The sequence below is a fragment of the Daphnia pulicaria genome, chromosome 4 (genome assembly GCF_021234035.1).
Source record: "Daphnia pulicaria isolate SC F1-1A chromosome 4, SC_F0-13Bv2, whole genome shotgun sequence".
NCBI classification, from domain to species: domain Eukaryota; kingdom Metazoa; phylum Arthropoda; class Branchiopoda; order Diplostraca; family Daphniidae; genus Daphnia; species Daphnia pulicaria.
Window position 1 is genome coordinate 16,588,652 of NC_060916.1, and position 69,609 is coordinate 16,658,260.

The window sequence follows — 69,609 nt, forward strand, 5'->3', positions numbered from 1 at the left end:
TGCTCTGGCGTGCACTGGCGTGCTCTGGCGTGCACTGGCGTGCTCTGGCATACACTGGCTTGCTCTGGTGTGAATTGGCGTGCTCTGGCCTGAACTGGCGTGCTCTGGTGTGAATTGGCGTGTTCTGGCGTGCACTGACGTGCTCTGGCGTGCTCTGGCGTGCTCTGGCTTGCTCTGGCGTGCTCTGGTGTGAATTGGCGTGCACTGGCGTGCACTGGCGTGCACTGGCGTTCTCTGGCGTGCACTGGAGTGCTTTGGCGCGCACTTGCGTGCTCTGGCGTGCACTGTCGTGCTCTGGCGTGCTTTGACATGCTCTGGCATGCACTGGCTTGCTCTGGTGTGAATTGGCGTGCTCTGGCCTGCACTGGCGTGCTCTGGTGTGAATTGGCGTGCTCTGGCATGCTCTGGCGTGCACTGGCGTGCTCTGGCGTGCACTGGCGTGCTCTGGCGTGCACTGGCGTGCTCTGGCGTGCACTGGCGTGCTCTGGCGTGCACTGGCGTGCTCTGGTGTGAATTGGTGTGCTCTGGCGTGCACTGGCGTGCTCTGGTGTCGATTGGCGTGCTCTGGCGTGCACTGGCGTTCTCTGGCGGGCACTGGCGTGCTCTGGCGTGCACTGGCGTGCTCTGGCGTGCACTGGCGTGCTTTGGCGTGCACTGGCGTGCTCTGGCGTGCACTGGCGTGCTCTGGCGTGCATTGACGTGCTCTTGCGTGCACTGGCGTGCTCGTCTATGCAGAAATCAAGTGCTTGACAATAGAAATCCACTACCCGACAATAGAACTCAAATAACTTGAATAATTTTTAAAAATTCAAGTGCTGTGATGTGCGTTTTTCTCAAACTTTTTGTTCATTATTTGCTCTATAAATTTATTTATTCAATAGACTTGAAATGGTGTACTGGACATTAATTTACACATCCTGTAATTAAAAAATGGTTTTATAAAGTGAAAAAAATATTATAGCAACTTCAATTGCTGAGCTGTTCTCTAATGTGTTCTACCGTGCTATGGCGTACAATGGCGTACTCTGGCGTTCTCTGGCGTTCTCTGGCGTGCTCTGGCTTGCTCTGGCGTGCATTGACATGCTCTGGCGTCTACTGGCGTGCACTGGCGTGCTCTGGCGTGCACTGGCGTGCTCTGGTGTGAATTGGCGTGCTCAGGCGTGCATTGAATTTCTCTGGCGTGCTCTGGCGTGCACTGGCGTGCTCTGGCGTGCACGGGCGTGCTATTGCGTGCACTGGCGTGCTCTGGCCTGCACTGGCGTGCTCTGGTGTGAATTTGCGTGCTCTGGCGTGCACTGGCGTGCTCTGGCGTGCACTGGCGTGCTCTGGCGTGCACTGGCGTGCTCTGGTGTGAATTGGCGTGCTCTTGCGTACACTGGCGTGCTCTTGCGTGCACTGGCGTACTCTTGCGTGCACTGGCGTGCTCTTGCGTGCACTGGCGTGCTCTTGCGTGCACTGGCGTGCTCTTGCTTGCACTAGCGTGCTCTGGTGTGAATTGGCGTGCTCTAGCGTGCACTGGCGTGCTCTGGTTAGAATTGGCGTGCTCTGGAGTGCACTGGCGTGCTCTGGCGTGCACTAGCGTGCTCTGGCGTGCATTGGAGTGCTGTGGCGTGCTCTGGCGTGCATTGGCGTGCTCTGGCGTGCATTGGCGTGCTCTGGTGTGAATTGGCGTGCACTGGCGTGCACTAGCTTGCTCTGGCGTGCACTGGCGTGCTTTGGCGTGCACTTGCGTGCTCTGGCGTGCATTGACGTGCTCTTGCGTGCACTGGCGTGCTCTGGCGTGCACTGGCGTGCTCTGGTGTGAATTGGCTTGCTCTGGCGTGCACTGGCGTGCTTTGGCGTGCACTTGCGTGCTCTGGCGTGCACTGCCGTGCTCTGGCGTGCATTGACATGCTCTTGCGTGCACTGGCGTGCTCTGGCGTGCACTGACGTTCTCTGGTGTGAATTGGCTTGCTCTGGCGTGCACTGGCGTGCTCTGGTGTGAATTGGCGTGCTCTGGCGTGCATTGAATTGCTCTGGCGTGCACTGGCGTGCTCTGGCGGGCACTGGCGTGCTTTGACGTGCACTGGCGTGCTCTGGCGTGCACTGGCGTGCTTTGGCGTGCACTTGCGTGCTCTTGCGTGCACTGGCGTGCTCTGGTGTGAATTGGCGTGCTCTGGCCTGCACTGGCGTGCTCTGGTGTAAATTGGCGTGCTCTGGCATGCTCTGGCGTGCACTGGCGTGCTCTGGCGTGCACTGGCGTGCTCTGGTGTGAATTGGCGTGCTTTGGCGTGCACTTGCGTGCTCTTGCGTGCACTGGCGTGCTCTGGTGTGCATTGACGTGATCTTTCGTGCACTGGCGTGCTCAGCTATGCAGAACTCAAGTGCTTGGCAATAGAAATCCACTACCCGACAATAGAACTCAAATAACTTGAATAATTTTAAAAAATTCAAGTGCTGTGATGTGCGTTTTTCTCAAACTTTTTGTTCATGATTTGCTCTATAAATTTATTGATTAAATAGACTTGAAATGGTGTATTGGACATTGATTTACACATCCTGTAATTAAAAAATGGTTTCAACAAGTGAAAAAAATATTATAGCAACTTCAAGTGTTGAGCTGTTCTCTGCTGTGCTCAACCGTGCTCTGGCGTGCACTGGCGTGCTCTGGCGTGCTCTGGCGTGCTGTGGCTTGCTCTGGCGTGCATTGACGTGCTCTGTCGTACACTAGCGTGCTCTGGCGTGCACTGGCGTGCACTGGCGTGCTCTGGTGTGAATTGGCGTGCACTGGCGTGCACTGGCGTGTTTTGTCGTGCACTTGCGTGCTCTGGCGTGCACTGGCGTGCTCTGGTATACACTGGCTTGCTCTGGTGTGAATTGGCGTGCTCTGGCCTTAACTGGCGTGCTCTGGTGTGAATTGGCGTGCACTGGCGTGCACTGGCGTTCTCTGGCGTGCATTTGCGTGCTCTGGCGTGCACTGGCGTGCTCTGGCGTGCATTGACGTGCTCTGGCATGCACTGGCTTGCTCTGGTGTGAATTGGCGTGCTCTGGCCTGCACTGGCGTGCTCTGGTGTAAATTGGCGTGCTCTGGCATGCTCTGGCGTGCACTGGCGTGCTCTGGCGTGCACTGGCGTGCTCTGGTGTGAATTGGCGTGCACTGGCGTGCACTGGCGTTCTCTGGCGTGCACTGGCGTGCTTTGGCGTGCACTAGCGTGCTCTGGCGTTCACTGGCTTGCTCTGGCGTGCATTGACGTGCTCTTGCGTGCACTGGCGTGCTCTGACGTGCACTGGCGTGCTCTGGTGTGAATTGGTGTACTCTGGCGTGCACTGGCGTGCTCTGGTGTAAATTGGCGTGCTCTGGCGTGCATTGAATTGCTCTGGCGTGCACTGGCGTGCTCTGGCGGGCACTGGCGTGTTCTGACGTGCACTGGCGTGCTCTGGCGTGCACTGGCGTGCTCTGGCGTGCACTGGCGTGCTCTGGCGTGCACTGGCGTGCTCAGGCATACACTGGCTTTCTCTGGTGTGAATTGGCGTGCTCTGGCCTGCACTGGCGTGCTCTGGTGTGAATTGGCGTGCTCTGGCGTGCACTGGCATGCTCTGGCGTGCTCTGGCATGCTCTGGCTTGCTCTGGCGTAATCTGGTGTGAATTGGCGTGCACTGGCGTGCACTGGCGTTCTCTGGCGTGCACTGGCGTGCTTTGGCGTGCATTTGCGTGCTCTGGCGTGCACTGGCATGCTCTGGCGTGCATTGACGTGCTCCGGAATGCACTGGCTTGCTCTGGTGTGAATTGGCGTGCTCTGGCCTGCACTGGCGTGCTCTGGTGTGAATTGGCGTGCACTGGCATGCTTTGGCGTGCTCTGGCGTTCACTGGCGTGCTCTGGTGTGAATTGGCGTGCACTGGCGTTTACTGGCGTTCTCTGGCGTGCACTGGCGTGCTTTGGCGTGCACTTGCGTGCTCTGGCGTGCACTAGCTTGCTCTGGCGTGCATTGACGTGGTCTTGCGGTCACTGGCGTGCTCTGGCGTGCACTGGCGTGCTTTGGTGTGAATAAGCGTGCTCTGGCGTGCACTGGCGTGCTCTGGTGTAAATTGGCGTGCTCTGGCGTGCATTGAATTGCTCTGGCGTGCACTGGCGTGCTCTGGCGGGCACTGGCGTGCTCTGACGTGCACTGGCGTGCTCTGGCGTGCACTGGCGTACTCTGGCGTGCACTGGCGTGCTTTGGCGTGCACTTGCGTGCTTTGGCATGCACTGGCGTGCTCTGGCGTGCATTGACGTGCTCTTGCGTGCACTGGCGTGCTCTGCTATGCAGAACTCAAGTGCTTGACAATAGAAATCCACTACCCGACAATAGAACTCAAATAACTTGGCGTGCTCTGGTGTGAATTGGCAAGCACTGGCGTGCACTGGCGTGCGTTGTCGTGCACTTGCATGCTCTGGCGTGCACTGGCGTGCTCTGGCGTGCACTGGCGTGCTCTGGCATACACTGGCTTGTTCTGGTGTGAATTGGCGTGCTCTGGCCTGCACTGGCGTGCTCATGTGTGAATTGGCGTGCTCTGGCGTGCACTGGCGTGCTCTGGCGTGCTCTGGCGTGCTCTGGCTTGCTCTGGCGTGCTCTGGTGTGAATTGGCGTGCACCCTCGTGCACTGGCGTTCTCTGGCGTGCACTGGCGTGCTTTGGCGTGCATTTGCGTGCTCTGGCGTGCACTGGCGTGCTCTGGCGTGCATTTACGTGCTCTGGCATGCACTGGCTTGCTCTGGTGTGAATTGGCGTGCTCTGGCCTGCACTGGCGTGCTCTGGTGTGAATTGACGTGCTCTGGCATGCTCTGGCGTGCTCTGGCGTGCACTGGCGTGCTCTGGCGTGCACTGGCGTGCTCTGGTGTGAATTGGCGTGCACTGGCGTGCACTGGCGTTCTCTGGCGTGCACTGGCGTGCTTTGGCGTGCACTTGCGTGCTCTGGCGTGCACTGGCTTGCTCTGGCGTGCATTGACGTGCTCTTGCGTGCACTGGCGTGCTCTGGCGTGCACTGGCGTGCTCTGGTGTGAATTGGCTTGCACTGGCGTTCACTGGCGTGCTCTGGTGTCAATTGGCGTGCTCTGGCGTGCATTGAATTGCTCTGGCGTGCAGTGGCGTGCTCTGGCGGGCACTGGCGTGCTCTGACGTGCACTGGCGTGCTCTGGCGTGCACTGGCGTGCTTTGGCGTGCACTTGCGTGCTCTGGCGTGCACTGGCGTGCTCTGGCGTGCATTGACGTGCTCTTGCGTGCACTGGCGTGCTCTGCTATGCAGAACTCAAGTGCTTGACAATAGAAATCCACTACCCGACAATAGAACTCAAATAACTTGAATAATTTTTAAAAATTAAAGTGCTGTGATGTGCGTTTTTCTCAAACTTTTTGTTCATTATTTGCTCTATAAATTTATTTATTCAATAGACTTGAAATGGTGTACTGGACATTAATTTACACATCCTGTAATTAAAAAATGGTTTTATAAAGTGAAAAAAATTATATAGCAACTTCAAGTGCTGAGCTGTTCTCTAATGTGTTCTACCGTGCTATGGCGTGCAATGGCGTGCTCTGGCGTTCTCTGGCGTTCTCTGGCGTTCTCTGGCGTTCTCTGGCGTGCTCTGGCTTGCTCTGGCGTGCATTGACATGCTCTGGCGTGTACTGGCGTGCACTGGCGTGCTCTGGCGTGCACTGGCGTGCTCTGGTGTGAATTGGCGTGCTCAGGCGTGCATTGAATTGCTTTGGCGTGCTCTGGCGTGCTCTGGCGTGCACTGGCGTACTCTTGCGTGCACTGGCGTGCTCTGGCGTGCTCTGGCGTGCACTGGCGTGCTCTGGCGTGCACTGGCGTGCTCTGGCGTGCACTGGCGTGCTCTGGTGTGAATTGGAGTGCACTGGCGTGCACTGGCGTTCTCTGGCGTGCACTGGCGTGCTTTGGCGTGCACTAGCGTGCTCTGGCGTTCACTGGCTTGCTCTGGCGTGCATTGACGTGCTCTTGCGTGCACTGGCGTGCTCTGGCGTGCACTGGCGTGCTCTGGTGTGAATTGGCGTACTCTGGCGTGCACTGGCGTGCTCTGGTGTAAATTGGCGTGCTCTGGCGTGCATTGAATTGCTCTAGCTTGCACTGGCGTGCAATGGCGGGCACTGGCGTGCTCTGACGTGCACTGGCGTGCTCTGGCGTGCACTGGCGTGCTCTGGCGTGTACTGGCGTGCTCTGGCATACACTGGCTTGCTCTGGTGTGAATTGGCGTGCTCTGGCCTGCACTGGCGTGCTCTGGTGTGAATTGGCGTGCTCTGGCGTGCACTGGCGTGCTCTGGCGTGCTCTGGTGTGCTCTGGCTTGCTCTGGCGTAATCTGGTGTGAATTGGCGTGCACTGGCGTGCACTGGCGTTCTCTGGCGTGCACTGGCGTGCTTTGGCGTGCATTTGCGTGCTCTGGCGTGCACTGGCGTGCTCTGGCGTGCATTGACGTGCTCTGCTATGCAGAACTCAAGTGCTTGACAATAGAAATCCACTACCCGACAATAGAACTCAAATAACTTGGCGTGCTCTGGTGTGAATTGGCGTGCACTGGCGTGCACTGGCGTGCGTTGTCGTGCAATTGCATGCTCTGGCGTGCACTGGCGTGCTCTGGCGTGCACTGGCGTGCTCTGGCATACACTGGCTTGTTCTGGTGTGAATTGGCGTGCTCTGGCCTGCACTGGCGTGCTCATGTGTGAATTGGCGTGCTCTGGCGTGCACTGGCGTGCTCTGGCGTACTCTGGCGTGCTCTGGCTTGCTCTGGCGTGCTCTGGTGTGAATTGGCGTGCACCCTCGTGCACTGGCGTTCTCTGGCGTGCACTGGCGTGCTTTGGCGTGCATTTGCGTGCTCTGGCGTGCACTGGCGTGCTCTGGCGTGCATTTACGTGCTCTGGCATGCACTGGCTTGCTCTGGTGTGAATTGGCGTGCTCTGGCCTGCACTGGCGTGCTCTGGTGTTAATTGACGTGCTCTGGCATGCTCTGGCGTGCTCTGGCGTGCACTGGCGTGCTCTGGTGTGAATTGGCGTGCACTGGCGTGCACTGGCGTTCTCTGGCGTGCACTGGCGTGCTTTGGCGTGCACTGGCTTGCTCTGGCGTGCATTGACGTGCTCTTGCGTGCACTGGCGTGCTCTGGCGTGCACTGGCGTGCTCTGGTGTGAATTGGCTTGCACTGGCGTTCACTGGCGTGCTCTGGTGTCAATTGGCGTGCTCTGGCGTGCATTGAATTGCTCTGGCGTGCAGTGGCGTGCTCTGGCGGGCACTGGCGTGCTCTGACGTGCACTGGCGTGCTTTGGCGTGCACTGGCGTGCTCTGGCGTGCACTGGCGTGCTTTGGCGTGCACTTGCGTGCTCTGGCGTGCACTGGCGTGCTCTGGCGTGCATTGACGTGCTCTTGCGTGCTTTGGCGTGCTCTGCTATGCAGAACTCAAGTGCTTGACAATAGAAATCCACTACCCGACAATAGAACTCAAATAACTTGAATAATTTTTAAAAATTCAAGTGCTGTGATGTGCGTTTTTCTCAAACTTTTTGTTCATTATTTGCTCTATAAATTTATTTATTCAATAGACTTGAAATGGTGTACTGGACATTAATTTACACATCCTGTAATTAAAAAATGGTTTTATAAAGTGAAAAAAATTATATAGCAACTTCAAGTGCTGAGCTGTTCTCTAATGTGTTCTACCGTGCTCTGGCGTGCAATGGCGTGCTCTGGCGTTCTCTGGCGTTCTCTGGCGTTCTCTGGCGTTCTCTGGCGTGCTCTGGCTTGCTCTGGCGTGCATTGACATGCTCTGGCGTGTACTGGCGTGCACTGGCGTGCTCTGGCGTGCACTGGCGTGCTCTGGTGTGAATTGGCGTGCTCAGGCGTGCATTGAATTGCTTTGGCGTGCTCTGGCGTGCATTGAATTGCTCTGGCTTGCACTGGCGTGCAATGGCGGGCACTGGCGTGCTCTGATGTGCACTGGCGTGCTCGGGCGTGCACTGGCGTGCTCTGGCGTGCACTGGCGTGCTCTGGCATACACTGGCTTGCTCTGGTGTGAATTGGCGTGCTCTGGCCTGCACTGGCGTGCTCTGGTGTGAATTGGCGTGCTCTGGCGTGCACTGGCGTGCTCTGGCGTGCTCTGGCGTGCTTTGGCTTGCTCTGGCGTAATCTGGTGTGAATTGGCGTGCACTGGCGTGCACTGGCGTTCTCTGGCGTGCACTGGCGTGCTTTGGCGTGCATTTGCGTGCTCTGGCGTGCACTGGCGTGCTCTGGCGTGCATTGACGTGCTCTGGAATGCACTGGCTTGCTCTGGTGTGAATTGGCGTGCTCTGGCCTGCACAAGCGTGCTCTGGTGTGAATTGGCGTTCTCTGGCATGCTTTGGCGTGCTCTGGCGTGCACTGGCGTGCTCTGGCGTGCACTGGCGTGCTCTGGTGTGAATTGGCGTGCACTGGCGTGCACTGGCGTTCTCTGGCGTGCACTGGCGTGCTTTGGCGTGCACTTGCGTGCTCTGGCGTGCACTGGCTTGCTCTGGCGTGCATTGACGTGCTCTTGCGTGCACTGGCGTGCTCTAGCGTGCACTGGCGTGCTCTGGTGTGAATTGGCGTGCACTGGCGTGCACTGGCGTGCTCTGGTGTCAATTGGCGTGCTCTGGCGTGCATTGAATTGCTCTGGCGTGCAGTGGCGTACTCTGGCGGGCACTGGCGTGCTCTGACGTGCACTGGCGTGCTTTGGCGTGCACTGGCGTAATCTGCTATGCAGAACTCAAGTGCTTGACAATAGAAATCCATTACCCGACAATAGAACTCAAATAACTTGAATAATTTTTAAAAATTCAAGTGCTGTGATGTGCGTTTTTCTCAAACTTTTTGTTCATTATTTGCTCTATAAATTTATTTATTCAATAGACTTGAAATGGTGTACTGGACATTAATTTACACAACCTGTAATTAAAAAATGGTTTTATAAAGTGAAAAAAATTATATAGCAACTTCAAGTGCTGAGCTGTTCTCTAATGTGTTCTACCGTGCTCTGGCGTGCAATGGCGTGCTCTGGCGTTCTCTGGCGTTCTCTGGCGTGCTCTGGCTTGCTCTGGCGTGCATTGACATGCTCTGGCGTGTACTGGCGTGCACTTGCGTGCTCTGGCGTGCACTGGCGTGCTCTGGTGTGAATTTGCGTGCTCAGGCGTGCATTGAATTGCTTTGGCGTGCTCTGGCGTGCTCTAGCGTGCACTGGCGTACTCTTGCGTGCACTGGCGTGCTCTGGCGTGCACTGGCGTGCTCTGGCGTGCACTGGCGTGCTCTGGCGTGCACTGGCGTGCTCTGGCGTGCACTGGCGTGCTCTTGCGTGCACTGGCGTGCTCTGGTGTGAATTGGCGTGCTCTGGCGTGCACTGGCGTGCTCTGGCGTGCACTGGCGTGCTCTGGTGTGAATTGGCGTGCTCTTGCGTGCACTGGCTTGCTCTTGCGTGCACTGTCGTGCTCTTTCGTGCACTGGCGTGCTCTTGCGTGCACTGGCGTGCTCTTGCGTGCACTGGCGTGCTCTTGCGTGCACTGGCGTGCTCTTGCTTGCACTGGCGTGCTCTGGTGTGAATTGGCGTGCTCTAGCGTGCACTGGCGTGCTCTGGTGTGAATTGGCGTGCTCTGGCGTGCACTGGCGTGCTCTGGCGTGGACTGGCGTGCTCTGGCGTGCACTAGCGTGCTCTGGCGTGCATTGGCGTGCTCTGGCGTGCTCTGGCGTGCATTGGCGTGCTCTGGCGTGCATTGGCGTGCTCTGGTGTGAATGGCGTGCACTGGCGTGCACTGGCTTGCTCTGGCGTGCACTGGCGTGCTTTGGCGTGCACTTGCGTGCTCTGGCGTGCACTGCCGTGCTCTGGCGTGCATTGACATGCTCTTGCGTGCACTGGCGTGCTCTGGCGTGCACTGGCGTGCTCTGGTGTGAATTGGCTTGCTCTGGCGTGCACTGGCGTGCTCTGATGTGAATTGGCGTGCTCTGGCGTGCATTGAATTGCTCTGGCGTGCACTGGCATGCTCTGGCGGGTACTGGCGTGCTCTGAAGTGGACTGGCGTGCTCTGGCGTGCACTTGCGTGCTCTGGCGTGCACTGGCGTGCTCTTGCATGCTCTGGCGTGCTCTGGCGTGCACTGGCGTGCTCTGGCGTGCACTGGCGTGCTCTGGCGTGCACTGGCGTGCTCTGGTGTGAATTGGCGTGCACTGGCGTGCACTGGCGTTCTCTGGCGTGCACTGGCGTGCTTTGGCGTGCACTAGCGTGCTCTGGCGTTCACTGGCTTGCTCTGGCGTGCATTGACGTGCTCTTGCGTGCACTGGCGTGCTCTTGTGTGCACTGGCGTGCTCTGGTGTGAATTGGCGTGCTCTGGCGTGCACTGGCGTGCTCTGGTGTAAATTGGCGTGCTCTGGCGTGCATTGAATTGCTCTGGCGTGCACTGGCGTGCTCTGGTGTGAATTGGCGTGCTCTGGCGTGCACTGGCGTGCTCTGGTGTGAATTGGCGTGCTCGGGCCTGCACTGGCGTGCTCTGGTGTGAATTGGCGTGCTCTGGCGTGCACTGGCGTGCTCTGGCGTGCTCTGGCGTGCTCTGGCTTGCTCTGGCGTAATCTGGTGTGAATTGGCGTTTTCTGGCCTGCACTGGCATGCTCTGGCGTGCATTGACGTTCTCTGGCGTGCTCTGGCGTGCTCTAGCTTGCACTGGCGTGCTCTTGCGTGCACTGGGGTGCTCTAGTGTGAATTGGCGTGCACTGGCGTGCTCTGGCGTGCACTGGCTTGCTCTGGCGTGCTTTGACGTAATCTGGCGTGCACTGGCGTGCTCTGGCGTGCACTGGCGTGCTCTAGTGTGAATTGGCGTGCTCTGGAATGCACTGGCGTGCTCTAGCGTGCATTGACGTGCTCTGGCGTGCACTGGCGTGCTCTGGCGTGCACTGGCGTGCTCTGGCGTGCACTGGCGTGCTCTGGCGTGCACTGGCGTGCTCTGGCGTGCACTGGCGTGCTCTGGCGTGCACTGGCGTGCTCTGGCGTGCACTGGCGTGCTTTGGCGTGCACTGGCGTGCTCTGGCGTGCACTGGTGTGCTCAGGCGTGCACTGGCGTGCTCTGGTGTGAATTGGCGTGCTCTTGCGTGCACTGGCGTGCTCTGGTGTGAATTGGCGTACTCTGGCGTGCACTGGCGTGCTCTGGTGTGAATTGGCATGCTCTGGCGTGCTTGACAATAGAAATCCACTACCCGACAATAGAACTCAAATAACTTGAATAATTTTTAAAAGTGCTGTGATGTGCGTTTTTCTAAAACTTTTTGTTCATGATTTGCTCTATAAATTTATTGATTCAATAGACTTAAATGGTGTATTGGACATTGATTTACACATCCTTTAATTAAAAATGGTTATAACACGTGAAAGAAATATTATAGCAACTTCAAGTGCTGAGCTGTTCTCTGATGTGCTCTACCATGCTGTGGCGTGCACTGGCGTAATCTGGCGTGCTCTGGCGTGCTCTGGCTTGCTCTGGCGTGCACTGACGTGCTCTGGCGTGCACTGGCGTGCTCTGGCATGCTCTGGCGTGCACTGGCTTGCACTGGCGTGCTCTGGTGTGAATTGGCGTGCTCTGGCGTGCACTGGCGAGCTCTGTCGTGCACTGGCGTGCTCTGGCGTGCATTGACGTGCTCTAGCGTGCACTGGCGTGCTCTGGCGTGCATTGGCGTGCTCTGGTGTGAATTGGTGTGCTCTGGCGCTCACTGGCGTGCTCTGGCGTGCATTGCCGTTTTCTGGCGTGCACTGGCGTGCATTGCCGTGCTCTGGCGTGCACTGGCGTGCTCTGGCGTGCACTTGCGTGCTCTGGCAAGCACTGGCGTGCTCTGGCGTGCACTGGCGTGCTCTGGTGTGAATTGGCGTGCTCTGGAGTGCACTTGCGTGCTCTGGCGTGCTCTGTCGTGCTCTGTCGTGCTCTGCTATGCAAAACTCAAGTGCTTGACAATAGAAATCCACTACCCGACAATAGAACTCAAATAACTTGAATAATTTTTAAAAATTCAAGTGCTGTGATGTGCGTTTTTCTCAAACTTTTTGTTCATGATTTTATCTATAAATTTATTGATTAAATAGACTTGAAATGGTGTATTGGACATTGATTTACATATTCTGTAATTACAAAATTGTTTTAACAAGTGAAAAAAATATTATAGCAACTTCAAGTGCTGAGCTGTTCTCTGCTGTGCTCTACCGTGCTCTGGCGTGCTCTGGCGTACTCTGGATTGCTCTGGCGTGCATTGACGTGCTCTGACGTGCAGTGGCGTGCTCTGGCGTGCACTGGCGTGCTCTTGTGTGAATTGGCGTGCTCTGGCGTGCACTGGCGTGCTCTGGCGTGCTCTGTCGTTCTCTGGCTTGCTCTGGCGTGCATTGACGTTCTCTGGCGTGCTCTGGCGTGCTCTAGCTTGCACTGGCGTGCTCTTGCGTGCACTGGCATGCTCTAGTGTGAATTGGCGTGCACTGGCGTGCTCTGGCGTGCACTGGCTTGCTCTGGTGTGCATTGACGTGCTCTGGCGTGCACTGGCGTGCTCTGGCGTGCACTGGCGTGCTCTAGTGTGAATTGGCGTGCTCTGGAATGTACTGGCGTGCTCTGGCGTGCATTGACGTGCTCTGGCGTGCACTGGCGTGCTCTGGCGTTCACTGGCGTGCTCTGGCGTGCACTGGCGTGCTCTGGCGTGCACTGACGTGCTTTGGCGTGCACTGGCGTGCTCTGGCGTGCACTGGTGTGCTCTGGCGTGCACTTGCGTGCTCTTGTGTGAATTGGCGTGCTCTTGCGTGCACTGGCGTGCTCTGGTGTGAATTGGCGTACTCTGGCGTGCACTGGCGTGCTCTGGTGTGAATTGGCATGCTCTGCCGTGCTTGACAATAGAAATCCACTACCCGACAATAGAACTCAAATAACTTGAATAATTTTTAAAAGTGCTGTGATGTGCGTTTTTCTAAAACTTTTTGTTCATGATTTGCTCTATAAATTTATTGATTCAATAGACTTGAAATGGTGTACTTGACATTGATTTACACATCTTGTAATTAAAAAATGGTTTTAACAAGTGAAAAAAATATTATAGCAACCTCAAGTGCTGAGCTGTTCTCTAATGTGTTCTACCGTGCTCTGGCGTAAAATGGCGTGCTCTGGCGTGCTCTGGCGTGCTCTGGCTTGCTCTGGCGTGCATTGACAAGCTCTGGCGTGTACTGGCGTGCACTGGCGTGCTCTGGCGTGCACTGGCGTGCTCTGGCGTGCACTGGCGTGCTCTGGCGTGAATTGGCATGCTCTGACGTGCACTGGAGTGCTCTGGCGTGCACTGGCGTGCTCTGGCGTGCACTGGCGTGCTCTGGCGTGCTCTGGCGTGCTCTGGCTTGCTCTGGCGTGCATTGACATGCTCTGGCGTGTACGTGCGTGCACTGGCGTGCTCTGGTGTGAATTGGCGTGCACTGGCGTGCTCTGGCGTGCTCTGACGTGCACTGGCGTTCTCTGGCGTGCACTGGCGTTCTCTGGCGTGCACTGGCGTGCACTGGCGTTCTCTGGCGTGCACTGGCGTGTTCTGGCGTGCACTTGCGTGCTCTGGCGTGCTCTGGCATGCTCTGGCGTGCTCTGGCGTGCTCTGGCGTGCTCTGGCGTGCTCTGGTGTGAATTGGTGTGCTCTGGCGTGCACTGGCGTGCTCTGGCGTGCATTGACGTGCTTTGGCGTGCACTGGCGTGCTCTGGCGTGCACTGGCGTGCTCTGGCGTGCATTGGCTTGCTCTGGCGTGTATTGGCGTAATCTGGCGTGCACTGGCGTGCTCTGGCGTGCTCTGGTGTGAATTGGCGTGCAATGGCGTGCTCTGGCGTGCTCTAACGTGATCGTGCGTGCTCTGGCGTGCTCTGCTTTGCAGAACTCAAGTGCTTGACAATAGAAATCCACTACCCGACAATAGAACTCAAATAACTTGAATAAGTTAAAAAAATTCAAGTGCTGTGATGTGCGTTTTTCTCAAACTTTTTGTTCATGATTTGCTCTATAAATTTATTGATTAAATAGACTTGAAATGGTGTATTGGACATTGATTTACACATCTTGTAATTAAAAAATGGTTTTAACAAGTGAAAAGAATATTATAGCAACTTCAAGTGCTGAGGTGTTCTCTGCTGTATTCTACCTTGCTCTGGCGTACACTGGCGTGCTCTGGCGTGCTCTGGCGTGCTCTGGCTTGCTCTGGCGTGCATTGACGTGCTCTGGCGTGCTCTGGTGTGAATTGGTGTGCTCTGGCGTGCACTGGCGTGCTCTGGCGTGCATTGACGTGCTTTGGCGTACACTGGCGTGCTCTGGCGTGCACTGGCGTGCTCTGGCGTGCACTGGCGTGCTCTGGTGTGAATTGGCGTGCTCTGGCCTGCACTGGCGTGCTCTGGTGTGAATTGGCGTGCTCTGGCGTGCACTGGCGTGCTGTGGCGTGCTGTGGCGTGCTCTGGCTTGCTCTTGCGTGCATTGACGTGCATTGACGTGCTCTGGCGTGCTCTGGCGTGCTCTGGCGTTCTCTGGCGTGCACTGGCGTGCTCTGGCGTGCACTGGCGTGCTCTGGTGTGAATTGGCGTGCACTGGCGTGCACTGGCGTGCACTGGCGTGCACTGGCGTGCTCTTGCGTGCACTGGCGTGCTCTTGTGTGAATTGGCGTGCACTGACGTGCTCTGGTGTGAATTGGCGTGCTCTGGCGTGCATTGAATTGCTTTGGCGTGCACTGGCGTGCTCTGGCGGGCACTAGCGTGCTCTGACGTGCACTGACGTGCTCTGGCGTGCACTGGCGTTCTCTGGCGTGCTCTGGCGTGCAGTAGTGTGCTCTGGCGTGCACTGGCGTGCTCTGGTGTGAATTGGCGTGCTCTGGTGTGAATTGGCGTGCTCTGACGTGCACTGGCGTGCACTGGTGTGAATTGGCGTGCTCTGGCGTGCACTGGCGTGCTCTGGCGTGCTCTGGCGTGCTATGGCGTGCTCTGGCGTGCTCTGGCTTGCTCTGGCGTGCATTGACGTGCTTTGGCGTGCTCTGGCGTTCACTGGCGTGCTCTGGCGTGCACTGGCGGGCTCTGGTGTGAATTGGCGTGCTCTGGCGTGCACTGGCGAGCTCTGTCGTGCACTGGCGTGCTCAACCGTGCATTGACGTGCTCTGGCGTGCTCTGGCGTGCACTGGCGTGCTCTGGCGTGCACTGGCGTGCTCTGGTGTGAATTGGCGTGCTCTGGCGCGCACTGGCGTGCTCTGGCGTGCATTGACGTGCTCTGGCGTGCACTGGCGTGCTCTGGCGTGCTCTGGTGTGAATTAGGGTGCTCTGGCGTGCACTGGCGTGCACTGGCGTGCTCTGGTGTGAATTGGCGTGCTCTGGTGTGAATTGGCGTGCTCTGACGTGCACTGGCGTGCACTGGTGTGAATTGGCGTGCTCTGGCGTGCACTGGCGTGCTCTGGCGTGCTCTGGCGTGCTATGGCGTGCTCTGGCGTGCTCTGGCTTGCTCTGGCGTGCATTGACGTGCTTTGGCGTGCTCTGGCGTGCACTGGCGTGCTCTGGCGTGCACTGGCGGGCTCTGGTGTGAATTGGCGTGCTCTGGCGTGCACTGGCGAGCTCTGTCGTGCACTGGCGTGCTCAACCGTGCATTGACGTGCTCTGGCGTGCTCTGGCGTGCACTGGCGTGCTCTGGCGTGCACTGGCGTGCTCTGGCGTGCACTGGCGTGCTCTGGTGTGAATTGGCGTGCTCTGGCACGCACTGGCGTGCTCTGGCGTGCATTGACGTGCTCTGGCGTGCACTGGCGTGCTCTGGCGTGCTCTGGTGTGAATTAGGGTGCTCTGGCGTGCACTGGCGTGCTCTGGCGTGCTCTGGCATGCATTGACGTGCTCTGGTGTGAATTGGCGTGCTCTGGCGTGCACTGGCATGCTCTGGCATGCATTGAAGTGCTCCTGCGTGCACTGGCGTGCTCTGGCGCACACTTGCGTGCTCTGGCGTGCACTGGCGTGCACTGGCGTGCTCTGGCGTGCACTTGCGTACTCTGGTGTGAATTGGCGTGCTCTGGCGTGCACTGGCGTGCTCTGGCGTGCTCTGACGTGCTCTGGCGTGCTCTGCTATGCAGAACTCAAGTGCTTGACAATAGAAATCCACTACCCGACAATAGAACTCAAATAACTTGAATAATTTTTAAAAATTCAAGTGCTGTGATGTGCGTTTTTCTCAAACTTTTTGTTCATGATTTTCTCTATAAATTTATTGATTAAATAGACTTGAAATGGTGTATTGGACATTGATTTACCAACCTGTAATTACAAAATGGTTTTAACAAGTTAAAAAATATTATAGCAACTTCAAGTGCTGAGCTGTTCTATGCTGTGCTCTGGCGTGCTCTGGCGTGCTCTGGCGTGCTCTGGCGTGCTCTGGCGTGCACTGGCGTGCTCTGGCGTGCATTGACGTGCTCTGGCACGCACTGGCGTGCTCTGGTGTGAATGGGCGTGCTCTGGCGTGCACTGGCGTGCTCTGGCGTGCACTGGCGTGCTCTGGCGTGCACTGGCGTGCTCTGGCGTGCACTGGCGTGCTCTGGCGTCACTGGCGTGCTCTGGCGTACACTGGCGTGCTCTGGCCTGCATTGACTTACTCTGGCGTGCACTGACGTGCTCTGGCAAGCACTGGCGTGCTCTAGTGTGAATTGGCGTGCTCTGGCGTGCATTGAATTACTCTGGCGTGCACTGGCGTGCTCTGGTGTGCACTGGCGTGCACTGGCGTGCTTTGGTGTGCACTGGCGAGCTCTGGCTTGCACTAGCGTTCTCCGGCGTCAATTGCGTGCTCTGGCGTGCATTGACGTGCTCTGGCGTGCACTGGCGTGCTCTGGCGTGCTCTGGTGTGAATTGGCGTGCTCTGGCGTGCACTGGCGTGCTCTGGCGTGCACTGGCTTGCTCTGGCGTGCATTGACGTGCTCGTGCGTGCACTGGCGTGCTCTGGCGTGCACTGGGGTGCTCTGGCGTTCACTGGCGTGCTCTGGCGTGCACTGGCTTTCTCTGGTGTGAATTGTTGTATTCTGGCGTGCACTGGCGTGCTCTGGTGTGAATTGGCCTGCTCTGGCGTGCTCTGGCGTGCACTGGCGTGCACTGGCGTGCTCTGGCGTGCATTGACGTGCTCTGGCGTGCACTGGCGTGCTCTGGCGTGCTCTGTCGTGCTCTGGCATGCTCTGCTATGCAGATCTCAAGTGCTTGACAATAGAAATCCACTACCCGACAATAGTACTCAAATAACTTGAATAATTTTTAAAAATTCAAGTGCTGTGATGTGCGTTTTTCTAAAACTTTTTGTTCATGATTTGCTCTATAAATTTATTGATTCAATAGACTTGAAATGGTGTACTGGACATTGATTTACACATCCTGTAATTAAAAAATGGTTTTAAAAAGTGAAAAAAATATTATAGCAACTTCAAGTGCTGAGCTGTTCTCTAATGTGCTCTACCGTGCTCTGGCGTGCACTGGCGTGCTCTGGCGTGCTCTTGCGTGCTCTGGCGTGCTCTGGCGTGCATTGACGTGCTCTGGCGTGCACTGGCGTGCTTTGGCATGCACTGGCGTGCTCTGGTGTGAATTGGCGTGCTCTGGCCTGCACTGGCGTGCTCTGGTGTGAATTGGCGTGCTCTGGAGTGCACTGGCGTGCTCTGGCGTGCTCTGGCGTGCTCTGGCGTGCTCTGGCGTGCTCTGGCGTGCTCTGGCGTGCTCTGGCGTGCATTGACGTGCTCTGGCGTGCACTGGCGTGCTCTGGCGTGCTCTGGCGTGCTCTGGCGTGCACTGGCGTGCTCTGGTGTGAATTGGCGTGCTTTGGCGTGCACTTGCGTGCTCTTGCGTGCTCTGGCGTGCTCTGGCGTGCACTGGCGTGCTCTGGCGTGCATTGACGTGCTCTGGCGTGCACTGGCGTGCTCTGGTGTGAATTGGCGTGCTCTGGCGTGCATTGAATTGCTCTGGCGTGCACTGGCGTGCTCTGGCGTGCACTGGCGTGCTCTGGCGTGCACTGGCGTGCTCTGGCGTGCACTGGCGTGCTCTGGCGTGCACTGGCGTGCTCTGGCGTGCACTGGCGTGCTCTGGCGTGCACTGGCGTGCTCTGGCGTGCACTGGCGTGCTCTGGCGTGCACTGGCGTGCTCTGGCGTGCATTGACGTGCTCTTGCGTGCACTGGCGTGCTCTGGCGTGCATTGGCGTTCTCTGGTGTGAATTAGCGTGCTCTGGCCTGCACTGGCGTGCTCTGGTGTGAATTGGCGTGCTCTGGCGTGCACTGGCGTGCTCTGGTGTGAATTGGCGTACTCTGGCGTGCACTGGCGTGCTCTGGTGTGAATTGGCGTGCTCTGGCGTGCACTGGCGTGCTCTGGCGTGCACTGGCGTGCTCTGGCGTGCATTGACGTGCTCTGGCGTGCACTGGCGTGCTCTGGCGTGCTCTTTCGTGCTCTTGCATGCTCTGCTATGCAGATCTCAAGTGCTTGACAATAGAAATCCACTACCCGACAATAGTACTCAAATAACTTGAATAATTTTTAAAAATTCAAGTGCTGTGATGTGCGTTTTTCTAAAACTTTTTGTTCATGATTTGCTCTAAAAATTTATTAATTCAATAGACTTGAAATGGTGTATTGGACATTGATTTACATATCCTGTAATTAAAAAATGGATTTAACAAGTGAAAAAATATTACAGCAACTTCAAGTGCTGAGCTGTTCTCTGCTGTGCTCTACCGTGCTCTGGCGTGCACTGGCGTGCTCTGGCGTGCACTGGCAAGCTCTGGCGTGCACTGGCGTGCTCTGGCGTGCTCTGGCGTGCTCTGGCGTGCTCTGGCTTGCTCTGGCGTGCATTGACGTGCACTGGCGTGCTCTGGCGTGAACTGGCTTGCTCTGGCGTGCACTGGCGTGCTCTGGCGTGCACTGGCTTGCTCTGGCGTGCACTGGCGTGCTCTGGCGTGCATTGACGTGCACTGGCGTGCACTGGCGTGCTCTGGCGTGCATTGACGTGCTCTGGTGTGAATTGGCGTGCTCTGGCGTGCACTGGCATGCTCTGGCATGCATTGAAGTGCTACTGCGTGCACTGGCGTGCTCTGGCGCACACTTGCGTGCTCTAGCGTGCACTGGAATGTTCTAGCGTGCACTGGCGTACTCTGGTGTGAATTGGCGTGCTCTGGCGTGCACTGGCGTGCTCAGGCGTGCAATTGCGTGCTCTGGCGTGCTCTGACGTGCTCTGGCGTGCTCTGCTATGCAGAACTCAAGTGCTTGACAATAGAAATCCACTACCCGACAATAGAACTCAAATAACTTGAATAATTTTAAAAAATTCAAGTGCTGTGATGTGCGTTTTTCTAAAACTTTTTGTTCATGATTTGCTCTATAAATTTATTGGTTCAATAGACTTGAAATGGTATATTGGACATTGATTTACACATCCTGTAATAAAAAAATGGTTTTAACAAGTGACAAAAATAGTATAGCAACTTTAAGTTCTGAGCTGTTGTCTGCTGTACTCTACCGTGCTCTGGCGTGCACTTGCGTGCTCTGGCGTGCACTTGCGTGCTCTGGCGTGCTCTGGCGTGCTCTGGCGTGCACTGGCGTGCTCTGGCGTGCATTGACGTGCTCTGGCGTGCACTGGCGTGCTCTGGCGTGCACTGGCGTGCTCTGGTGTGAATTGGCGTGCTCTGGTCTGCACTGGCGTGCTCTGGTGTGAATTGGCGTGCTCTGGCGTGCACTGGCGTGCTCTGGCGTGCTCTGGCGTGCTCTGGCTTGCTCTGGCGTGCATTGCCGTGCTCTGGCGTGCTCTGGCATGCACTGGCGTGCTCTGGCGTGCACTGGCGTGCTCTGGCGTGCACTGGCGTGCTCTGGTGTGAATTGGCGTGCACTGGCGTGCACTGGCGTGCTCTGGCGTGCATTGGCGTGCTTTGGCGTGCACTTGCGTAATCTAGCGTGCACTTGCGTGCTCTGGCGTGCATTGACGTGCTCTTGCGTGCTCTTGCGTGCTCTGGCGTGCACTGGCGTGCTCTTGTGTGAATTGGCGTGCTTTTTCGTGCACTGGCGTGCTCTGGTGTGAATTGGCGTGCTCTGGCGTGCATTGAATTGCTCTGGCGTGCACTGGCGTGCTTTCGCTGGCACTGGCGTGTTCTGGCTTGCTATGGCGTGCATTGACGTGATCTGGCGTGCTCTGGCGTGCACTGGCGTTCTGTGGTGTGAATTGACGTGCTCTGGCCTGCACTGGCGTGCTCTGGTGTGAATTGGCGTGCTCTGGCCTGCACTGGCGTGCTCTGGTGTGAATTGGCGTGCTCTGGCTTGCTCTGGCGTGCATTGACGTGCTTTGGCGTGCTCTGGCGTGCACTGGCGTGCTCTGGCGTGCACTGGCGTGCTCTGGTGTGAATTGACGTGCTCTGGCCTGCACTGGCGTGCTCTGGTGTGAATTGGCGTGCTCTGGCCTGCACTGGCGTGCTCTGGTGTGAATTGGCGTGCTCTGGCTTGCTCTGGCGTGCATTGACGTGCTTTGGCGTGCTCTGGCGTGCACTGGCGTGCTCTGGCGTGCACTGGCGTGCTCTGGTGTGAATTGGCGTGCAGTGGCGTGCAGTGGCGTGCACTGGCGTGCACTGGCGTGCTCTGGCGTGCACCGGCGTTCTTTGGCGTGCACTTGCGTGCTCTTGCGTGCACTGGCGTGCTCTTGTGTGAATTGGCGTGCACTGGCGTGCTCTGGTGTGAATTCGCGTGCTCTGGCTTGCATTGAATTGCTCTGGCGTGCTCTGGCGGGCACTGGCGTTCTCTGACGTGCACTGGCGTGCTCTGGCGTGCACTGGCGTGCTCTGGAGTGCACTGGCGTGCTCTGGCGTGCACTGGCGTTTTCTGGCGTGCATGGACGTGTTCTGGTGTAAACTGCCGTGCTCTGGCGTGCACTGGCGTGCTCTGGCGTGCACTGGCATGCTCTGGCGTGCATTGACGTAGTCGTGCGTGCACTGGCGTGCACTGGCGTGCTCTGGCGTGCTCTGGCGTGCTCTGGCTTGCTCTGGCGTGCATTGACGTGCTCTTGCGTGCACTAGCGTGCTCTGGTGTGATTTGGCGTGCTCTGGCGTGCACTGGCGTGCTCTGGTGTGAATTGGCGTGCTCTGGCGTGCATTGAATTTCTCTGGCGTGAACTGGCGTGCTCTGGCGGGCACTGGCGTGCTCTGACGTGCACTGGCGTGCTCTGGCGTGCACTGGCGTGTTCTGTCGTGCACTGGCTTGCTCTGGCGTGCACTGGCGTGCTCTTGTGTGAATTGGCGTGCACTGGCGTGCTCTGGTGTGAATTCGCGTGCTCTGGCTTGCATTGAATTGCTCTGGCGTGCACTGGCGTGCTCTGGCGGGCACTGGCGTTCTCTGACGTGCACTGGCGTGCTCTGGCGTGCACTGGCTTGCTCTGGCGTGCACTGACGTGCCCTGGCGTGCATTGACGTGCTCTGGCGTGCACTGGCGTGCCCTGGCGTGCATTGACGTGCTCTGGCGTGCTCTGGCGTGCTCTGGCGTGCTCTGGTGCGAATTGGCGTGCTCTGGCGTGCAATGGCTTGCTCTGGCATGCACTGGCGTGCTCTGGCGTGCACTTGCGTGCACTGGCGTGCTCTGGCGTGCACTGGCGTTTTCTGGCGTGCATGGACGTGCACTGGTGTAAACTGCCGTGCTCTGGCGTGCACTGGCGTGCTCTGGCGTGCACTGGCATGCTCTGGCGTGCATTGACGTAGTCGTGCGTGCACTGGCGTGCACTGGCGTACTCTGGCGTGCTCTGGCGTGCTCTGGCTTGCTCTGGCGTGCATTGACGTGCTCTTGCGTGCACTAGCGTGCTCTGGTGTGATTTGGCGTGCTCTGGCGTGCACTGGCGTGCTCTGGTGTGAATTGGCGTGCTCTGGCGTGCATTGAATTGCTCTGGCGTGCACTGGCGTGCTCTGGCGGGCACTGGCGTGCTCTGACGTGCACTGGCGTGCTCTGGCGTGCACTGGCGTGTTCTGTCGTGCACTGGCTTGCTCTGGCGTGCACTGGCGTGCTTTGGCGTGCACTTGCGTGCTCTGGCGTGCACTGGCGTACTCTGGCGTGCATTGACATGCTCTTTCGTGCACTGGCGTGCTCTGTCGTGCTCTGGCGTGCTCTGCTATGCAGAACTCAAGTGCTTGACAATAGAAATCCACTACCCGACAATAGAACTCAAATAACTTGAATAATTTTTTAAAATTCAAGTGCTGTGATGTGCGTTTTTCTCAAACTTTTTGTTCATGATTTGCTCTATAAATTTATTGATTAAATAGACTTGAAATGGTGTATTGGACATTGATTTACACATCCTGTAATTAAAAAATGGTTTTAACAAGTTAAAAAAATTATTATAGCAACTTCAAGTGCTGAGCTGTTCTCTGCTGTGCTCTACCGTGCTCTGGCGTGCACTGGCGTGCTCTGGCGTGCTCTGGCGTGCTCTGGCTTGCTCTGGCGTGCATTGACGTGCTCTGGCGTGCACTGGCGTGCTCTGGCGTGCTCTGGTGTGAATTGGCGTGCTCTGGCGTGCACTGGCGTGCTCTGGCGTGCACTGGCGTGCTCTGGCGTGCACTGGCGTGCTCTGGCGTGCATTGACGTGCTCTTGCGTGCACTGGCGTGCTCTGGCGTGCATTGACGTGCTCTTGCGTGCACTGGCGTGCTCTGTCGTGCTCTGGCGTGCTCTGTCGTGCTCTGGCGTGCACTGGCGTGCTCTGGCGTGCACTGTTGTGCTCTGGTGTGCACTGGCGTGCTCTGGCGTGCACTGGCGTGCTCTGGCGTGCTCTGGCGTGCACTGGCGTGCTCTGGCGTGCATTGACGTGCTCTTGCGTGCACTGGCGTGCTCTGGCGTGCATTGACGTGCTCTTGCGTGCACTGGCGTGCTCTGTCGTGCTCTGGCGTGACTCTGCTATGCAGAACTCAAGTGCTTGACAATAGAAATCAACTACCCGACAATAGAACTCAAATAACTTGAATAATTTTTAAAAATTTAAGTGCTGTGATGTGCGTTTTTCTCAAACTTTTTGTTCATGATTTGCTCTATAAATTTATTGATTAAATAGACTTGAAATGGTGTATTGGACATTGATTTACACATCCTGTAATTAAAAAATGGTTTTAACAAGTGAAAAAAATATTATAGCAACTTCAAGTGCTGAGCTGTTCTCTGCTGTGCTCTACCGTGCTCTGGCGTGCACTGGCGTGCTCTGGCGTGCTCTTGCGTGCACTGGCGTGCTCTGGCGTGCATTGACGTGCTCTTACGTGAACTGGCGTGCTCTGGCGTGCACTGGAGTGCACTGACGTGCTCTGGCGTGCACTTGCGTGCTCTGGCGTGCTCTGGTTTGCTCTGGTGTGAATTGGCGTGCTCTGGCGTGCACTGGCGTGCTCTGGCGTGCACTGGCTTGCTCTGGCGTGCATTGACGTGCTCGTGCGTGCACTGGCGTGCTCTGGCGTGCTCTGGCGTGCTCTGGCGTGCGCTGGCGTGCGCTGGCGTGCGCTGGCGTGCACTGGCGTGCTCTGGTGTGAATTGGCGTGCTCTGGCGTGCATTGACGTGCTCGTGCGTGCACTGGCGTCAACTGGCGTGCTCTGGCGTGCTCTGGCGTGCACTGGCGTGCACTGGCGTGCTCTGGCGTGCACTGTTGTGATCTGGCGTGCACTGGCGTGCTCTGGCGTGCTCTGGCGTGCTCTGGCGTGCTCTGGCGTGCACTGGCGTGCTCTGGCGTGCATTGACGTGCTCTTGCGTGCACTGGCGTGCTCTGGCGTGCATTGACGTGCTCTTGCGTGCACTGGCGTGCTCTGTCGTTCTCTGGCGTGACTCTGCTATGCAGAACTCAAGTGCTTGACAATAGAAATCAACTACCCGACAATAGAACTCAAATAAATTGAATAATTTTTAAAAATTCAAGTGCTGTGATGTGCGTTTTTCTCAAACTTTTTGTTCATAATTTGCTCTATAAACTTAATTAATTAAATAGACTTGAAATGGTGTATTGGACATTGATTTACACATCCTGTAATTAAAAAATGGTTTTAACAAGTTAAAAAAATTATTATAGCAACTTCAAGTGCTGAGCTGTTCTCTGCTGTGCTCTACTGTGCTCTGGCGTGCACTGGCGTGCTTTAGCGTGTACTTGCGTGCTTTGGCGTGCACTTGCGTGCTCTGGCGTGCACTGGCGTGCTCTGGCGTGCATTGACGTGCTCTTGCGTGCACTGGCGTGCTCTGGCGTGCATTGACGTGCTCTTGCGTGAACTGGCGTGCTCTGGCGTGCACTGGCGTGCACTGACGTGCTCTGGCGTGCACTTGCGTGCTCTGGCGTACATTGCCGTGCTCAGGCGTGCACTGGCGTGCTCTGGTTTGCTCTGGTGTTAATTGGCGTGCTCTGGCGTGCACTGGCGTGCTCTGGCGTGCACTGGCTTGCTCTGGCGTGCACTGGCGTGCTCTGGCGTGCACTGGCGTGCTCTGGCGTGCACTGGCGTCCTCTGGTGTGAATTGGCGTGCTCTGGCATGCACTGTTGTGCACTGGCGTGCTCTGGCTTGCATTGACGTGCTCTGGCGTTCACTGGCGTGCCCTGGCGTGCTCTGGTGTGAATTGGCGTGCACTGGCGTGCACTGGCGTGCGCTGGCATGCACTGGCGTGCTCTGGTGTGAATTGGCGTGCTCTGGCGTGCACTGGCGTGCTCTGGCGTGCATTGACGTGCTCTGCTGTGAATTGGCGTGCTCTGGCGTGCACTGGCGTGCTCTGGCGTGCACTGGCTTGCTCTGGCGTGCATTGACGTGCTCGTGCGTGCACTGGCGTGCTCTGGCGTGTTCTGGCGTGCACTGGCGTGCGCTTGCGTGCGCTGGCGTGCTCTGGTGTGAATTGGCGTAATCTGGCGTGCACTGGCGTTCTCTGGTGTGAATTGGCGTGCTCTGATGTGCTCTGGCGTGCACTGGCGTGCTCTGTCGTGCACTGGCGTGCTCTGGCGTGCACTGGCGTGCTCTGGCGTGCACTGGCGTGCTCTGGCGTGCACTGGCGTGCTCTGGTGTGCACTGGCGTGCTCTGGCGTGCACTGGCGTGCTCTGGCGTGCACTGGCGTGCTCTGGCGTGCACTGGCGTGCTCTGGCGTGCACTGGCGTGCTCTGGCGTGCACTGGCGTGCTCTGGCGTGCACTGGCGTGCTCTGGCGTGCACTGGCGTGCTCTGGCGTGCACTGGCGTGCTCTGGCGTGCACTGGCGTGCTCTGGCGTGCTCTAGCGTGCTCTGGTGTTAATTGGCGTGCACTGGCGTGCTCTGGTGTTAATTGGCGTGCACTGGCGTGCTCTGGCGTGCACTGGCGTGCTTTAGCGTGCACTTGCGTGCTTTGGCGTGCACTGGCGTGCTCTGGCGTGCATTGAATTGCTCTGGCGTGCACTGGCGTGCTCTGGCGTGCACTTGCGTGCTCTGGCGTGCACTGGCGTGCTCTGGCGTGCACTTGCGTGCTCTGGCGTGCATTGACTTGCTCTGGCGTGCTCTGGCGTGCACTGGCGTGCTCTGGTGTTAATTGGCGTGCACTGGCGTGCACTGGCGTTCTCTGTCGTGCACTGGCGTGCTTTGGCGTGCACTTGCGTGCTCTGGCGTGCACTGGCGTTCTCTGGCGTGCACTGGCGTGCTCTGGTGTGAATTGGCGTGCTCTGGCGTGCACTGGCGTGCTCTGGTGTGAATTGGCGTGCTCTGGCATGCATTGAATTGCTCTGGTGTGCACTGGAGTGCTCTGGCGTGCACTGGCGTGCACTGACGTGCTCTGGCGTGCACTTGCATGCTCTGGCGTGCACTGGCGTGCTCGTGCGTGCATTGCCTTTCTCAGGCGTGCACTGGCGTGCTCTGGCGTGCTCTGGTGTGAATTTGCGTGCTCTGGCGTGCACTGGCGTGCTCTGGCGTGCATTGACTTGCTCTGGTGTGAATTGGCGTGCTCTGACGTGCACTGCGTGCTGCGTGCTCGTGCACTCGTGCACTCGTGCTGTGTGCTGCGTGCTCTGGCGTGCAATGGCATGCTCTGGCGTGCATTGACGTGCTCGTGCGTGCACTGGCGTGCTCTGGCGTGCACTGGCGTGCTCTGGCGTGCACTGGCGTGCTCTGGCGTGCCTTGGCGTGCTCTGGTGGGAATTGGCGTGCTCTGGCGTGCACTGGCGTGCTCTGGTGCGAATTGGCGTGCTCTGGCTTGCACTGGCGTGCTCTGGCGTGCACTGGCGTGCTCTGGCGTGCACTGGCGTGCTCTGGCGTGCACTGGCGTGCTCTGGCGTGCACTGGCGTCCTCTGGTGTGAATTGGCGTGCTCTGGCATGCACTGTTGTGCACTGGCGTGCTCTGGCTTGCATTGACGTGCTCTGGCGTTCACTGGCGTGCCCTGGCGTGCTCTGGTGTGAATTGGCGTGCTCTGGCGTGCACTGGCGTGCGCTGGCGTGCACTGGCGTGCTCTGGTGTGAATTGGCGTGCTCTGGCGTGCACTGGCGTGCTCTGGCGTGCATTGACGTGCTCTGGTCTGAATTGGCGTGCTCTGGCGTGCACTGGCGTGCTCTGGCGTGCACTGGCTTGCTCTGGCGTGCATTGACGTGCTCGTGCGTGCACTGGCGTGCTCTGGCGTGCTCTGGCGTGTTCTGGCGTGCACTGGCGTGCGCTGGCGTGCGCTGGCGTGCTCTGGTGTGAATTGGCGTGCTCTGGCGTGCACTGGCGTGCTCTGGTGTGAATTTGTGTGCTCTGGCGTGCACTGGCGTTCTCTGGTGTGAATTGGCGTGCTCTGGTGTGCTCTGGCGTGCACTGGCGTGCTCTGGCGTGCACTGGCGTGCTCTGGCGTGCACTGGCGTGCTCTGGCGTGCACTGGCGTGCTCTGGCGTGCACTTGCGTTCTCTGGCGTGCATTGACTTGCTCTGGCGTGCTCTGGCGTGCACTGGCGTGCTCTGGTGTTAATTGGCGTGCACTGGCGTGCACTGGCGTTCTCTGTCGTGCACTGGCGTGCTTTGGCGTGCACTTGCGTGCTCTGGCGTGCACTGGCGTTCTCTGGCGTGCACTGGCGTGCTCTGGTGTGAATTGGCGTGCTCTGGCGTGCACTGGCGTGCTCTGGTGTGAATTGGCGTGCACTGGCGTGCACTGACGTGCTCTGGCGTGCACTTGCATGCTCTGGCGTGCACTGGCGTGCTCGTGCGTGCATTGCCTTTCTCAGGCGTGCACTGGCGTGCTCTGGCGTGCTCTGGTGTGAATTTGCGTGCTCTGGCGTGCACTGGCGTGCTCTGGCGTGCATTGACTTGCTCTGGTGTGAATTGGCGTGCTCTGACGTGCACTGCGTGCTGCGTGCTCGTGCACTCGTGCAATCGTGCTGTGTGCTGCGTGCTCTGGCGTGCAATGGCATGCTCTGGCGTGCCTTGACGTGCTCGTGCGTGCACTGGCGTGCTCTGGCGTGCACTGGCGTGCTCTGGCGTGCACTGGCGTGCTCTGGCGTGCCTTGGCGTGCTCTGGTGGGAATTGGCGTGCTCTGGCGTGCACTGGCGTGCACTGGCGTGCTCTGGTGCGAATTGGCGTGCTCTGGCTTGCACTGGCGTGCTCTGGCGTGCACTGGCGTGCTCTGGCGTGCTCTGGCGTGCTCTGGCGTGTTCTGGCGTGCACTGGCGTGCGCTGGCGTGCGCTGGCGTGCTCTGGTGTGAATTGGCGTGCTCTGGCGTGCACTGGCGTGCTCTGGTGTGAATTGGTGTGCTCTGGCGTGCACTGGCGTTCTCTGGTGTGAATTGGCGTGCTCTGGTGTGCTCTGGCGTGCACTGGCGTGCTCTGGCGTGCTCTGGCGTGCTCTGGCGTGCACTGGCGTGCTCTGGCGTGCACTGGCGTGCTCTGGCGTGCACTGGCGTGCTCTGGCGTGCACTGGCGTGCTCTGGCGTGCACTGGCGTGCTCTGGCGTGCTCTGGCGTGCTCTGGCGTGCTCTAGCGTGCTCTGGTGTTAATTGGCGTTCACTGGCGTGCTCTGGTGTTAATTGGCGTGCACTTGCGTGCTCTGGCGTGCACTGGCGTGCTTTAGCGTGCACTTGCGTGCTTTGGCGTGCACTTGCGTGCTCTGGCGTGCACTGGCGTGCTCTGGCGTGCATTGAATTGCTCTGGCGTGCACTGGCGTGCTCTGGCGTGCACTGGCGTGCACTGGCGTGCACTGGCGTGCTCTGGCGTGCACTTGCGTTCTCTGGCGTGCATTGACTTGCTCTGGCGTGCTCTGGCGTGCACTGGCGTGCTCTGGTGTTAATTGGCGTGCACTGGCGTGCACTGGCGTTCTCTGTCGTGCACTGGCGTGCTTTGGCGTGCACTTGCGTGCTCTGGCGTGCACTGGCGTTCTCTGGCGTGCACTGGCGTGCTCTGGTGTGAATTGGCGTGCTCTGGCGTGCACTGGCGTGCTCTGGTGTGAATTGGCGTGCACTGGCGTGCACTGACGTGCTCTGGCGTGCACTTGCATGCTCTGGCGTGCACTGGCGTGCTCGTGCGTGCATTGCCTTTCTCAGGCGTGCACTGGCGTGCTCTGGCGTGCTCTGGTGTGAATTTGCGTGCTCTGGCGTGCACTGGCGTGCTCTGGCGTGCATTGACTTGCTCTGGTGTGAATTGGCGTGCTCTGACGTGCACTGCGTGCTGCGTGCTCGTGCACTCGTGCAATCGTGCTGTGTGCTGCGTGCTCTGGCGTGCAATGGCATGCTCTGGCGTGCATTGACGTGCTCGTGCGTGCACTGGCGTGCTCTGGCGTGCACTGGCGTGCTCTGGCGTGCACTGGCGTGCTCTGGCGTGCCTTGGCGTGCTCTGGTGGGAATTGGCGTGCTCTGGCGTGCACTGGCGTGCACTGGCGTGCTCTGGTGCGAATTGGCGTGCTCTGGCTTGCACTGGCGTGCTCTGGCGTGCACTGGCGTGCTCTGGCGTGCTCTGGCGTGCTCTGGCGTGTTCTGGCGTGCACTGGCGTGCGCTGGCGTGCGCTGGCGTGCTCTGGTGTGAATTGGCGTGCTCTGGCGTGCACTGGCGTGCTCTGGTGTGAATTGGTGTGCTCTGGCGTGCACTGGCGTTCTCTGGTGTGAATTGGCGTGCTCTGGTGTGCTCTGGCGTGCACTGGCGTGCTCTGGCGTGCTCTGGCGTGCTCTGGCGTGCACTGGCGTGCTCTGGCGTGCACTGGCGTGCTCTGGCGTGCACTGGCGTGCTCTGGCGTGCACTGGCGTGCTCTGGCGTGCTCTGGCGTGCTCTGGCGTGCTCTAGCGTGCTCTGGTGTTAATTGGCGTTCACTGGCGTGCTCTGGTGTTAATTGGCGTGCACTTGCGTGCTCTGGCGTGCACTGGCGTGCTTTAGCGTGCACTTGCGTGCTTTGGCGTGCACTTGCGTGCTCTGGCGTGCACTGGCGTGCTCTGGCGTGCATTGAATTGCTCTGGCGTGCACTGGCGTGCTCTGGCGTGCACTGGCGTGCACTGGCGTGCACTGGCGTGCACTGGCGTGCACTTGCGTGCTCTGGCGTGCACTTGCGTGCTCTGGCGTGCATTGACTTGCTCTGGCGTGCTCTGGCGTGCACTGGCGTGCTCTGGTGTGAATTGGCGTGCACTGGCGTGCACTGGCGTTCTCTGTCGTGCACTGGCGTGCTTTGGCGTGCACTTGCGTGCTCTGGCGTGCACTGGCGTTCTCTGGCGTGCACTGGCGTGCTCTGGTGTGAATTGGCGTGCTCTGGCGTGCACTGGCGTGCTCTGGTGTGAATTGGCGTGCTCTGGCATGCATTGAATTGCTCTGGCGTGCACTGGCGTGCTCTGGTGTGAATTGGCGTGCTCTGGCGTGCACTGGCGTGCTCTGGTGTGAATTGGCGTGCTCTGGCATGCATTGAATTGCTCTGGTGTGAACTGCCGTGCTCTGGCGTGCACTGGCGTGCACTGACGTGCTCTGGCGTGCACTTGCATGCTCTGGCGTGCACTGGCGTGCTCGTGCGTGCATTGCCTTTCTCAGGCGTGCACTGGCGTGCTCTGGCGTGCTCTGGTGTGAATTTGCGTGCTCTGGCGTGCACTGGCGTGCTCTGGCGTGCATTGACTTGCTCTGGTGTGAATTGGCGTGCTCTGGCGTGCTCTGGTGTGAATTTGCGTGCTCTGGCGTGCACTGGCGTGCTCTGGCGTGCATTGACTTGCTCTGGTGTGAATTGGCGTGCTCTGACGGGCACTGCGTGCTGCGTGCTCGTGCAGTCGTGCACTCGTGCTGTGTGCTGCCTGCTCTGGCGTGCAATGGCATGCTCTGGCGTGCATTGACGTGCTCTGGCGTGCAATGGCATGCTCTGGCGTGCATTGACGTGCTCTTGCGTGCACTGGCGTGCTCTGGCGTGCACTGGCGTGCTCTGGCATGCACTGGCGTGCTCTGGCGTGCCTTGGCGTGCTCTGGTGGGAATTGGCGTGCTCTGGCGTGCACTGGCGTGCTCTGGTGCGAATTGGCGTGCTCTGGCTTGCACTGGCGTGCTCTGGCGTGCACTGGCGTGCTCTGGCGTGCACTGGCGTGCTCTGGCGTGCACTGGCGTGCTCTGGCGTGCACTTGCGTGCTCTGGCGTGCTCTGGCGTGCATTGACGTGCTCTGGTGTGAATTGGCGTGCTCTGGCGTGCACTGGTGTGCTCTGGCGTGCACTGGCGTGCTCTGGCGTGCACTGGCTTGCTCTGGCGTGCATTGTCGTGCTCGTGCGTGCACTGGCGTGCTCTGGCGTGCTCTGGCGTGTTCTGGCGTGCACTGGCGTGCGCTGGCGTGCGCTGGCGTGCTCTGGTGTGAATTGGCGTGCTCTGGCGTGCACTGGCGTGCTCTGGTGTGAATTGGTGTGCTCTGGCGTGCACTGGCGTTCTCTGGTGTGAATTGGCGTGCTCTGGTGTGCTCTGGCGTGCACTGGCGTGCTCTGGCGTGCACTGGCGTGCTCTGGCGTGCACTGGCGTGCTCTGGCGTGCACTGGCGTGCTCTGGCGTGCACTGGCGTGCGTGCTCTGGCGTGCACTGGCGTGCTCTGGCGTGCTCTGGCGTGCACTGGCGTGCTCTGGCGTGCACTTGCGTGCTCTGGCGTGCACTGGCGTGCTCTGGCGTGCTCTATCGTTCTCTGGCGTGCATTGACGTGCTCTTGCGTGCACTGACGTGCTCTGGCGTGCACTGGCGTGCTCTGGTGTGAATTGGCGTGCTCTGGTGTGAATTGGCGTGCTCTGGCGTGCATTGACTTGCTCTGGCGTGCTCTGGCGTGCACTGGCGTGCTCTAGTGTGAATTGGCGTGCACTGACGTGCACTTGCGTGCTCTGGCGTGCACTGGCGTTCTTTGGCGTGCACTGGCGTGCTCTGGCGTGCACTGGCATGCTCTGGCGTGCATTGACGTGCTCTTGCGTACACTGGCGTGCTCTGGCGTGCACTGGCGTGCTCTGGTGTGAATTGGCGTGCTCTGGCGTGCACTGGCGTGCTCTGGTGTGCATTGACGTGAGCTGGCGTGCACTGGCGTGCTCTGGCGTGCTCTGGTGTTAATTGGCGTGCACGGGCGTGCACTGGCGTGCTCTGGCGTGCATTGACGTGCTCTGGTGTGAATTGGCGTGCTCTGGTGTGCACTGGCGTGCTCTGGCGTGCACTGGCGTGCTCTGGCGTGCACTGGCATGCTCTAGCGTGCATTGACGTGCTCGTGCGTGCACTGGCGTGCTCTGGCGTGCACTGGCGTGTTCTGGCGTTCATTGACGTGCTCTGGTATGAATTGGCGTGCTCTGGCGTGCACTGGCATGCTCTGGCGTGCATTGACGTGCTCGTGCGTGCACTGGCGTGCTCTGACGTGCACTGGCGTGCTCTGATGTGAATTGGTGTGCTCTGGCGTGCTCTGGCGTGCACTGGCGTGCTCTGGTGTGAATTTGCGTGCACTGGCGTGCACTGGCGTGCTCAGGCGTGCACTGGCGTGCTCAGGCGTGCACTGGCGTGCTCTGGCGTGTATTGAATTGCTCTGGCGTGCACTGGCGTGCTCTGGCGTGCATTGACTTGCTCTGGCGTGCACTGGCGTGCTCTGGCGTGCACTGGCGTGTTCTGGCGTGACTGGCGTGCTCTGGCGTGCACTGGCGTGCTCTGGTGTGAATTGGCGTGCACTGGCGTGCACTGGCGTGCACTGGCGTGCTTTGGCGTGCACTGGCGTGCTCTGGCGTGCATTGACGTGATCTTGCGTGCACTTGCGTGCTCTGGCGTGCACTGGCGTGCTCTGGTGTGAATTGGCGTGCTCTGGCGTGCACTGGCGTGCTCTGGTGTGAATTGGCGTGCTCTGGCGTGCATTGAATTGCTCTGGCGTGCACTGGCGTGTTCTGGCGTGCTCTGGCGTGCTCTGGCGTGCACTGGCGTGCTCTGGCGTGCATTGACGTGCTCTGGCGTGCACTGGCGTGCTCTGGCGTTATCTGGTGTGAATTAGCGTGCTCTGGCGTGCACTGGCGTGCTCTGGCGTGCATTGACGTGCTCTGGTGTGAATTGGCGTGCTCTGGTATGCACTGGCGTGCTCTGGCGTGCACTGGCATGCTCTGGCGTGCATTGACGTACTCGTGCGTGCACTGGCGTGCTCTGGCGTGCACTTGCGTGCTCTGGTGTGAATTAGCGTGCTCTGGCGTGCACTGGCGTGCTCTGGTGTGAATTGGAGTGCTCTGGCGTGCACTGGCGTGAACTGGCGTGCTCTGGTGTGCACTGGCGTGCTCTGGCGTGCATTGACGTGCTCGTACGTGCACTGGTGTTCTCTGGCGTGCACTGGAGTGCTCTTTCGTGCACTGGCATGCTCTGGCGTGCATTGGCGTGCTCTGGCGTGCTCTGTCGTGCTCTGGCGTACTCTGCTATGCAGAACTCAAGTGCTTGACAATAGAAATCCACTACCCGACAATAGAACTCAAATAACTTGAATAATTTTTAAAAATTCAAGTGCTGTGATGTGCGTTTTTCTCAAACTTTTTGTTCATGATTTGCTCTATAAATTTATTGATTAAATAGACTTGAAATGGTGTATTGGACATTGATTTACACATCCTGTAATTAAAAAATGATTTTAACAAGTGAAAAAAATATTATAGAAACTTCAAGTGCTGAGCTGTTCTCTGCTGTGCTCTACCGTGCTCTGGCGTACACTGGCGTGCTCTGGCGTGCTCTGGCGTTCTCTGGCTTGCTCTGGCTTGCTCTGGCGTGCATTGACGTGCTCTGGCGTGCACTGGCGTGCTCTGGCGTGCTCTGGTGTGAATTGGCCTGCACTGGCGTTCTCTGGCGTGCACTTGCGTGCTCTGGCGTGCACTGGCGTGCACTGTCGTGCTCTGGCGTGCATTGACGTGCGCTTGCGTGCACTGGCGTGCTCTGGCGTGCTCTGGCGTGCTCTGGTGTGAATTGGCGTGCTCTGGCGTGCACTGGCGTACTCTGGCGTGCATTGACGTGCTCTGGTGTGAATTGGCGTGCTCTGGCGTGCACTGGCGTGCTCTGGCGTGCTCTGGCGTGCTCTGGCGTGCACTGGCGTGCTCAAGCGTGCACTGGCGTGCTCTGGCGTGCACTGGCATGCTCTGGCGTGCATTGACGTGCTCGTGCGTGCACTGGCGTGCACTGGCGTGCTCCAGCGTGCATTTACGTGCTCTGGTGTGAATTGGTGTGCTCTGGCGTGCACTGGCGTGCTCTGGTGTTCACTGGCATGCTCTGGCGTGCATTGATGTGCTCGTGCGTGCACTGGCGTGCTCTGGCGTGCACTGGCGTGCTCTGGCGTGCATTGACGTGCTCGTGCGTGCACTGGCGTGCTCTGGCGTGCACTGGCGTTCTCTGGCGTGCACTGGAGTGCTCTGGCGTGCACTGGCGTGCTCTGGCGTGCTCTGCTATGCAGAACTCAAGTGCTTGACAATAGAAATCCACTACCCGTTAATAAAACTCAAATAACTTGAATAATTTTTAAAAATTCAAGTGCTGTGATGTGCGTTTTTCTCAAACTTTTTGTTATGATTTGCTCTATAAATTTATTGATTAAATAGACTTGAAATGGTGTATTGGACATTGATTTACACATCGCGTAATTAAAAAATGATTTTAACAAGTGAAAAAAATATTATAGCAACTTCAAGTGCTGAGCTGTTCTCTGCTGTGCTCTACCGTGCTCTGGCGTGCACTGAATTGCTCTGGCGTGCTCTGGCGTGCTCTGGCTTACTCTGGCGTGCATGACGTGCTCTGGCGTGCACTGGCGTGCTCTGGCGTGCTCTGGCGTGCTCTGGCTTGCTCTGGCGTGCATTGACTTGCTCTGGCGTGCAATGGCGTGCTCTGGCGTGCACTGGCGTGCTCTGGTGTGAATTGGCGTGCACTGGCGTGCACTGGCGTGCTCTGGCGTGCACTGGTGTGCTCTGGTGTGAATTGGCGTGCTCTGGTGTGAATTGGCGTGCTCTGGCGTGCACTGGCGTACTCTGGCGTGCACTGGCATGCTCTGGCGTGCATTGGCGTTCTCTGGCGTGCACTGGCGTGCTCTGGCATGCATTGACGTGCTCTGGTGTGAATTGGCGTGCTCTGGCGTGCACTGGCATGCTCTGGCGTGCTCTGGCGTAAACTGGCGTGCTCTTGCCTGCAAAGTCGTGCATTGAAGTGCTCTGGCGTGCACTGGCGTGCTCTGGCGTGCTCTGGTGTGAATTAGCGTGCTCTGGCGTGCACTGGCGTGCTCTGGCGTGAACTGGCGTGCTCTGGCGTGCACTGGCGTGCTCTGGCGTGCACTGGCGTGCTCTGGCGTGCACTGGCGTGCTCTGGTGTTAATTGGCGTGCTTTGGCGTGCACTGGCGTGCTCTGGCGTGCACTGGCGTGCTCTGGCGTGCACTGGCATGCTCTGGCGTGCATTGGTGTGCTCTGGCGTGCACTGGCGTGCTCTGGCATGCATTGACGTGCTCTGGTGTGAATTGGCGTGCTCTGGCGTGCACTGGCATGCTCTGGCGTGCTCTGGCGTGTTCTGGCGTGCTCTGGCGTGCTCTGGCTTGCTCTGGCGTGCATTGACGTGCTCTGGCGTGCACTGGCGTGCTCTGGCGTGCTCTGGTGTGAATTAGCGTGCTCTGGCGTGCACTGGCGTGCTCTGGCGTGCACTGGCGTGCTCTGGCGTGCACTGGCGTGCTCTGGTGTGAATTGGCGTGCTCTGGCGTGCACTGGCATGCTCTGGCGTGCATTGGCGTGCTCTGGCGTGCACTGGCATGCTCTGGCGTGCTCTGGCGTGGTCTGGCGTGCTCTGGCTTGCACTGGCGTGCATTGACGTGCTCTGGCGTGCACTGGCGTGCTCTGGCGTGCTCTGGTGTGAATTGGCGTGCACTGGCGTGCACTGGCGTGCTCTGGCGTGCACTTGCGTGCTCTGGCGTGCATTGACGTGCTCTTGCGTGCACTGGCGTGCTCTGTCGTGCTCTGCTATGCAGAACTCAAGTGCTTGACAATAGAAATCCACTACCCGACAATAGAACTCAAATAACTTGAATAATTTTTAAAAATTCAAGTGCTGTGATGTGCGTTTTTCTCAAACTTTTTGTTCATGATTTGCTCTATAAATTTATTGATGAAATAGACTTGAAATGGTGTATTGGACATTGATTTACACATCCTGTAATTAAAAAATGATTTTAACAAGTGAAAAAAATATTATAGAAACTTCAAGTGCTGAGCTGTTCTCTGCTGTGCTCTACCGTGCTCTGGCGTACACTGGCGTGCTCTGGCGTGCTCTGGCGTTCTCTGGCTTGCTCTGGCTTGCTCTGGCGTGCATTGACGTGCTCTGGCGTGCACTGGCGTGCTCTGGCGTGCTCTGGTGTGAATTGGCCTGCACTGGCGTTCTCTGGCGTGCACTTGCGTGCTCTGGCGTGCACTGGCGTGCACTGGCGTGCACTGTCGTGCTCTGGCGTGCATTGACGTGCGCTTGCGTGCACTGGCGTGCTCTGGCGTGCTCTGGCGTGCTCTGGTGTGAATTGGCGTGCTCTGGCGTGCACTGGCGTACTCTGGCGTGCATTGACGTGCTCTGGTGTGAATTGGCGTGCTCTGGCGTGCACTGGCGTGCTCTGGCGTGCTCTGGCGTGCTCTGGCGTGCACTGGCGTGCTCAAGCGTGCACTGGCGTGCTCTGGCGTGCACTGGCATGCTCTGGCGTGCATTGACGTGCTCGTGCGTGCACTGGCGTGCACTGGCGTGCTCCAGCGTGCATTTACGTGCTCTGGTGTGAATTGGTGTGCTCTGGCGTGCACTGGCGTGCTCTGGTGTTCACTGGCATGCTCTGGCGTGCATTGATGTGCTCGTGCGTGCACTGGCGTGCTCTGGCGTGCACTGGCGTGCTCTGGCGTGCATTGACGTGCTCGTGCGTGCACTGGCGTGCTCTGGCGTGCACTGGCGTTCTCTGGCGTGCACTGGAGTGCTCTGGCGTGCACTGGCGTGCTCTGGCGTGCTCTGCTATGCAGAACTCAAGTGCTTGACAATAGAAATCCACTACCCGTTAATAAAACTCAAATAACTTGAATAATTTTTAAAAATTCAAGTGCTGTGATGTGCGTTTTTCTCAAACTTTTTGTTATGATTTGCTCTATAAATTTATTGATTAAATAGACTTGAAATGGTGTATTGGACATTGATTTACACATCGCGTAATTAAAAAATGATTTTAACAAGTGAAAAAAATATTATAGCAACTTCAAGTGCTGAGCTGTTCTCTGCTGTGCTCTACCGTGCTCTGGCGTGCACTGAATTGCTCTGGCGTGCTCTGGCGTGCTCTGGCTTACTCTGGCGTGCATGACGTGCTCTGGCGTGCACTGGCGTGCTCTGGCGTGCTCTGGCGTGCTCTGGCTTGCTCTGGCGTGCATTGACTTGCTCTGGCGTGCAATGGCGTGCTCTGGCGTGCACTGGCGTGCTCTGGTGTGAATTGGCGTGCACTGGCGTGCACTGGCGTGCTCTGGCGTGCACTGGTGTGCTCTGGTGTGAATTGGCGTGCTCTGGCGTGCACTGGCGTACTCTGGCGTGCACTGGCATGCTCTGGCGTGCATTGGCGTGCTCTGGCGTGCACTGGCGTGCTCTGGCATGCATTGACGTGCTCTGGTGTGAATTGGCGTGCTCTGGCGTGCACTGGCATGCTCTGGCGTGCTCTGGCGTAAACTGGCGTGCTCTTGCCTGCAAAGTCGTGCATTGAAGTGCTCTGGCGTGCTCTGGTGTGAATTAGCGTGCTCTGGCGTGCACTGGCGTGCTCTGGCGTGCACTGGCGTGCTCTGGCGTGCACTGGCGTGCTCTGGCGTGCACTGGCGTGCTCTGGCGTGCACTGGCGTGCTCTGGTGTTAATTGGCGTGCTTTGGCGTGCACTGGCGTGCTCTGGCGTGCACTGGCGTGCTCTGGCGTGCACTGGCATGCTCTGGCGTGCATTGGTGTGCTCTGGCGTGCACTGGCGTGCTCTGGCATGCATTGACGTGCTCTGGTGTGAATTGGCGTGCTCTGGCGTGCACTGGCATGCTCTGGCGTGCTCTGGCGTGTTCTGGCGTGCTCTGGCGTGCTCTGGCTTGCTCTGGCGTGCATTGACGTGCTCTGGCGTGCACTGGCGTGCTCTGGCGTGCTCTGGTGTGAATTAGCGTGCTCTGGCGTGCACTGGCGTGCTCTGGCGTGCACTGGCGTGCTCTGGTGTGAATTGGCGTGCTCTGGCGTGCACTGGCATGCTCTGGCGTGCATTGGCGTGCTCTGGCGTGCACTGGCATGCTCTGGCGTGCTCTGGCGTGGTCTGGCGTGCTCTGGCTTGCACTGGCGTGCATTGACGTGCTCTGGCGTGCACTGGCGTGCTCTGGCGTGCTCTGGCGTGAATTGGCGTGCACTGGCGTGCACTGGCGTGCTCTGGCGTGCACTTGCGTGCTCTGGCGTGCATTGACGTGCTCTTGCGTGCACTGGCGTGCTCTGTCGTGCTCTGCTATGCAGAACTCAAGTGCTTGACAATAGAAATCCACTACCCGACAATAGAACTCAAATAACTTGAATAATTTTTAAAAATTCAAGTGCTGTGATGTTCGTTTTTCTCAAACTTTTTGTTCATGATTTGCTCTATAAATTTATTGATTAAGTAGACTTGAAATGGTGTATTGGACATTAATTTACACATCCTGTAATTAAAAAATAATTTTAACAAGTGAAAAAAATATTATAGCAACTTCAAGTGCTGAGCTGTTCTCTGCTGTGCTCTACCGTGCACTGGCGTGCACTGGCGTGCTCTGGCGGGCTCTGGCGTGCTCTGGCGTGCATTGACGTGCTCTGGCGTGCACTAGCGTGCTCTGGTGTAAATTGGCGTGCTCTGGCGTGCACTGGCGTGCTCTGGCGTGTACTGGCGTGCTCTGGCGTGCATTGACGTGCACTGGCGTTCTCTGGTGTGCACTGGCGTGCTCTGGCGTGCACTGGCGTGCTCTGGCGTGCACTGGCGTGCTCTGGCGTGCACTGAATTGCTCTGGCGTGCTCTGGCGTGCTCTGGCTTACTCTGGCGTGCATGACGTGCTCTGGCGTGCACTGGCGTGCTCTGGCGTGCTCTGGCGTGCTCTGGCTTGCTCTGGCGTGCATTGACTTGCTCTGGCGTGCAATGGCGTGCTCTGGCGTGCACTGGCGTGCTCTGGTGTGAATTGGCGTGCACTGGCGTGCACTGGCGTGCTCTGGCGTGCACTGGTGTGCTCTGGTGTGAATTGGCGTGCTCTGGCGTGCACTGGCGTACTCTGGCGTGCACTGGCATGCTCTGGCGTGCATTGGCGTGCTCTGGCGTGCACTGGCGTGCTCTGGCATGCATTGACGTGCTCTGGTGTGAATTGGCGTGCTCTGGCGTGCACTGGCATGCTCTGGCGTGCTCTGGCGTAAACTGGCGTGCTCTTGCCTGCAAAGTCGTGCATTGAAGTGCTCTGGCGTGCTCTGGTGTGAATTAGCGTGCTCTGGCGTGCACTGGCGTGCTCTGGCGTGCACTGGCGTGCTCTGGCGTGCACTGGCGTGCTCTGGCGTGCACTGGCGTGCTCTGGCGTGCACTGGCGTGCTCTGGTGTTAATTGGCGTGCTTTGGCGTGCACTGGCGTGCTCTGGCGTGCACTGGCGTGCTCTGGCGTGCACTGGCATGCTCTGGCGTGCATTGGTGTGCTCTGGCGTGCACTGGCGTGCTCTGGCATGCATTGACGTGCTCTGGTGTGAATTGGCGTGCTCTGGCGTGCACTGGCATGCTCTGGCGTGCTCTGGCGTGTTCTGGCGTGCTCTGGCGTGCTCTGGCTTGCTCTGGCGTGCATTGACGTGCTCTGGCGTGCACTGGCGTGCTCTGGCGTGCTCTGGTGTGAATTAGCGTGCTCTGGCGTGCACTGGCGTGCTCTGGCGTGCACTGGCGTGCTCTGGTGTGAATTGGCGTGCTCTGGCGTGCACTGGCATGCTCTGGCGTGCATTGGCGTGCTCTGGCGTGCACTGGCATGCTCTGGCGTGCTCTGGCGTGGTCTGGCGTGCTCTGGCTTGCACTGGCGTGCATTGACGTGCTCTGGCGTGCACTGGCGTGCTCTGGCGTGCTCTGGCGTGAATTGGCGTGCACTGGCGTGCACTGGCGTGCTCTGGCGTGCACTTGCGTGCTCTGGCGTGCATTGACGTGCTCTTGCGTGCACTGGCGTGCTCTGTCGTGCTCTGCTATGCAGAACTCAAGTGCTTGACAATAGAAATCCACTACCCGACAATAGAACTCAAATAACTTGAATAATTTTTAAAAATTCAAGTGCTGTGATGTTCGTTTTTCTCAAACTTTTTGTTCATGATTTGCTCTATAAATTTATTGATTAAGTAGACTTGAAATGGTGTATTGGACATTAATTTACACATCCTGTAATTAAAAAATAATTTTAACAAGTGAAAAAAATATTATAGCAACTTCAAGTGCTGAGCTGTTCTCTGCTGTGCTCTACCGTGCACTGGCGTGCACTGGCGTGCTCTGGCGGGCTCTGGCGTGCTCTGGCGTGCATTGACGTGCTCTGGCGTGCACTAGCGTGCTCTGGTGTAAATTGGCGTGCTCTGGCGTGCACTGGCGTGCTCTGGCGTGTACTGGCGTGCTCTGGCGTGCATTGACGTGCACTGGCGTTCTCTGGTGTGCACTGGCGTGCTCTGGCGTGCACTGGCGTGCTCTGGCGTGCACTGGCGTGCTCTGGCGTGCATTGAAGTGCTCTAGCGTGCACTGGCGTGCACTGGCGTGCTCTGGCGTGCACTGGCGTAATCTGGCGTGCACTGGCGTGCTCTGGCGTGCACTGGCGTTCTCTGGCGTGCACTGGCGTGCTCTGGCGTCCACTGCCGTGCTCTGGCGTACACTGGCGTGCTCTGGCGTGCATTGACGTGCTCTGTCGTGCATTGACGTGCTCTGGCGTGCACTGGCGTGCTCTGGCGTGCACTGGCGTGCTCTGGCGTGCACTGGCGTGCACTGGCGTGCTCTGGTGCGCACTGGTGTGCTCTGGCGTGCACCGGCGTGCTCTGGCGTGCACTGGCGTGCTCTGGCGTGCTCTTGCGTGCACTGGCGTGCTTTGGCGTGCACTGGCGTGCTCTGGTGTGAATTGGCGTGCTCTGGCGTGCTCTGGCGTGCTCTGGCGTGCTTTGTCGTGCTCTGTCCTGCTCTGTCGTGCCCTGTCGTGCACTGGCGTGCACTGGCGTGCTCTGGCGTGCTCTGGCGTGCTCTGGTGTCAATGGGTGTGCTCTGGCGTGCACTGGCGTGCTCTGGCGTGCATTGACGTGCTCTGGCGTGCACTGGCGTGCTCTGGTGTGAATTGGCGTGCTCTGGCGTGTACTGGCGTGCTCTGGCGTGCTCTGTCGTGCTCTGGCATGATCTGCTATGCAGATCTCAAGTGCTTGACAATATAAATCCACTACCCAACAATAGAACTCAAATAAGTTGAATAATTTTTAAAAATTCAAGTGCTGTGGCGTGCACTGGCGTGCTCTGGCGTGCACTGGCGTGCTCTGGCGTGCACTGGCGTGCTCTGGCGTGCACTGGTGAGCTCTGGCGTGCTCTGGCGTGCTCTGGCGTGCTCTGCTATGCAGAATTCAAGTGTTTGACAATAGAAATCCACTACCCAACAATAGAACTCAAATAACTTGAATAATTTTTAAAAATTCAAGTGCTTTCATGTGCGTTTTTCTAAAACTTTTTGTTCATGATTTGCTCTATAAATTTATTGATTCAATAGACTTGAAATGGTGTATTGGACATTGATTTACACATCCTGTAATTAAAAAAAGGGTTTTAACAAGTGAAAAAAATATTATAGCAACTTCAAGTGCTGAGCTGTTCTCTGCTGTGCTCTACCGTGCTCTGGCGTGCATTGACGTGCTCTGGCGTGCACTGGCGTGCTCTGGCGTGCACTGGCGTGCTCTGGTGTGAATTGCTCTGGCGTGCTCTGGCGTGCTCTGGCTTGCTCTGGCTTGCATTGACGTGCTCTGGCATGCTCTGGCATGCACTGGCGTGCTCTAGTGTGAATTGGCGTGCACTGGCGTGCTCTGGCGTGCACTGGCTTGCTCTGGCGTGCATTGACGTGCTCTGGCGTGCACTGGCGTGCTCTAGTGTGAATTGGCGTACTCTGGAATGCACTGGCCTGCTCTGGCGTGAATTGGCGTGCACTGGTGTGAATTGGCGTGCTCTGGCGTGCACTTGCTTTCTCTGTTTTGCACTGGCGTGCTCTGGCGTGCTCTGGCGTGCTCTGGCTTGCTCTGGCGTGCATTGACGTGCACTGGCGTGCTCTGGCGTGCACTGGCATGCACTGTTGTGCTCTGGTGTGAATTGGCGTGCTCTCGCGTTCACTGGCGAGCTCTGTCGTGCACTGGCGTGCTCTGGCGTGCATTGACGTGCTCTGGCGTGCACTGGCGAGCTCTGGTGTGAATTGGCGTGCTCTGGCGTGCACTGGCGTGCTCTGGCGTGCACTGGCGTGATCTGGCGTGCACTGGCGTGCTCTGGCGTGCACTGGCGTGCTCTGGCATGCCCTGGCGTGCTCTGGCGTGCACTGGCGTGCTCTGGCGTGCACTGGCGTGCTCTGGTGTGAAATGGCGTGCTCTGGCGTGCACTGGCGTGCTCTGGCGTGCACTGGCGTGCTCTGGCGTGCACTGGCGTGCTCTGGCGTGCATTGGCGTGCTCTGGCGTGCACTGGCGTGCTCTGGCGTGCACTGGCGTACTCTGGTGTGAATTGGCGTGCTGTGGCGTGCACTGGGGTGCACTGGCGTGCTCTGGCGTGCACTGGCGTGCTCTGGCGTGCTCTGGCGTGCTCTGGCGTGCATTGGCGTGCTCTGGTGTGAATTGGCGTGCTCTGGCGTGCACTGGCGTGCTCTGGTGTGAATTGGCGTGCTCTGACGTGCATTGAATTGCTCTGGCGTGCACTGGCATGCTCTGACGTGCACTGGCGTGCTCTGGTGTGAATTGGCGTGCTCTAGCGTGCACTGGCGTACTCTGGTGTGAATTGGCGTGCTGTGGCGTGCACTGGCGTGCTCTGGTGTGAATTGGCGTAATCTGGCGTGCATTGAATTGCTCTGGCGTGCACTGGCGTGCTCTGGTGTGCACTGGCGTGCTCTGGCGTGCACTGGCGTGCTCTGGCGTGCACTGGCGTGCTCTGGCGTGCACTGGCGTGCTCTGGTGTGAATTGGCGTGCTCTGGCGTGCACTGGCGTGCTCTGGTGTGAATTGGCGTAATCTGGCGTGCATTGAATTGCTCTGGCGTGCACTGGCATGCTCTGACGTGCACTGGCGTGCTCTGGCGTGCACTGGCGTGCTCTGGCGTGCACTGGCGTGCTCTGGCGTGCACTGGCGTGCTTTGGCGTGCACTTGCGTGCTCTGGCGTGCACTTGCGTGCTCTGGCGTGCATTGACTTGTTCTTGCGTGCACTGGCGTGCTCTTCTATGCAGAACTCAAGTACTTGACAATAGAAATCCACTTCCCGACAATAGAACTCAAATAACTTGAATAATTTTTAAAAATTCAAGTGCTGTGATGTGCGTTTTTCTCAAACTTTTTGTTCATGATTTGCTCTATAAATTTATTGATTCAATAGACTTGAAATGGTGAACTGGAAATTGATTTACACATCTTGTAATTAAAAAATGGTTTTAAAAAGTAAAAAAAATATTATAGCAACTTAGAGTGCTGAGCTGTTCTCTAATGTGTTCTACCATGCTCTGGCGTGCAATGGCGTGCTCTGGCGTGCTCTTGCGTGCTATGGCTTGCTCTGTCGTGCATTGACATGCTCTGGCGTTCATTGGCGTGCACTGGCGTGCATTGGCGTGCACTTGCGTGCACTGGCGTGCTCTGGTGTGAATTGGCGTGCTCTGGCGTGCATTGAATTGCTCTGGCGTGCACTGGTGTGCTCTGGCGTGCACTGACGTGCTCTTGCGTGCACTGGCGTGCTCTTGCGTGCACTGGCGTGCTCTTGCGTGCACTGGCGTACTCTTGCGTGCACTGGCGTGCTCTGGTGTGAATTGGCGTGCTCTAGCGTGCACTGGCGTGCTCTGGTGTGAATTGGCGTGCTCTGGCGTGCACTGGCGTGCTCTGGTGTGAATTGGGGTGCTCTGGCGTGCATTGAATTGCTCTGGCGTGCACTGGCGTGCTCTGGCGGGCACTGGCGTGGTCTGGCGGGCACTGGCGTGCACTGGCGTGCACTGGCGTGCACTGGCGTGCACTGGCGTGCTCTGGCGTGCACTGGCTTGCTCTGGTGTGAATTGGCGTGCTCTGGCGTGCTCTGGCTTGCTCTGGCGTGCATTGACGTGCTCTGGCGTGCACTGGCGTGCTCTGGCGTGCTCTGGCTTCCACTGGCGGGCTCTGGTGTGAATTGGTGAGCACTGGCGTGCACTGGCATGCTTTTTCGTGCACTTGCGTGCTCTGGCGTGCAGTGGCGTGCTCTGGCGTGCACTGGCGTGATCTGGCGTGCATTTTCGTGCTCTGGCGTGCACTGGCGTGCTCTGGCGTGCACTGGCTTGCTCTGGTGTGAATTGGCGTGCTCTGGCCTGCACTGGCGTGCTCTGGTGTGAATTGGCGTGCTGTGGCGTGCAGTGGCGTGCTCTGGCGTGCTCTGGCGTGCTCTGGCTTGCTCTGGCGTGCATTGACGTGCTGTGGCGTGCACTGGCGTGCTTTGGCGTGCTCTGGCGTGCACTGGCGTGCTCTGGCGTTCTCTGGCGTGCACTAGCGTTCTCTGGTGTGAATTGGCTTGCACTGGCGTGCACTGGCGTGCACTGGCGTGCTGTGGCGTGCACTGGCGTGCTTTGGCGTGCACTTGCGTGCTTTGGCGTGCACTTGCGTGCTCTGGCGTGCATTGGCGTGCTCTGGCGTGCATTGACGTGCTCTTGCGTGCACTGGCGTGCTCTGGCGTGCACTGGCGTGCTCTGGTGTGAATTGGCGTGCTCTGTCGTGCACTGGCGTGCTCTGGTGTGAATTGGCGTGCTCTGGCGTGCAATGAATTGCTCTGGCGTGCACTGGCGTGCTCTGGCGGGCACTGGCGTGCTCTGACGTGAACTGGCGTGCTCTGGCGTGCACTGGCGTGCACTGGCGTGCTTTGGCGTGCACTTGCGTGCACTTGCGTTCACTGGCGTGCTCTGGCGTCCATTGACGTGCTCTTGCGTGCACTGGCGTGCTCTGCTATGCAGAACTCAAGTGTTTGACAATAGAAATCCACTACCCGACAATAAAACTCAAATAACTTGAATAATTTTTAAAAATTCAAGTGCTGTGATGTGCGTTTTTCTCAAACTTTTTGTTTATGATTTGCTCTATATAAATTTATTGATTCAATAGACTTGAAATGGTGTACTGGACATTGATTTACACATCCTGTAATTAAAAAATGGTTTTAAAAATTGAAAAAAATATTATAGCAACTTCAAGTGCTGAGCTGTTCTCTAATGTGTTCTACCGTGCTCTGGCGTGCAATGGCGTGATCTGGCGTGCTCTGGCGTATTCTGGCTTGCTCTGGCGTGCATTGACATGCTCTGACGTGCACTGGCGTGCTCTGGCGTGCTCTGGCGTGCACTGGCGTGCTCTGGCGTGCACTGGCGTGCTCTGGCGTGCACTGGCGTGCTCTGGCGTTCACTGGCGTGCTCTGGCGTGCACTGGCGTGCTTTGGCGTGCACTTGAGTTCTCTGGTGTGAATTGGCGTGCTCTGGCGTGCTCACTTGCGTGCTCTGGCGTGCACTGGCGTGCTTTGGCGTGCACTTGAGTGCTCTGGTGTGAATTGGCGTGCTCTGGCGTGCACTGGCGTGCTCTGGTGTGAATTGGCGTGCTCTGGCGTGCATTGAATTGCTCTGGCGTGCACTGGCGTGCTCTGGCGGGCACTGGCACTCTCTGACGTGCACTGGCGTGCTCTGGCGTGCACTGGCGTGCTTTGGCGTGCACTGGCGTGCTCTGGCGTGCATTGACGTGCTCTTGCGTGCACTGGCGTGCTCTGCTATGCAGAACTCAAGTGTTTGACAATAGAAATCCACTACCCGACAATAGAACTCAAATAACTTGAATAATTTTTAAAAATTCAAGTGCTGTGATGTGCGTTTTTCTCAAACTTTTTGTTTATGATTTGCTCTATAAATTTATTGATTCAATAGACTGAAATGGTGTACTGGACATTGATTTACACATCCTGTAATTAAAAAATGGTTTTAAAAATTGAAAAAAATATTATAGCAACTTCAAGTGCTGAGCTGTTCTCTAATGTGTTCTACCGTACTCTGGCGTGCAATGGCGTGCTCTGGCGTGCTCTGGCGTGCTCTGGCTTGCTCTGGCGTGCATTGACATGCTCTGGTGTGCACTGGCGTGCTCTGGCGTGCACTGGCGTGCTCTGGCGTTCACTGGCGTGCTCTGGCGTTCACTGCTGTGCTCTGGCGTGCAATGGCATGCTCTGGCGTGCACTGGCGTGCTCTGGTGTGAATTGGCGTGCTCTTGCGTGCTCTGGCGTGCTCTGGCGTGCACTGGCGTGCTCTGGTGTGAATTGGCGTGCTCTGGCCTGCACTGGCGTGCTCTGGTGTGAATTGGCGTGCTCTTGCGTGCACTGGCGTGCTTTGGTGTGAATTGGCGTGCTCTAGCGTGCACTGGCGTGCTCTGGTGTGAATTGGCGTGCTCTGCCGTGCATTGAATTGCTCTGGCGTGCATTGGCATGCTCTGGTGTGAATTGGCGTGCATTGACGTGCTCTGGCGTGCACTGGCGTGCTGTGGCGTGCTCTGTCGTGCACTGGCGTGCTCTGGTGTGAATTGGCGTGCACTGGCGTGCACTTGCTTGCTCTGGCGTGCACTGCCGTGCTTTGGCGTGCACTGCCGTACTTTGGCGTGCACTTGCGTGCTCTGGCGTGCACTTGCGTGCTCTGGCGTGCACTGCCGTGCTCTGGCGTGCTTGACGTGCTCTTGCGTGCACTGGCATGCTCTGGCGTGCACTGGCGTGCTCTTGTGTGAATTGGCGTGCTCTGGCGTGCACTGGCGTGCTCTGGTGTGAATTGGCGTGCTCTGCCGTGCATTGAATTGCTCTGGCGTGCACTGGCATGCTCTGGCGGGCACTGGCGTGCTCTGACGTGCACTGGCGTGCTCTGGCGTGCACTTGCGTGCTCTTGCGTGCACTGGCGTGCTCTGGTGTGCATTGACGTGCTCTTGCGTGCACTGGCGTGCTCTGCTATGCAGAACTCAAGTGTTTGACAATAGAAATCCACTACCCGACAATAGAACTCAAATAACTTGAATAATTTTTAAAACTTCAAGTGCTGTGATGTGCGTTTTTCTCAAACTTTTTGTTCATGATTTGCTCTATAAATTTAATGATTCAATAGACTTGAAATGGTGTACTGGACATTGATTTACACATCCTGTAATTAAAAAATGGTTTTAAAAAGTGAAAAAAATATTATAGCAACTTCAAGTGCTGAGCTGTTCTCTAATGTGTTCTACCGTACTCTGGCGTGCAATGGCGTGCTCTGGCGTGCTCTGGCGTGCTCTGGGGTGCTCTGGCTTGCTCTGGCGTGCATTGACATGCTTTGGCATGAACTGGCGTGCACTGGCGTGCTCTGGCGTGCACTGGCGTGCTCACTGGCGTGCTCTGGCGTGCACTGGCGTGCTTTGGCGTGCACTTGAGTGCTCTGGTGTGAATTGGCGTGCTCTGGCGTGCACTGGCGTGCTCTGGCGTTCATTGACGTGCTCATGCGTGCACTGGCATGCTCTGGTGTGAATTGGCGTGCTCTGGCGTGCACTGGCATTCTCTGGCGTGCACTGGCGTGTTCTGGTGTGAATTGGCGTGCTCTTGCGTGCTCTGGCGAGCTCTGGCGTGCACTGGCGTGCTCTGGTGTGAATTGGCGTGCTCTGGTGTGAATTGGCGTGCTCTTGCGTGCACTGGCGTGCACTGGCGTGCTCTGGCGTGCTCTGGCGTGCACTGGCGTGCTCTGGCGTGCTTTGGCGTGCACTTCCGTGCTCTTGCGTGCACTGGCGTGCTCTGGTGTGCATTGACGTGCTCTGGCGTGCACTGGCGTGCTGTGGCGTGCACTGGTGTGCACTGGCGTGCTCTGGTGTGAATTGGCGTGCACTGGCGTGCACTTACGTGCTCTGGCGTGCACTGCCGTGCTTTGCCGTGCACTTGCGTGCTCTGGCGTGCACAGCCGTGCTCTGGCGTGCATTGACGTGCTCTTGCGTGCACTGGCATGCTCTGGCGTGCACTGGCGTGCTCTGGTGTGAATTGGCGTGCTCTGGCTTTCATTGAATTGCTCTGGCGTGCACTGGCGTGCTCTGGCGGGCACTGGCGTGCTCTGACGTGCACTGGCGTGCTCTGGCGTGAACTGGCGTGCTCTGGCGTGCACTGGCATGCTCTGGCGTGCACTGGCGTGCTTTGGCGTGCACTTCCGTACTCTTGCAAGCACTGGCGTGCACTGGTGTGCATTGACCTGCTCTTGCGTGCACTGGCGTGCTCTGCTATGCAGAACTCAAGTGCTTGACAATAGAAATCCACTACCCGACAATAGAACTCAAATAACTTGAATAATTTTTAAAAATTCAAGTGCTGTGATGTGCGTTTTTCTCAAACTTTTTGTTCATGATTTGCTCTATAAATTTATTGATTAAATAGACTTGAAATGGTGTATTGGACATTGATTTACACATCCTGTAATTAAAAAATGGTTTTAACAAGTGAAAAAAATATTATAGCAACTTCAAGTGCTGAGCTGTACTCTGCTGTGCTCTGCCGTGCTCTGGCGTGCACTGGCGTGCACTGGCGTGCACTGGCGTGCACTGGCGTGCTCTGGCATGCTCTGGCATGCTCTGGCTTGCTCTGGCGTGCATTAACGTGCACTGGCGTGCTCTGGCGGGTCTCTGGCGTGCACTGGCGTGCTCTGGCGTGCACTGGCGTGCTCTGGCATGCACTGGCGTGCTCTGGCGTGCATTGACGTGCTCTGGCGTGCACTGGCGTGCTCTGGTGTGAATTGGCGTGCTCTGGCGTGCACTGGCGTGCTCTGGTGTGAATTGGCGTGCTCTGGCGTGCATTGTATTGCTCTGGCGTGCACTGGCGTGCTCTGCTATGCATAACTAAAGTGTTTGACAATAGAAATCCACTACCCGACATTAGAATACCCGACAATAGAACTCAAATAACTTGAATAATTTTTAAAAATTCAAGTGCTGTGATGTGCGTAATTCTCAAACTTTTTGTTCATGATTTTCTCTATAAATTTATTGATTCAATAGACTTGAAATGGTGTACTGGACATTGATTTACACATCCTGTAATTAAAAAATGGTTTTAAAAAGTGAAAAAAATATTATAGCAACTTCAAGTGCTGAGCTGTTCTCTAATGTGTTCTACCGTGCTCTGGCGTGGAATGGCGTGCTCTGGCTTGCTCTGGCGTGCATTGATATGCTCTGGCGTAAACTGGCGTGCACTGGCGTGCTCTGGCTTTGTTTGGTGTGAATTGGCTTGCTCTGGCGTGCATTGAATTGCTCTGGCGTGCACTTGCGTGCACTTGCGTGCTCTGGCGTGCACTGGCGTGCTCTGGCGTGCACTGGCGTGCTCTTGCGTAATCTGGCGTGCACTGGCGTGCACTGGCGTGCTCTGGCGTGCACTGGCGTGCTCTGGCGTGCACTGGCGTGCTCTGGCGTGCACTGGCGTGCTCTGGCGTGCACTGGCGTGCTCTGGCGTGCACTGGCGTGATCTGGCGTGCTCTGGCTTGCTCTGGCTTGCTCTGGCTTGCTCTGGCGTGCATTGACGTGCTCTGGCGTGCACTGGCGTGCTCTGGCGTGCTCTGATGTGAATTGGCGTGCTTTGGCGTGCACTTGCGTGCTCTGGCGTGCAATGGCGTTCTCTGGCGTGCACTGGCGTGCTCTGGCGTGCATTGACGTGCTCTGGCGTGCAATGGCGTGCACTGACCTGCTCTGGCGTGCATTGACGTGCTCTTGCGTGCACTGGCGTGCTCTTGCGTGCACTGGCGTGCTCTGGTGTGAATTGGTGTGCTCTTGCGTGCACTGGCGTGCTCTGGCGTGCACTGGCATGCTCTGGTGTGAATTGGCGTGCTCTTGCGTGCACTGGCGTGCTCTGGTGTGAATTGGCGTGCTCTAGCGTGCACTGGCGTGCTCTGGTGTGAATTGGCGTGCTCTGGCGTGCACTAGCGTGAACTGGCGTGCTCTGGCGTGCACTGGCGTGCTCTGGCGTGCACTGGCGTGCTCTGGCGTGCACTGGCGTGCTCTGGCGTGCACTGGCGTGCTCTGGCGTGCATTGACGTGCTCTGGCGTGCACTGGCGTGCTCTGGCGTGCACTGGCGTGCTCTGGCGTGCAATGGCGTGCTCTTGCGTGCACTGGCGTGCTCTGGCGTGCACTGGCGTGCTTTGGCGTGCACTTGAGTGATCTGGTGTGAATTGGCGTTCTCTGGCGTGCACTGGCGTGCTCTGGCGTGCACTGGCGTGCTCTGGCGTGCTCTGGCGTGCTCTGGCGTGCTCTGGCGTGCATTGACGTTCTCTGGTGTGAATTGGCGTGCTCTGGCGTGCACTGGCGTGCTCTGGTGTGAATTGGCGTGCTCTGAGGTGCATTGAATTGCTCTGGCGTGCACTGGCATGCTCTGACGTGCATTGGCGTGCTCTGGCGTGCACTGGCGTGCTCTGGCGTGCTCTGATGTGAAATGGCGTGCACTGGCGTGCACTGGCGTGCTTTGGCGTGCACTTGCGTGCTCTGGCGTGCAATGGCGTGCTCTGGTGTGCACTGGCGTGCTCTGGCGTGCATTAACGTGCTCTGGCGTGCAATGGCGTGCTCTGGCGTACACTGGCGTGCACTGGCGTGCTCTGGCGTGCACTGGCGAGCTCTGGTGTGAATTGGCGTGCACTGGCGTGCTCTGGCGTGTACTGGCGTGCTCTGGCGTGCATTGACGTGCTCTTGCGTGCATTGGCGTGCTCTTGCGTGCACTGGCGTGCTCTGGTGTGAATTGGCGTGCTCTTGCGTGCACTGGCATACTCTTGCGTGCACTGGCGTGCTCTGGTGTGAATTGGCGTGCTCTTGCGTGCATTGGCGTGCTCTTGCGTGCACTGGCGTGCTCTTGCGTGCACTGGCGTGCTCTGTTGTGAATTGGCGTGCTCTAGCGTGCACTGGCGTGCTCTGGTGTGAATTGGCGTGCTCTGGCGTGCACTAGCGTGCACTGGCGTGCTCTGGCGTGCACTGGCGTGCTCTGGCGTGCTCTGGCGTGCTCTGGCGTGCATTAACGTGCTCTGGCGTGCTGTGGCGTGCTCTTGTGTGAATTGGCGTGCACTGGCATGCACTGGCGTGCACTGGCGTGCACTGGCGTGCTCTGGCGTGCACTGGCGTGCTTTGGCGTGCACTTGCGTGCTCTGGCGTGCACTGGCGTGCTTTGGCGTGCACTTGAGGGATCTGGTGTGAATTTGCGTGCTCTGGCGTGCACTGGCGTGCTCTGGCGTGCATTGACGTGCTCTTGCGTGCACTGGCGTGCTCTGGTGTGAATTGGCGTGCTCTGGCGTGCACTGGCGTGCTCTGGCGGGAACTGGCGTGCTCTGGTGTGAAGTGGCGTGCTTTTGCGTGCTCTGGTGTGCTCTTGCGTGCACTGGCGTGCTCTTGCGTGCACTGGCGTGCTCTTGCGTGCACTGGCGTGCTCTTGCGTGCACTGGCGTGCTCTTGCGTGCACTGGCGTGCTCTTGCGTGCACTGGCGTGCTCTTGCGTGCACTGGCGTGCTCTTGCGTGCACTGGCATGCTCTTGCGTGCACTGGCGTGCTCTTGCGTGCACTGGCGTGCTCTGGCGTGCACTGGCGTGCTTTGGCGTGCACTTGAGTGATCTGGTGTGAATTGGCGTTCTCTGGCGTGCACTGGCGTGCTCTGGCGTGCACTGGCGTGCTCTGGCGTGCTCTGGCGTGCTCTGGCGTGCTCTGGCGTGCATTGACGTTCTCTGGTGTGAATTGGCGTGCTCTGGCGTGCACTGGCGTGCTCTGGTGTGAATTGGCGTGCTCTGAGGTGCATTGAATTGCTCTGGCGTGCACTGGCATGCTCTGACGTGCATTGGCGTGCTCTGGCGTGCACTGGCGTGCTCTGGCGTGCTCTGATGTGAAATGGCGTGCACTGGCGTGCACTGGCGTGCTTTGGCGTGCACTTGCGTGCTCTGGCGTGCAATGGCGTGCTCTGGCGTGCACTGGCGTGCTCTGGCGTGCATTAACGTGCTCTGGCGTGCAATGGCGTGCTCTGGCGTACACTGGCGTGCACTGGCGTGCTCTGGCGTGCACTGGCGAGCTCTGGTGTGAATTGGCGTGCACTGGCGTGCTCTGGCGTGTACTGGCGTGCTCTGGCGTGCATTGACGTGCTCTTGCGTGCATTGGCGTGCTCTTGCGTGCACTGGCGTGCTCTGGTGTGAATTGGCGTGCTCTTGCGTGCACTGGCATACTCTTGCGTGCACTGGCGTGCTCTGGTGTGAATTGGCGTGCTCTTGCGTGCATTGGCGTGCTCTTGCGTGCACTGGCGTGCTCTTGCGTGCACTGGCGTGCTCTGGTGTGAATTGGCGTGCTCTAGCGTGCACTGGCGTGCTCTGGTGTGAATTGGCGTGCTCTGGCGTGCACTAGCGTGCACTGGCGTGCTCTGGCGTGCACTGGCGTGCTCTGGCGTGCTCTGGCGTGCTCTGGCGTGCATTAACGTGCTCTGGCGTGCTGTGGCGTGCTCTTGTGTGAATTGGCGTGCACTGGCATGCACTGGCGTGCACTGGCGTGCACTGGCGTGCTCTGGCGTGCACTGGCGTGCTTTGGCGTGCACTTGCGTGCTCTGGCGTGCACTGGCGTGCTTTGGCGTGCACTTGAGGGATCTGGTGTGAATTTGCGTGCTCTGGCGTGCACTGGCGTGCTCTGGCGTGCATTGACGTGCTCTTGCGTGCACTGGCGTGCTCTGGTGTGAATTGGCGTGCTCTGGCGTGCACTGGCGTGCTCTGGCGGGAACTGGCGTGCTCTGGTGTGAAGTGGCGTGCTTTTGCGTGCTCTGGTGTGCTCTTGCGTGCACTGGCGTGCTCTTGCGTGCACTGGCGTGCTCTTGCGTGCACTGGCGTGCTCTTGCGTGCACTGGCGTGCTCTTGCGTGCACTGGCGTGCTCTTGCGTGCACTGGCGTGCTCTTGCGTGCACTGGCATGCTCTTGCGTGCACTGGCGTGCTCTTGCGTGCACTGGCGTGCTCTGGTGTGAATTGGCGTGCTCTAGCGTGCACTGGCGTACTCTGGTGTGAATTGGCGTGCTGTGGCGTGCACTGGCGTGCTCTGGCGTGCACTGGCGTGCTCTTGCGTGCACTGGCGTGCTCTGGTGTGAATTGGCGTGCTCTGGCGTGCACTAGCGTGCACTGGCGTGCTCTGGCGTGCACTGGCGTGCTCTGGCGTGCTCTGGCGTGCTCTGGCGTGCATTAACGTGCTCTGGCGTGCTGTGGCGTGCTCTTGTGTGAATTGGCGTGCACTGGCATGCTCTGACGTGCATTGGCGTGCTCTGGCGTGCACTGGCGTGCTCTGGCGTGCATTGACGTGCTGTGGCGTGCACTGGCGTGCTGTGGCGTGCTCTTGTGTGAATTGGCGTGCACTGGCGTGCACTGGCGTGCTCTGGCGTGCACTGGCGTGCTCTGGCGTGCAATGGCGTGCTCTTGCGTGCACTGGCGTGCTCTGGCGTGCACTGGCGTGCTTTGGCGTGCACTTGAGTGATCTGGTGTGAATTGGCGTTCTCTGGCGTGCACTGGCGTGCTCAAGCGTGCATTGACGTGCTCTTGCGTGCACTGGTGTGCTCTGGCGTGCACTGGCGTGCTCTGGTGTGAATTGGCGTGCTCTGGCGTGCACTGGCGTGCTCTGGAGTGCACTCGCGTGCTCTGGCGTGCACTGGCGTGCTCTGGTGTGAATTGGCGTGCTCTAGCGTGCACTGGCGTACTCTGGTGTGAATTGGCGTGCTCTGGCGTGCACAAGCGTGCACTGGCGTGCACTGGCGTGCTCTGGCGTGCTCTTGCGTGCACTGGCGTGCTCTTGCGTGCACTGGCGTGCTCTGGTGTCAATTGGCGTGCTCTAGCGTGCACTGGCGTACTCTGGTGTGAATTGGCGTGCTGTGGCGTGCACTGGCGTGCACTGGCGTGCTGTGGCGTGCACTGGCGTTCTCTGGCGTGCTCTGGCGTACTCTGGCGTGCTCTGGCGTGCTCTGGCGTGCATTGGCGTGCTCTGGTGTGAATTAACGTGCTCTGGCGTGCACTGGCGTGCTCTGGCGTGCACTGGCGTGCTCTTGCGTGCACTGGCGTGCTCTGCTATGCAGAACTAAAGTGTTTGACAATAGAAATCCACTACCCGACATTAGAATACCCGACAATAGATCTCAAATAACTTGAATAATTTTTAAAAATTCAAGTGCTGTGATGTGCGTTTTTCTCAAACTTTTTGTTCAAGATTTTCTCTATAAATTTATTGATTCAATAGTCTTGAAATGGTGTACTGGACATTGATTTACACATCCTATAATTAAAAAATGGTTTTAAAAAGTGAAAAAAATATTATAGCAACTTCAAGTGCTGAGCTGTTCTCTAATGTGTTCTACCGTGCTCTGGCGTGGAATGGCGTGCTCTGGCGCGCTCTGGCGTGCTCTGGCTTGCTCTGGCGTGCATTGATATGCTCTGGCGTAAACTGGCGTGCACTGTTGTGCTCTGGCTTTGTTTGGTGTGAATTGGCTTGCTCTGGCGTGCATTGAATTGCTCTGGCGTGCACTTGCGTGCTCTGGCGTGCACTTGCGTGCTCTGGCGTGCACTGGCGTGCTCTGGCGTGCTCTGGCGTGCACTGGCGTGCACTGGCGTTTTCTGGCGTGCTCTGGCGTGCACTGGCGTGCTCTGGCGTGCACTGGCGTGATCTGGCGTGCTCTGGCTTGCTCTGGCTTGCTCTGGCTTGCTCTGGCGTGCATTGACGTGCTCTGGCGTGCACTTGCGTGCTCTGGCGTGCTCTGATGTGAATTGGCGTGCACTGGCGTGCTTTGGCGTGAACTTGCGTGCTCTGGCGTGCAATGGCGTGCTCTGGCGTGCAATGGCGTGCTCTGGCGTGCACTGGCGTGCTCTGGCGTGCATTGACGTGCTCTGGCGTGCAATGGCGTGCACTGACGTGCTTTGGCGTGCATTGACGTGCTCTTGCGTGCACTGGCGTGCTCTTGCGTGCACTGGCATGCTCTGGTGTGAATTGGCGTGCTCTTGCGTGCACTGGCGTGCTCTGGTGTGAATTGGCGTGCTCTAGCGTGCACTGGCGTGCTCTGGTGTGAATTGGCGTGCTCTGGCGTGCACTAGCGTGCACTGGCGTGCTCTGGCGTGCACTGGCGTGCTCTGTCGTGCACTGGCGTGCTCTGTCGTGCACTGGCGTGCTCTGGCGTGCACTGGCGTGCTCTGGCGTGCATTGACGTGCTCTGGCGTGCACTGGCGTGCTGTGGCGTGCACTTGTGTGAATTGGCGTGCACTGGCGTGCTCTGGCGTGCTCAGGCGTGCACTGGCGTGCTCTGGCGTGCACTGGCGTGCTCTGGCGTGCAATGGCGTGCTCTTGCGTGCACTGGCGTGCTCTTGCGTGCACTGGCGTGCTCTGGCGTGCACTGGCGTGCTTTGGCGTGCACTTGAGTGATCTGGTGTGAATTGGCGTTCTCTGGCGTGCACTGGCGTGCTCTGGCGTGCATTGACGTGCTCTTGCGTGCACTGGTGTGCTCTGGCGTGCACTGGCGTGCTCTGGTGTGAATTGGCGTGCTCTGGCGTGCACTGGCGTGCTCTGGCGTGCACTGGCGTGCTCTGGCGTGCACTGGCGTGCTCTGGCGTGCACTGGCGTGCTCTGGTGTGAATTGGCGTGCTCTTGCGTGCACTGGCGTGCTCTTGCGTGCACTGGCGTGCTCTGGTGTGAATTGGCGTGCTCTAGCGTTCACTGGCGTACTCTGGTGTGAATTGGCGTGCTCTGGAGTGCACTGGCGTGCTCTGGCGTGCACTGGCGTGCTCTGGCGTGCACTGGCGTGCTCTGGCGTGCTCTGGCGTGCTCTGGCGTGCTCTGGCGTGCATTGACGTGCTCTGGTGTGAATTGGCGTGCTCTGGCGTGCACTGGCGTGCTCTGGTGTGAATTGGCGTGCTCTGACGTGCATTGAATTGCTCTGGCGTGCACTGGCATGCTCTAACGTGCATTGGCGTGCTCTGGCGTGCACTGGCGTGCTCTGGCGTGCACTGGCGTGCTCTGGCTTGCTTTGGCGTGCATTGACGTGCTCTGGCGTGCACTGGCGTGCTCTGGCGTGCTCTGATGTGAATTGGCATGCACTGGCGTGCTTTGGCGTGCACTTGCGTGCTCTGGCGTGCAATGGCGTGCTCTGGCGTGCACTGGCGTGCTCTGGCGTGCATTAACGTGCTCTGGCGTGCAATGGCGTGCTCTGGCGTACACTGCCGTGCTCTGGCGTGCTCTGGCGTACACTGGCGTGCTCTGGCGTGCACTGGCGAGCTCTGGTGTGAATTGGCGTGCACTGGCGTGCTCTGGCGTGCACTGGCGTGCTTTGGCGTGCACTGGCGTGCTTTGGCGTGCACTTGCGTGCTCTGGCGTGTACTGGCGTGCTCTGGCGTGCATTGACGTGCTCTTGCGTGCATTGGCGTGCTCTTGCGTGCACTGGCGTGCTCTGGTGTGAATTGGCGAACTCTTGCGTGCACTGGCATACTCTTGCGTGCACTGGCGTGCTCTGGTGTGAATTGGCGTGCTCTGGCGTGCACTGGCGTGCTCTGGTGTGAATTGGCGTGCTCTTGCGTGCATTGGCATGCTCTGACGTGCATTGGCGTGCTCTGGCGTGCACTGGCGTGCTCTGGCGTGCATTGACGTGCTCTGGCGTGCACTGGCGTGCTGTGGCGTGCTCTTGTGTGAATTGGCGTGCACTGGCGTGCACTGGCGTGCTCTGGCGTGCACTGGCGTGCTCTGGCGTGCAATGGCGTGCTCTGGCGTGCACTGGCGTGCTTTGGCGTGCACTTGAGTGATCTGGTGTGAATTGGCGTTCTCTGGCGTGCACTGGCGTGCTCTGGCGTGCACTGGCGTGCTCTGGCGTGCATTGACGTGCTCTTGCGTGCACTGGTGTGCTCTGGCGTGCACTGGCGTGCTCTGGTGTGAATTGGCGTGCTCTGGCGTGCACTGGCGTGCTCTGGAGTGCACTGGCGTGCTCTGGCGTGCACTGGCGTGCTCTGGTGTGAATTGGCGTGCTCTAGCGTGCACTGGCGTACTCTGGTGTGAATTGGCGTGCTCTGGCGTGCACTGGCGTGCACTGGCGTGCTCTGGCGTGCACTGGCGTGCTCTGGCGTGCTCTGGCGTGCATTGGCGTGCTCTGGTGTAAATTGGCGTGCTCTGGCGTGCACTTGCGTGCTCTGGTGTGAATTGGCGTGCTCTGACGTGCATTGAATTGCTCTGGCGTGCACTGGCATGCTCTGACGTGCACTGGCGTGCTCTGGCGTGCAATGGCGTGCTCTGGCGTGCTCTGGCGTGCTCTTGCGTGCACTGGCGTGCTCTTGCGTGCACTGGCGTGCTCTTGCGTGCACTGGCGTGCTCTTGCGTGCACTGGCGTCCTCTGGTGTGAATTGGCGTGCTCTAGCGTGCACTGGCGTACTCTGGTGTGAATTGGCGTGCTGTGGCGTGCACTGGCGTGCACTGGCGTGCTCTGGCGTGCACTGGCGTGCTCTGGCGTGCTCTGGTGTGCTCTGGCGTACACTGCCGTGCTCTGGTGTGAATTGGCGTGCTCTGGCCTGCACTGGCGTGCTCTGGTGTGAATTGGCGTGCTCAAGCGTGCACTGGCGTGCTTTGGCGTGCTCTGGGGTGCTCTGGCTTGCTCTGGCGTGCATTAACGTGCTCTGGCGTGCATTGGCGTGCTCTGGCGTGCTCTGGCGTACACTGGCGTGCTCTGGCGTGCACTGGCGAGCTCTGGTGTGAATTGGCGTGCACTGGCGTGCTCTGGCGTGCACTGGCGTGCTTTGGCGTGCACTTGCGTGCTCTGGCGTGTACTGGCGTGCTCTGGCGTGCATTGACGTGCTCTTGCGTGCATTGGCGTGCTCTTGCGTGCACTGGCGTGCTCTGGTGTGAATTGGCGAACTCTTGCGTGCACTGGCATACTCTTGCGTGCACTGGCGTGCTCTGGTGTGAATTGGCGTGCTCTTGCGTGCATTGGCGTGCTCTTGCGTGCACTGGCGTTCTCTTGCGTGCACTGGCGTGCTCTGGTGTGAATTGGCGTGCTCTAGCGTGCACTGGCGTGCTCTGGTGTGAATTGGCGTGCTCTGGCGTGCACTGGCGTGCTCTGGCGTGCATTAACGTGCTCTGGCGTGCACTTGCGTGCTCTGGTGTGAATTGGCGTGATCTGGCGTGCACTGGCGTGCTCTGGCGTGCACTGGCGTGCTTTGGCGTGCACTTGCGTGCTCTGGCGTGCACTGGCGTGCTTTGGCGTGCACTTGAGGGATCTGGTGTGAATTGGCGTGCTCTGGCGTGCACTGGCGTGCTCTGGCGTGCATTGACGTGCTCTTGCGTGCACTGGCGTGCTCTGGTGTGAATTGGCGTGCTCTGGCGTTCACTGGCGTGCTCTGGCGGGCACTGGCGTGCTCTGGTGTGAAGTGGCGTGCTTTTGCGTGCACTGGTGTGCTCTTGCGTGCACTGGCGTGCTCTTGCGTGCACTGGCGTGCTCTTGCGTGCACTGGCGTGCTCTTGCGTGCACTGGCGTGCTCTTGCGTGCACTGGCGTGCTCTTGCGTGCACTGGCTTGCTCTTGCGTGCACTGGCGTGCTCTTGCGTGCACTGGCGTGCTCTGGTGTGAATTGGCGTGCTCTAGCGTGCACTGGCGTACTCTGGTGTGAATTGGCGTGCTGTGGCGTGCACTGGCGTGCTCTGGCGTGCACTGGCGTGCACTGGCGTGCTCTGGCGTGCACTGGCGTGCTCTGGCGTGCATTGGCGTGCTCTGGCGTGCACTGGCGTGCTCTGGCGTGCATTGACGTGCTTTGGCGTGCACTGGCGTGCTGTGGCGTGCTCTTGTGTGAATTGGCGTGCACTGGCGTGCACTGGCGTGCTCTGGCGTGCACTGGCGTGCTCTAGTGTGAATTAACGTGCTCTGGCGTGCACTGGCGTGCTCTGGTGTGAATTGGCGTGCTCTGACGTGCATTGAATTGCTCTGGCATGCACTGGCATGCTCTGACGTGCACTGGCGTGCTCTGGCGTGCACTGGCGTGCTCTGGCTTGCTCTTGCGTGCTCTTGCGTGCACTAGCGTGCTCTTGCGTGCACTGGCGTGCTCTGGTGTGAATTGGCGTGCTCTAGCGTGCACTGGCGTACTCTGGTGTGAATTGGCGTGCTGTGGCGTGCACTGGCGTGCTCTGGCGTGCACTGGTGTGCTCTGGCGTGCACTGGCGTGTTCTGGCGTGCACTGGCGTGCTCTGGCGTGCACTGGCGTGCTCTGGTGTGAATTGGCGTGCTCTGGCGTGCACTGGCGTGCTCTGGTGTGAATTGGCGTGCTCTGGCGTGCATTGAATTGCTCTGGCGTGAACTGGCATGCTCTGACTGCACTGGCGTGCTCTGGCGTGCACTGGCGTGCTCTGGCGTGCTCTGGCGTTCTCTTGCGTGCACTGGCGTGCTCTTGCGTGCACTGGCGTGCTCTGGTGTGAATTGGCGTGCTCTAGCGTGCACTGGCGTACTCTGGTGTGAATTGGCGTGCTGTGGCGTGCACTGGCGTGCTCTGGCGTGCTCTGGCGTGCACTGGCGTGCTCTGGCGTGCACTGGCGTGCTCTGGCGTGCACTGGCGTGCTCTGGCGTGCACTGGCGTGCTCTGGCGTGCACTGGCGTTCTCTGGTGTGAATTGGCGTGCTCTGGCGTGCACTGGCGTGCTCTGGTGTGAATTGGCGTGCTCTGGCGTGCAGTGGCGTGCTCTGGCGTGCTCTGGCGTGCTCTGGCTTGCTCTGGCGTGCATTGACGTGCTGTGGCGTGCAGTTGCGTGCTTTGGCGTGCTCTGGCGTGCACTGGCGTGCTCTGGCGTGCTCTGGCGTGCACTAGCGTTTTCTGGTGTGAATTGGCTTGCACTGGCGTGCACTGGCGTGCACTGGCGTGCACTGGCGTGCTTTAGCGTGCACTGGCGTGCTTTGGCGTGCACTTGCGTGCTCTGGCGTGCACTGGCGTGCTCTGGCGTGCATTGACGTGCTCTTGCGTTCACTGGCGTGCTCTGGCGTGCACTGGCGTGCTCTGGTGTGAATTGGCGTGCTCTGTCGTGCACTGGCGTGCTCTGGTGTGAATTGGCGTGCTCTGGCGTTCATTGAATTGCTCTGGCGTGCACTGGCGTGCTCTGGCGGGCACTGGCGTGCTCTGACGTGAACTGGCGTGCTCTGGCGTGCACTGGCGTGCACTGGCGTGCTTTGGCGTGCACTGGCGTGCTCTGGCGTCCATTGACGTGCTCTTGCGTGCACTGGCGTGCTCTGCTATGCAGAACTCAAGTGTTTGACAATAGAAATCCACTACCCGACAATAAAACTCAAATAACTTGAATAATTTTTAAAAATTCAAGTGCTGTGATGTGCGTTTTTCTCAAACTTTTTGTTCATGATTTGCTCTATAAATTTATTGATTCAATAGACTTGAAATGGTGTACTGGACATTGATTTACACATCTTGTAATTAAAAAATGATTTTAAAAAGTAAAAAAAATATTATAGCAACTTAGAGTGCTGAGCTGTTCTCTAATGTGTTCTACCATGCTCTGGCGTGCAATGGCGTGCTCTGGCGTGCTCTTGCGTGCTCTGGCTTGCTCTGTCGTGCATTGACATGCTCTGGCGTGCACTGGCGTGCACTGGCGTGCACTGGCGTGCTCTGGTGTGAATTGGCGTGCTCTGGCGTGCATTGAATTGCTCTGGCGTGCACTGGCGTGCTCTGGCGTGCACTGGCGTGCTCTGGCGTGCACTGGCGTCTTCTGGCGTGCAGTGGCTTGCTCTGGTGTGAATTGGCGTGCTCTGGCCTGCACTGGCGTGCTCTGGTGTGAATTGGCGTGCTCTGGCGTGCACTGGCGTGCTCTGGTGTGAATTGGGGTGCTCTGGCGTGCATTGAATTGCTCTGGCGTGCACTGGCGTGCTCTGGCGGGCACTGGCGTGCACTGGCGTGCACTGGCGTGCACTGGCGTGCTCTGGCGTGCATTGACGTGCTCTGGCGTGCTCTGGCGTGCACTGGCTTGCTCTGGTGTGAATTGGCGTGCTCTGGCGTGCTCTGGCTTGCTCTGGCGTGCATTGACGTGCTCTGGCGTGCACTGGCGTGCTCTGGCGTGCTCTGGCTTAAACTGGCGTGCTCTGGTGTGAATTGGCGAGCACTGGCGTGCACTGGCATGCTTTGTCGTGCACTTGCGTACACTTGCGTGCACTTGCGTGCTCTGGCGTGCACTGGCGTGCTCTGGCGTGCACTGGCGTGCTCTGGCGTGCACTGGCGTGCTCTGGCGTGCACTGGCGTGCTCTGGCGTGCACTGGCGTGCTCTGGCGTGCACTGGCGTGCTCTGGCGTGCACTGGCGTGCTCTGGCGTGCACTGGCGTGCTCTGGCCTAAACTGGCGTGCTCTGGTGTGAATTGGCGTGCTCTGGCGTGCACTGGCGTGCTCTGGCGTGCACTAGCGTGCTCTGGCGTGCTCTGGCGTGCTCTGGCGTGCTCTGGCGTGCATTGGCGTGCTCTGGTGTGAATTGGCGTGCTCTGGCGTGCACTTGCGTGCTCTGGTGTGAATTGGCGTGCTCTGACGTGCATTGAATTGCTCTGGCGTGCACTGGCATGCTCTGACGTGCAATGGCGTGCTCTGGCGTGCACTGGCGTGCTCTGGCGTGCTCTGGCGTGCTCTTGCGTGCACTGGCGTGCTCTTGCGTGCACTGGCGTGCTCTTGCGTGCACTGGCGTGCTCTTGCGTGCACTGGCGTGCTCTGGTGTGAATTGGCGTGCTCTAGCGTGCACTGGCGTACTCTGGTGTGAATTGGCGAGCTGTGGCGTGCATTGGCGTGCACTAGCGTGCTCTGGCGTGCTCTGGCGTGCTCTGGCGTGCTCTGGCGTGCTCTGGCGTGCTCTGGCGTGCATTGGCGTGCTCTGGTGTGAATTAACGTGCTCTGGCGTGCACTGGCGTGCTCTGGTGTGAATTGGCGTGCTCTGACGTGCATTGAATTGCTCTGGCATGCACTGGCATGCTCTGACGTGCACTGGCGTGCTCTGGCGTGCACTGGCGTGCTCTGGCGTGCTCTGGCGTTCTCTTGCGTGCACTGGCGTGCTCTTGCGTGCACTTGCGTGCTCTGGTGTGAATTGGCGTGCTCTAGCGTGCACTGGCGTACTCTGGTGTGAATTGGCGTGCTGTGGCGTGCACTGGCGTGCTCTGGCGTGCTCTGGCGTGCACTGGCGTGCACTGGCGTGCACTGGCGTGCTCTGGCGTGCACTGGCGTGCTCTGGCGTGCACTGGTGTGCTCTGGCGTGCACTGGCGTGCTCTGGCGTGCACTGGCGTTCTCTGGTGTGAATTGGCGTGCTCTGGCGTGCACTGGCGTGCTCTGGTGTGAATTGGCGTGCTCTGGCGTGCATTGAATTGCTCTTGCGTGCACTGGCATGCTCTGACGTGCACTGGCGTGCTCTGGCGTGCACTGGCGTGCTCTGGCGTGCACTGGCGTGCTTTGGCGTGCACTTGCGTGCTCTGGCGTGCACTGGCGTGCTCTGGCGTGCATTGACTTGTTCTTGCGTGCACTGGCGTGCTCTGGCTTGCTCTGGCGTGCATTGACGTGCTCTGGCGTGCACTGGCGTGCTCTGGCGTGCTCTGGCTTCCACTGGCGTGCTCTGGTGTGAATTGGCGAGCACTGGCGTGCAGTGGCATGCTTTGTCGTGCACTTGTGTGCACTTGCGTGCACTGGCGTGCTCTGGCGTGCACTGGCATGCTCTGACGTGCACTGGCGTGCTCTGGCGTGCACTGGCGTGCTCTGGCGTGCACTGGCGTGCTTTGGCGTGCACTTGCGTGCTCTGGCGTGCACTGGCGTGCTCTGGCGTGCATTGACTTGTTCTTGCGTGCACTGGCGTGCTCTGGCTTGCTCTGGCGTGCATTGACGTGCTCTGGCGTGCACTGGCGTGCTCTGGCGTGCTCTGGCTTCCACTGGCGTGCTCTGGTGTGAATTGGCGAGCACTGGCGTGCACTGGCATGCTTTGTCGTGCACTTGTGTGCACTTGCGTGCACTGGCGTGCTCTGGCGTGCACTGGCGTGCTCTGGCGTGCACTGGCGTGCTCTGGCGTGCTCTGGCGTGCTCTGGCGTAAATTTTCGTGCTCTGGCGTGCACTGGCGTGCTCTGGCGTGCACTGGCGTGCTCTGGCGTGCACTGGCTTGCTCTGGTGTGAATTGGCGTGCTCTGGCCTGCACTGGCGTGCTCTGGTGTGAATTGGCGTGCTCTGGCGTGCAGTGGCGTGCTCTGGCGTGCTCTGGCGTGCTCTGGCTTGCTCTGGCGTGCATTGACGTGCTGTGGCGTGCACTGGCGTGCTTTGGCGTGCTCTGGCGTGCACTGGCGTGCTCTGGCGTGCTCTGGCGTGCACTAGCGTTTTCTGGTGTGAATTGGCTTGCACTGGCGTGCACTGGCGTGCACTGGCGTGCACTGGCGTGCTTTGGCGTGCACTGGCGTGCTTTGGCGTGCACTTGCGTGCTCTGACGTGAACTGGCGTGCTCTGGCGTGCACTGGCGTGCACTGGCGTGCTTTGGCGTGCACTTGCGTGCACTTGCGTGCACTGGCGTGCTCTGGCGTCCATTGACGTGCTCTTGCGTGCACTGGCGTGCTCTGCTATGCAGAACTCAAGTGTTTGACAATAGAAATCCACTACCCGACAATAAAACTCAAATAACTTGAATAATTTTTAAAAATTCAAGTGCTGTGATGTGCGTTTTTCTAAAACTTTTTGTTTATGATTTGCTCTATAAATTTATTGATTCAATAGACTTGAAATGGTGTACTGGACATTGATTTACACATCCTGTAATTAAAAAATGGTTTTAAAAATTGAAAAAAATATTATAGCAACTTCAAGTTCTGAGCTGTTCCCTAATGTGTTCTACCGTGCTCTGGCGTGCAATGGCGTGATCTGGCGTGCTCTGGCGTGCTTGGCTTGCTCTGGCGTGCATTGACATGCTCTGGCGTGCACTGGCGTGCTCTGGCGTGCTCTGGCGTGCACTGGCGTGCTCTGGCGTTCACTGGCGTGCTCTGGCGTGCACTGGCGTGCTCTGGCGTTCACTGGCGTGCTCTGGCGTGCACTGGCGTGCTTTGGCGTGCACTTGAGTGCCCTGGTGTGAATTGGCGTGCTCTGGCGTGCACTGGCGTGCTCTGGCGTTCATTGACGTGCTCATGCGTGCACTGGCATGCTCTTGTGTGAATTGGCGTGCTCTGTCGTGTACTGGCGTGCTCTGGTGTGAATTGGCGTGCTCTGGCGTGCATTGAATTGCTCTGGCGGGCACTGGCGTGCTCTGGCGTGCACTGGCGTGCTCTGGCGTGCTCTGGCGTGCTCTTGCGTGCACTGGCGTGCTCTGGCGTGCACTGGCGTGCTCTGGCGTGCACTGGCGTGCTCTGGCGTGCACTGGCGTGCTCTGGTGTGAATTGGCGTGCTCTGTCGTGTACTGGCGTGCTCTGGCGTGCATTGAATTGCTCTGGCGTGCACTGGCGTGCTCTGGCGGGCACTGGCGTGCTCTGACGTGCACTGGCGTGCTCTGGCGTGCACTGGCGTGCAGTGGCGTGCTTTGGCGTGCACTGGCGTGCTCTGGCGTGCATTGACGTGCTCTTGCGTGCACTGGCGTGCTCTGCTATGCAGAACTCAAGTGTTTGACAATAGAAATCCACTACCCGACAATAGAACTCAAATAACTTGAATAATTTTTAAAAATTCAAGTGCTGTGATGTGCGTTTTTCTCAAACTTTTTGTTTATGATTTGCTCTATAAATTTATTGATTCAATAGACTGAAATGGTGTACTGGACATTGATTTACACATCCTGTAATTAAAAAATGGTTTTAAAAATTGAAAAAAATATTATAGCAACTTCAAGTGCTGAGCTGTTCTCTAATGTGTTCTACCGTACTCTGGCGTGCAATGGCGTGCTCTGGCGTGCTCTGGCGTGCTCTGGCTTGCTCTGGCGTGCATTGACATGCTCTGGCGTGCACTGGCGTGCTCTGGCGTGCACTGGCGTGCTCTGGCGTTCACTGGCGTGCTCTGGCGTTTACTGCTGTGCTCTGGCGTGCACTGGCGTGCTTTGGCGTGCACTTGAGTGCTCTGGTGTGAATTGGCGTGCTCTGGCGTTCATTGACGTGCTCATGCGTGCACTGGCATGCTCTGGTGTGAATTGGCGTGCTCTTGCGTGCTCTGGCGTGCTCTGGCGTGCACTGGCGTGCTCTGGTGTGAATTGGCGTGCTCTGGCCTGCACTGGCGTGCTCTGGTGTGAATTGGCGTGCTCTTGCGTGCACTGGCGTGCTCTAATGTGCATTGACGTGCTCTTGCGTGCACTGGCGTGCTCTGCTATGCAGAACTCAAGTGTTTGACAATAGAAATCCACTACCCGACAATAGAACTCAAATAACTTGAATAATTTTTAAAACTTCAAGTGCTGTGATGTGCGTTTTTCTCAAACTTTTTGTTCATGATTTGCTCTATAAATTTATTGATTCAATAGACTTGAAATGGTGTATTGGACATTGATTTACACATCCTGTAATTAAAAAATGGTTTTAAAAAGTGAAAAAAATATTATAGCAACTTCAAGTGCTGAGCTGTTCTCTAATGTGTTCTACCGTACTCTGGCGTGCAATGGCGTGCTCTGGCGTGCTCTGGGGTGCTCTGGCTTGCTCTGGCGTGCATTGACATGCTTTGGCGTGCACTGGCGTGCACTGGCGTGCACTGGCGTGCTCTGGCGTGCACTGGCGTGCTCACTGGCGTGCTCTGGCGTGCACTGGCGTGCTTTGGCGTGCACTTGAGTGCTCTGGTGTGAATTGGCGTGCTCTGGCGTGCACTGGCATGCTCTGGCGTGCACTGGCGTGCTCTGGCGTTCATTGACAGGCTCATGCGTGCACTGGCATGCTCTGGTGTGAATTGGCGTGCTCTGGCGTGCACTGGCATTCTCTGGCGTGCACTGGCGTGTTCTGGTGTGAATTGGCGTGCTCTTGCGTGCTCTTGCGTGCTCTGGCGTGCACTGGCGTGCTCTGGTGTGAATTGGCGTGCTCTGGCGTGCACTGGCGTGCTCTGGTGTGAATTGGATTGCTCTTGTGTGCACTGGCGTGCTCTTGCGTGCACTGGCGTGCTTTGGTGTGAATTGGCGTGCTCTAGCGTGCACTGGCGTGCACTGGCGTGCACTGGCGTGCTCTGGCGTGCACTGGCGTGCTCTGGCGTGCTTTGGCGTGCACTTCCGTGCTCTTGCGTGCACTGGCGTGCTCTGGCGTGCTCTGGCGTGCACTGGCATGCTCTGGCGTGCATTGACGTGCTCTGGCGTGCACTGGCGTGCTGTGGCGGGCACTGGTGTGCACTGGCGTGCTCTGGTGTGAATTGGCGTGCACTGGCCTGCACTTGCGTGCTCTGGCGTGCACTGCCGTGCTTTGCCGTGCACTTGCGTGCTCTGGCGTGCACAGCCGTGCACTGTCGTGCATTGACGTGCTCTTGCGTGCACTGGCATGCTCTGGCGTGCACTAGCGTGCTCTGGTGTGAATTGGCGTGCTCTGGCTTTCATTGAATTGCTCTGGCGTGCACTGGCGTGCTCTGGCGGGCACTGGCGTGCTCTGGCTTGCTCTGGCGTGCATTGATATGCTCTGGCGTAAACTGGCGTAAACTGGCGTGCACTGGCGTGCTCTGGCTTTGTTTGGTGTGAATTGGCTTGCTCTGGCGTGCATTGAATTGCTCTGGCGTGCACTTGCGTGCACTGGCGTGCACTGGCGTGCACTGGCGTGCTCTGGCGTGCACTGGCGTGCTCTGGCGTGCACTGGCGTTTTCTGGCGTTGTCTGGCGTGCTCTGGCGTGCATTGACGTGCTCTGGCGTGCACTGGCGTGCTGTTGCGTGCTTTGGCGTGCACTGGCGCGCTCTGGTATGAATTGGCGTGCACTGGCGTGCACTTGCGTGCTCTGGCGTGCACTGCCGTGCTTTGGCGTGCACTTGCGTGCTCTGGCATGCACTGCCGTGCTCTGGTGTGCATTGACCTGCTCTTGCGTGCACTGGCGTGCTCTGCTATGCAGAACTCAAGTGCTTGACCATAGAAATCCACTACCCGACAATAGAACTCAAATAACTTGAATAATTTTTAAAAATTCAAGTGCTGTTATGTGCGTTTTTCTCAAACTTTTTGTTCATGATTTGCTCTATAAATTTATTGATTAAATAGACTTGAAATGGTGTATTGGACATTGATTTACACATCCTGTAATTAAAAAATGGTTTTAACAAGTGAAAAAAATATTATAACAACTTCAAGTGCTGAGCTGTACTCTGCTGTGCTCTACCGTGCTCTGGCGTGCACTGGCGTGCACTGGCGTGCTCTGGCGTGCTCTGGCGTGCTCTGGCTTGCTCTGGCGTGCATTAACGTGCACTGGCGTGCTCTGGCGTGCTCTGGCGTAAACTGGCGTGCTCTGGCATGCACTGGCGTGCTCTGGCGTGCATTGACGTGCTCTGGCGTGCACTGGCGTGCTCTGGTGTGAATTGGCGTGCTCTGGCGTGCACTGGCGTGCTCTGGTGTGAATTGGCGTGCTCTGGCGTGCATTGTATTGCTCTGGCGTGCACTGGCGTGCTCTTGCGTGCACTGGCGTGCTCTGCTATGCAGAACTAAAGTGTTTGACAATAGAAATCCACTACCCGACATTAGAATACCCGACAATAGAACTCAAATAACTTGAATAATTTTTAAAAATTCAAGTGCTGTGATGTGCGTTTTTCTCAAACTTTTTGTTCATGATTTTCTCTATAAATTTATTGATTCAATAGACTTGAAATGGTGTACTGGACATTGATTTACACATCCTGTAATTAAAAAATGGTTTTAAAAATTGAAAAAAATATTATAGCAACTTCAAGTGCTGAGCTGTTCTCTAATGTGTTCTACCGTGCTCTGGCGTGGAATGGCGTGCTCTGGCGCGCTCTGGCGTGCTCTGGCTTGCTCTGGCGTGCATTGATATGCTCTGGCGTAAACTGGCTTGCACTGGCGTGCTCTGGCTTTGTTTGGTGTGAATTGGCTTGCTCTGGCGTGCATTGAATTGCTCTGGCGTGCACTTGCGTGTACTTGCGTGCTCTGGCGTGCACTGGCGTGCTCTGGCGTGCACTGGCGTGCTCTGGCGTGCACTGGCGTTTTCTGGCGTTGTCTGGCGTGCTCTGGCGTGCATTGACGTGCTCTGGCTTGCACTGGCGTGCTCTGGCTTTGTTTGGTGTGAATTGGCTTGCTCTGGCGTGCATTGAATTGCTCTGGCGTGCACTTGCATGCTCTTGCGTGCTTTGGCGTGCACTGGCGTGGTCTGGTATGAATTGGCGTGCACTGGCGTGCACTTGCGTGCTCTGGCGTGCACTGCCGTGCTTTGGCGTGCACTTGCGTGCTCTGGCGTGCACTGCCGTGCTCTGGCGTGCATTGACGTACTCTTGCGTGCACTGGGATGCTCTGGCGTGCACTGGCGTGCTCTGGTGTGAATTGGCGTGCTCTGGCGTGCACTGGCGTGCTCTGGTGTGAATTGGCGTGCTCTGGCGTGCATTGAATTGCTCTGGCGTGCACTCGCGTGCTCTGGCGGGCACTGGCGTGCTCTGACGTGCACTGGCGTGCTCTGGCGTGAACTGGCGTGCTCTGGCGTGCACTGGCATGCTCTGGCGTGCATTGGCGTACTTTGGCGTGCACTTGCGTGCTCTTGCGTGCACTGGCGTGCTCTGGTGTGCATTGACGTACTCTTGCGTGCACAAGCGTGCTCTGCTATGCAGAACTCAAGTGCTTGACAATAGAAATCCACTACCCGACAATAGAACTCAAATAACTTGAATAATTTTTAAAAATTCAAGTGTAAATATAAATTTATTGATTCAATAGACTTGAAATGGTGTACTGGACATTGATTTACACATCCTGTAATTAAAAAATGGTTTTTAAAAGTGAAAAAAATATTATAGCAACTTCAAGTGCTGAGCTGTTCTTTAATGTGTTCTACCGTGCTCTGGCGTGCAATGGCGTGCTCTGGCGTGCTCTGGCGTGCCCTGGCTTGCTCTAGCTTGCATTGACATGCTCTGGCGTGCACTGGCGTGCACTGGCGTGCACTGGCGTGCACTGGCGTAAATTGGCGTGCTCTGGCGTGCACTGGCGTGCTCTGGCGTTCATTGGCGTGCTCTGGCGTGCTCTGGCGTGCACTGGCGTGCACTGGCGTGCTCTGGCGTGCACTGGCGTTTTCTGGCGTTTTCTGGCGTGCTCTGGCGTGCACTGGCGTGCTCTGGCGTGCACTGGCGTGCTCTGGCGTGAACTGGCGTGCTCTGGCGTGCACTGGCATGCTCTGGCGTGCACTGGCGTGCTTTGGCGTGCACTTGCGTGCTCTTGCGTGCACTGGCGTGCTCTGGTGTGCATTGACGTGCTCTTGCGTGCACTGGCGTGCTCTGCTATGCAGAACTCAAGTGCTTGACAATAGAAATCCAATACCCGACAATAGAACTCAAATAACTTGAATAATTTTTAAAAATTCAAGTGCTGTGATGTGCGTTTTTCTCAAACTTTTTGTTCATGATTTGCTCTATAAATTTATTGATTAAATAGACTTGAAATGGTGTATTGGACATTGATTTACACATCCTGTAATTAAAAAATGGTTTTAAAAAGTGAAAAAAATATTATAGCAACTTCAAGTGCTGAGCTGTTCTCTAATGTGTTCTACCGTGCTCTGGCGTGCAATGGCGTGTTCTGGCGCGCTCTGGCGTGCTCTGGCTTGCTCTGGCGTGCATTGACATGCTCTGGAGTGCACTGGCGTGCTCTGGCGTGCTCTGGCGTGCTCTGGCGTGCACTGGCGTGCACTGGCGTGCTCTGGCGTTCACTGGCGTGCTCTGGCGTGCACTGGCGTGCTCTGGCGTGCACTGGCGTGCTTTGGCGTGCACTTGAGTGCTCTGGTGTGAATTGGCGTGCTCTGGCGTGCACTGGCGTGCTTTGGGGTGCACTGGCGTGCTCTAGCATTCACTGACGTGCTCATGCGTGCACTGGCATGCTCTGGTGTTTACTGGCATGCTCTGGGGTGCACTGGGGTACTCTGGTGTGAATTGG